Source organism: Lactuca sativa, chromosome 9 (assembly GCF_002870075.4).
Source record: "Lactuca sativa cultivar Salinas chromosome 9, Lsat_Salinas_v11, whole genome shotgun sequence".
NCBI lineage: Eukaryota > Viridiplantae > Streptophyta > Magnoliopsida > Asterales > Asteraceae > Lactuca > Lactuca sativa.
The window spans coordinates 167,523,937-167,596,025 of NC_056631.2; the positions used below are offsets into that span (position 1 = coordinate 167,523,937).

General features: G+C 35.7%; 3 protein-coding genes and 1 non-coding gene across 5 annotated transcripts; 3 read left to right on the forward strand and 1 right to left on the reverse strand.

Annotated features, from left to right (window-relative positions):
- The first annotated feature begins 25,660 nt into the window (after nt 1-25,660).
- On the forward strand, nt 25,661-27,872 carry LOC111912752 (nucleolin 2). Its single transcript, XM_023908490.3, has 5 exons — nt 25,661-26,190; nt 26,451-27,087; nt 27,167-27,374; nt 27,495-27,557; nt 27,652-27,872. Exons 1-5 carry the CDS (start codon nt 25,839-25,841, stop codon nt 27,712-27,714), a joined length of 1,323 nt encoding a protein of 440 aa, XP_023764258.1. The 5' UTR covers nt 25,661-25,838; the 3' UTR covers nt 27,715-27,872.
- A 240-nt stretch (nt 27,873-28,112) lies between these two features.
- LOC111912751 (probable purine permease 11) lies at nt 28,113-29,612 on the forward strand. Its single transcript, XM_023908489.3, has one exon. It carries the CDS (start codon nt 28,387-28,389, stop codon nt 29,503-29,505), a length of 1,119 nt encoding a protein of 372 aa, XP_023764257.1. The 5' UTR covers nt 28,113-28,386; the 3' UTR covers nt 29,506-29,612.
- Nucleotides 29,613-33,289: 3,677 nt separating this feature from the next.
- LOC111912749 (F-box/LRR-repeat protein At4g14103) lies at nt 33,290-35,812 on the forward strand. Of its 2 annotated transcripts, none has more exons than XM_042898545.2 (5): nt 33,290-33,590; nt 34,066-34,976; nt 35,070-35,225; nt 35,316-35,580; nt 35,673-35,812. In XM_042898545.2, exons 2-5 carry the CDS (start codon nt 34,074-34,076, stop codon nt 35,678-35,680), a joined length of 1,332 nt encoding a protein of 443 aa, XP_042754479.1. In that variant the 5' UTR covers nt 33,290-33,590; nt 34,066-34,073; the 3' UTR covers nt 35,681-35,812. The 2 variants fall into 2 exon arrangements, with proteins under 2 accessions (XP_042754479.1, XP_023764256.1); XM_023908488.3 differs by having other exon boundaries at nt 33,290-33,580.
- Nucleotides 35,813-46,222: 10,410 nt separating this feature from the next.
- On the reverse strand, nt 46,223-46,329 carry LOC111912765 (small nucleolar RNA R71). The gene has a single exon (XR_002857311.1). It is a non-coding gene; the product is annotated as a small nucleolar RNA R71 (small nucleolar RNA).
- Between the last annotated feature and the right edge of the window lie 25,760 nt (nt 46,330-72,089).

The window sequence follows — 72,089 nt, forward strand, 5'->3', positions numbered from 1 at the left end:
CCAAGAGCGTAACAAAAGCAAATAGTAGGGACCAATGGTGTAACAAAAACAAATAATAGGGACTTTTCGAGTTAAAAAAATAAGTTAGGGACCAAACACGCAAATTACCCCAAACAATAGGGACCATTCGTGTAATTTACTCTAATTCCAAATTAATTATTGATCAATACTAATTAAAACATATGATTTCCTATTAATATATTACTCCATCTGTCCCAAATTGATAGTCCACTTTTGACTTTTGAAGTCTTTTTTCTTCAACTTTGACCTTAAATATTTTTATTTGTGTTATATATTATTTGATAAAACTTATAACAATGAAAAAACATTTAAAATATAATTCATTCATATATTTCGCAACAAATATTATCTATCAAAAACAAAAATATTTAAGGTCAAAATTGAAGAAAAAAAACTTCAAAAGTCAAAAGTGGACTATCAATTTGGGACGGAGGTAGTATAACTTATAATATATTAATAAATCATATATATAACCTTCTCTCAAGAATCCATCCTAACAAATTGTCCTGATGATATGCAACCCAAATGATTCATGCTACTCTCGGGTCGAGTACATACCAATAATAGTTATGGGCTTAGATATCTAATCCAACATACATATCTTAGGGACTTCTTGGGGTTCCTTTCCTTACCACTTTCTACTATCAGCTGCAGGAGGAACCCCCACTAATACCATCTAACTACCACATGAATACAATTACATACTATCGGTACTAGATAATTCTCTTACTGAAAGGTCCCACACTACAGCGATTGGACTCAAACAAGAGTTGCACAATAGAGTTAGAGATATCCTTCTAAAATTATCTAATCTCAATAATATGTAACCCAACACATTCATCCACTAGTTAGTTGGTACTAATAAAATTTCCTAAAAAGCAAAAAGCACGTAAAATTCGAGCATCAAGCAATTCAAGTCAGAGCATAACCTATACATGTCATCCTATCAAATAATTGATCTCATACTAGCATGCGAATCTATAAGCTCATACAATAGGCACATAAAGGCATCTCTCCTAGCATTTTATCATGCAATCCTGAACAGATTCTTATCCTTAATATAGGATGAAATTCTCATATCATAACGTATAATATATTACATGTATGTATATTTTGGGAAGATTTATTTGAGCTCGGTTGACTGCACGCATCACACCCATTTTTCCTTTATAAAATTTTCCTTAGTTAAAATGTTTCTTGTTATGAAAAATCTATCAATTCCTTGATTTGAGTTCAGGCACAACCGAGAGTATGCCTAAATCCTTCAAACTAAGGCTCTGATACCAACATGTAACGTCCTAAAAATTCAGATAAAAATTTCATTTTTAAATTTATTTAAATCATATGATAATCATATCAAAACAGTCGAGAATATATTATAGTAACATATTATCAGAGTACAAAATCTCAAAATCACGTGATGCGGAAAATCATATGTGGATGCAGTGTGATCAAGTTGGGCCTTTCCCATTCGAACTGGAAATACCTGAAACATAAACTGAAAACCTTAAGCACAAATCTTAGTGAGTTCCCTCAAAATACCCCATACCATACATATAAACAATCAAAAACATATTGGGTCTATTTCACCCCCTTCGATATCTTTCAATCGGTACTCGGTCTATATCATCCCCTTCGGTATCTTTCAGTCGGTACTGGGTCTATTTCACCCCCTTCGGTATCTTTCAACAAGTATCGGGTCTATTTCACCCATTCAATATCTTTCAATCGGTATCGGGTCTATTTCACCCCTACCACTAACACATATAATCATAACAATAAGTGTCACAAAGAAATCAAGCAAATACATGCATAACAAGTAATTTTCACGAAGCAATCATCATACTACAAACATAATCTAGTGGGCCGGTATTGGTGCCTTCGACCCACGGCTACAGCGAATGAAACTCACCTCAGACTGAAGGTATCAAATCACACTCGAGATGCTGACTCGCTAAATCCTATCACTCTAAATCACAAGTAATAAAACCCTAATTAGAAATTAGATCAATAACCTATCCTGAGAGTCCAACTCTAAATCCTTGCTTAAGGGAAAACGACTACTTAATTCATGTGTTTTGGGGACTAATCCACCAAGGCCCAAAAGATATACCATGTCCAAGATGGGCCTAAGTCTAAAGGCCCAACATAGAAAAACTCATGACCCAACAAGGGCCCAAGGTTCCTAAGTCCAAAAATGGCCTGAAATAAATCCCAATTCCTCTCTGGTAAGTACGCTCAATGTACCACCAGTACGCCCGTCGTACTCACGACCCTCGCATCATCGGGACTTCATGAGCGTATGCGTAGGCACGCAACGTATGTCTAAGTACCCCAAACGTACGCTGCAGCTGGCCAAAATCTCCTTCCAAGGTCTTGATCAGTTAAGATCCTTCATGCTTTTGCATGTATTAAAATGGTCAAATCTTGGACTTTATTACACTAACTTCATTGAACCACCTTCAAACCTTGCATGGTTGAAGTTAACCCATAAAGACTCCATTTTTATGCTCAAGGGACATCAGAGACACTAGGATCTAACATTATTTTCTTTTGGAGTAGCTTATACTCTCAAGAACCACCTTAAGGACCATAATATGAAAAACATAAGCCCTAAGCTAAAACTAACACATGGAGTCATCAAGGCATAAGCGTTTTACCTCCAATAAGTTAGAAATGATGAGAAACCTTTGGATCTATAGGATCTTACTGGTCCAATGCTTCTTTACAATTCCTCTTTTTAGTCACTAAGCACCACACACACACAAAACACACCCACAAACTCAAACTTCAAGGAAAATGGATTAGGGTTTCAATATATGGCTCATGAGGCAGAGGAGGTTGATAAGGTGAAAGAGGTTACGAAATTAATATGTTTAAATATGGTGCAAACCCTAAAATTTAGGGTTTTCCCTTGGCTTACGGACGCATGGGTACGCCCAACGTATGCAAGGGATTCCCCGCCTCAAACAGTCACTAGAGTACGCCCGGTGTACCAAGTGTACGCGCAGCGTACTCGCGCCCAAGGGTCCAAATGCAAGAAATTAATAGCTAAGGGCTTTACCTGACAACTCGGGTGTTATATTTTTTTCCTGAAAAAACCATCACATTTAACATATTTTTTTCGGGAAAAAAAACTATTACAGTAAAATCGGGAAACTGAAAATAAAACGTCTTTTTTTTTCAGGAGAAAAATAAAAATTGAGGTTTAATCTAAAAAAAACCCCAATATATGAGGCATTTTATGATATTAACCCTAAATTGTATTCACGTCCTTTTAATATTTATTTAAGAATTAATGAATTAACGTGCTTATCGAAATATACGAGTGTTGTAATTTATATGAATTGTAGGTTTAAAACAATCAAAGGTTTTTGAAACCCACATACTGAGGGATAAGGAGGTATCAAATACATGATGTCTTTTTTCTCTCCTACTTGGAGTTGTTAAATCGAAATACATCATTGGCTATCTTCTCATTATTATTAGGTTCAACCTCTTATATGTAAGTATGAGAGCTGGAAGGATGATATGGTGGTGATGGGAGGCAACTACATTCTCATGGTATCGTAGGACAATGTGGTAGTGACACACATCAGTGAAAGATGGATTTTAGTGATAAACAATGATGACACTAAGTGGTTAGAATAAGGATGAGTTTTTGAACTGCCGAAACTGGAACCAGACATAAATTAGTAGAGCGGTTCGGTTATCGGTTCTTGACTTATGGCAAAACCGGTTCCGGTTCTACCACTGGTTCAGTTCTAACAAAAACCGATTAAAAAACGGGAATCGGCTCGGAAGTGTAAGATTCGGAATCCATGCAAATCTATTTTCAAAATATTATCTAATTGACTGTATATCGATATATCCTAATGTAGCGCACGAGATTTATGAGGTATTAAATTTGTATTTATATAAGGAAATGGTTTTATAAGTTCGGACTTGGGCCTTTGGGCCTTCATGATGGGGCTGATGACTGACGAACGTGGGGCGTAACCCCCCATGTACGCCCAGCGTAATCAAGGTTCCAAGACGCGGGATTAACCGCGTACGCCCAGCGTACCAAAGGGTACGCGCAGCGTACGCGCGCAGTGTCTTAATTAAACCCTAATTTTTGGGACTCATCCCTATATAAAGGATGTTATGACCTAGGACCAGCCTCCCTAACTCCCTTAAGTAGTCATATCGAAAACTCTAGCCTACTTTTGTGTGTTCTTAGCCATTGGAGAGCATTTGGTGTAGTTTTGTGGCATTGGAGGAGAAAGGAACATGAAGAAGTAGCAAGGATCCACTAAGAGCTTGTAGATCCAGAAGAGTAGCACCATTTCTGACTTAGTTAAGGTATCAAGTTCCAACCTTGACCATTATCTTCTTAGATTCATTATTGGGAGTGTTTAAAGTTACTTTTGGACTCCATTGTTGATAGTTCTTGTATCTTGACGACTTCAAACTATAATACATGTCCTTTTGGACTCCTAGAGGCACTAGGAGTCATAAAAATCGGATCTTGATGGTTAAGCAACAACCATGCAAGGGTTAGAGAGTTTATGGGCTAGTTAGATGGACCAAAGTCATGTTTTGACCAACCTTGCATGCAAGCACATAAAATTCGTGACTTTATGGTTGGGGGTGTCTTAAAAGACCTAGATCTACAGTTTGGACGAAAGGACTTACTGGATTAAGTCAAAAATTAAGCCTTTAGGGAACTGGCCAGTACGCTGGGCGTACTCCCCATTACGCCCCGCGAACTGGGTCAAAACCCCGATCTCTGGTCAAGGCAGCATACGTTAGGCGTACATGCCCGCTACGTCGTGCGTACGCCTGCAGTTTGAGGATTAATGGACTTTTGGGCCTAAAGAAAATGGGCCTGGACTTTTGGGCCTCATGGCCCACTGTGAAGCATGATTTCGGACTTAAGGACTTAGAACTCGAGTATTGGGCCTTCTTGGGCCAATTTGGGCCCTTGAGGATTATTATGATGGTATTGGACATTTTTGGGCCCATTTAGGGAATAAGGCCCAATTCGGTAAATGGTCAGTTAGTGGGCCCTTAGGGAATCCTTAAAGGGCCATAGGAGGATTGGGCTTAACAAGTTAGAACTGGGACTTCGGTATGTCCAGTTGGGTAAAAGGGGTAAAATGGTCATTTTACCCTAAGATTAGTTATCAGTTTTCGATTAAGTGTCTTTATGGAAATTATAGCCGGAGAGCCGCAGGAGCAGCAGCGGATAGAAGTTTCTCACCCAGTTTATCAGCAGTCACTTATGAGGTGAGTTACCTTCCAGTAGTGGTGGGTCTACGACCACAATGTCGGCCCACCAGTAGGAGTTGTATGTTAGATGTTTGTCTTTATGATAATCATCTAGGTTTGCTACTACCTGATATGTTATATGCTGGCATGATATGTTATATGTGATAGTGATAGAAGGGGGAGAATAGTCCTTAAGTTCGGTTGTTAGGACCGAAGGGTAGGTCAGACACCCCGGATAGGTCTGACAATATGTTATGATATGTTTGTATGTTGGCATGATATGTTATATGTGATAGTGGTAGTAGGAGGGGAATAGTCCCTAAGTTCGGTTGTTAGGATCGAAGGGTAGTTCGGACACCCCAAATATGTCTGATAGTATGATTATGTTATGATGTATCTAATAGTAGCAGTAGGGGTGGAATAGTCCCCGAGGATCGGTTGTTAGGACCGATGGGTAGGCCAGCACCCTAGAACGGCTTGACACGGGTAAGTCAGCACCCCAAAACAGCTTGACATGGGTAGGTCAGCACCCCATAATGGTCGTACCGGGTAGGTCGGGCATCCCAGAATTGCCCGATAGTATGTAGGCTATGTGATTTTATGGTATGTGGTATGATGGGGGAACTCACTAAGCTTCGTGCTTATAGTTTTCAGTCTTGTTTCAGGAACCTCTTCAGCGAAGGGGAAGGAGCCGGCGCGGTAGTTGCACATCATACACACGCATTGGATTTCCTCACTATGAGATTTCTTGGGATTGTACTCTAACATTGTTACTACTTTTATGATACGATTTCAGACATGAGATTATGGTTTTATGAAATGATATGACTTGAGGATGTTTTCTTATAAATGTTTTTCTAAATCGTTATATCAAAATTGAACTTTTGGACTCGAAATTTGGGATGTTACACCTAATCTATTCCTTAATTAACCTAAACACAAAACGACAAGTCCAAATTGAAAAAAAAGTTGATCACCACATAGAGGAAAATAGGGACGATCGGTTTTGCTTGGGGCTTATGAAATCACGATCGATAATTGACATTGTGAAAAAAAACGATCCTGACAAAAAAAGTCGATTTTGTGTAACAATGGAGAAGCCAAACTCAAGTTAATACGGAAGATGAAACTCAAGTAAGTCATTGTTGCTTATTGTATAAAAATCCTTGGTGCTTGCTTTTTTAATGCAACACAATTGAACTACCAACTGTTTTTTTTTTACTAAGATCTCTTAATCAACAAGTGCAATCTCTAATTGATTTAAGAAACAACGGATTGATAGATACAAGTTTGCTAATGATTGAAATTACAAGACTGGCAGTTCGAGAAGCAAGGAATCTCCCACAGAGAACAACTCTCTAATAACTGAAAAGATAACTCATAAGTCATAACTATCCCGCTCCTACTTTAAAAACACAACTTCATTACTAAATTACTAGAAACAACTGCATTACTAAATTACTAAATTACCCTTCAACCCATTTGAGACTTATTCTTTAGGTTTCTTTCCTGATTTACTCTTCCGTTTATAAATGAACTGCAAGGTGTTGGGTTATGGTATAATACAACATCCTATGGTGCACATACAATCCTAAATACCTTGGATCTATGTTTTCACTAATTATACATGCAAATGGTTTCCAAGGTATTGAACCTATAGCTAGCATGCAATTGTCATACAAACTACATAAAACACTAGATAAAGTAACATACCTTTTTGTGTGGATGGAAGTCTTGATGTATTTGGCCTTAAGAGCTTAGCCCCAATAGTGTGGAAGCCTCAAATGAAGTCACAACACATCAAGGACAAAGGTAGGACATGAGAGAGAATCTCCATGCACTTTAAAACCTTCATGAACTCCAAGAACATGCACACCCTCTAAAGGTTGTGGTTTTTAGGTCATAACATATGTATTTATATGTGTTGAATTCTAAGAGTCATGGGTATAACCCAAACCCATATCCATGGTTCATGTGGCCCAACTCATATAAATATAACTAATTACCATAATTAGTCCCCATAGTTTTAATTAGTCTCTTTTGATCACTAAATTAATTCCACATTAATTCTTTATCAATACTATTTAAAACATATGATTTCATATTAATATATTATAACTTATAATATATTAATAAACCATAAATAACCTTCTTTCAAAAGTCCATCCTAACAAATTGTCCTGATGATATGCAACCCAAATGGACCATGCTACTCTCGGGTCGAATACATACCAATAACAGTTATGGGCTTAGACACCTAATCCAACAGTCTCCCACTTGGATAACTCTAAAACTATTATTGCGTATGACTCCAAAACCCGACTAGCAATCGTAGCTCTTAAAGCCGTTGTCGAACTCTGAACAAACCAATGACGCGTCCATTAGATAAGGGATCATATATTCCTCCATTCGAGATATCATATGGACTGAGACATGGATTATAATCATTCTCTCTGTCCATTAGTTGTTTCCCGATTTCCGATTTTGATGACTGACTAATTGAACAAATCAAATCAGTCCAGGCCCGGCCGAGCACTTACGTTTGTCATCACCAAATCATCGAGGGGCCCACAGATATTGCTTTTATCCCTCCAAGGGTAAAAGGAATGGATAAACTTCGACGCATATGCTTGTTCTACTACTTGTTGAATCATACACAAAGGCACGTTTTATAACATCGAGTTACCAAATGCATTTACGTGTCATCAATGTATAACCAACTCATAGGCAACAATTCATATCTCTAGGTTTGAAGAATATAAGATATTATCATCTCATGATCACTCGTGATAAAATCCATGAAGTGATTCAAATGAGCGTGGGTTGAATCCAATACCTGAATCCCTATTCCAGGAGTACTCATGAATGTTGTAGTAACTCTTACTATGTCCACTACCTTGGACATCTACAAACCCGATTCATGACAGTCTTGCCTTAATACCTACTTCCAATGTATTATCGACTGTGGATGGTTTGAATAACTTAGTCATTAGGAAAGAATAACCTAGTTATTCTGGAAGTCAAAACATGCAAACTGAAACACAAGAATAATACTCATCATGTAGCACCTGGTTCTTGGTACATATTCTTTTGTTAAATACTTTGCATTTTGGCCTTGGACTCGGCGAGTTGAAGGTCCAACTCGCCGAGTAGAAGCGAGAAGGGACACGGGACTTAAGCGACGGACTCGGCGAGTCGGGACCCGAACTCGATGAGTAGACCCTGTTTGGACAAAAACCCTAATCCGAGGGTTTGCACCCTATTTAAACACTTTAACTCGGCCTCCTTCATTCCATTTGCTCCCAGAAGACCCCCATAGCAAACCCTAGCCGTTATTGAATCAATCTAAGGCATTTGGAGTGACTTTGGTGCTTTTGTGAGCCAAGGAGGGAAGGAAAAGCTTGAAGGAACAAGACGAGGCTAAAGGGATCCGAGTTTGTGCACCATTTTCAGCTCATCGAAGGTAAAAAGTCTATACCTTGCTCTTCCATTTGCTAGATCCCATTTTGTGAAGTTTTAGGGTTTTTATAAGCCATTTTGGTCACCAACCATGATTGAAAGCATGGTTTGGAGTTGATGTTTCGGATCTAGGCCCTTAGAGGGGTTACAAGGCAGAAAGGAGTGGCTCTTGCACTCAAATAAGGCCCCATGATTTGAGAGGGCTTGTTTAAGGACCTTTTAAGCTCAAAGTCCCATGCAAGCACATAAAGGTTGTAAATTTACATGCTAGATCGATTGTAAAAGCATAGATCTATCTTTTGATCAAAGGTTGTATGTCAGAAATCGAAGATTCAGTGAGTGGATGTGACCAACTCGACGAGTCCATTCTTTGACTCCGCGAGTCCAAGGTTCTGTCCCATATCAGTTGAGGGTCATAAGGACCCAGTTGAGTGTGGAAAGGTTTTAAGGGGGTCCTAGGGAGTGAACCAACGTTCTGGACTAAGCCATTGTTCTGGAAATTCTTGGGACTCGGCGAGTGCATGAACAGACTCGGCGAGTCCAAGGCAATCTTCTTAAGGATGAAGATGAACTCGACGAGTTGTTCATATAACTCGACGAGTCAAGGATAGGACCTATGTATCAGTTGAAGATGAACTCGACGAGTTTTTCATACAACTCGGCAAGTCGGATGAGGATCCAGTCGATGTTCATTTAGAAGGAAAACTCGTCGAGTCATCGCCTAACTCGACGAGTAGAGACGGGTATGAGGACAAATGGAAGGATAGGGACTCGACGAGTTGGCGAGCCACCTCGGCGAGTCAGGCCAACTGGAAGTTGACTTTTACTTTGACTTGGTCGGGGGTAAAATGGTCATTTTACCCTAAGAATAGTGAGTAGTGTATGACTAAGTGTTTTGTGGGAATTATAGCCAAAGGAATTCCGGAGACGTAGCGGCATCAGTCAGAAGATTCCCGCGCAGATCAGCAGCTACTACGAGGCGAGTTACCTTCCAGTAGCGGTGGGTCTACGGCCACAATGCCGGCCCACCAGTAGGAATAGTATGTTGGATGATTGTATTTGTGATATCATTTAGGTTTGCTACTACCTGATATGTTATATGCTGGCATGATATGTTATATGTGATAGTAGTAGAGTTCGGTTGTTAGGACCGAAGGGTAGGTCAGACACCCCATATATGTCTGACAGTATGTGATGCTATGTTTATATGCTAGCATGATATGTTATATGTGATAGTGGTAGTAGGAGGGAAATAGTCCCCAAGTTCGGTTGTTAGGACCGAAGGGTAGTTCGGACACCCCAGATATGTCTGATAATATGTTTATGTTATGATATATGTGATAGTAGCAGTTGGGGTGGAATATTCCCCGAGGGTCGGTTGTTAGGATCGACGGGCAGGTCAGCACCCCATAATGGCTTGACACGGGTAGGACGGCACCCCAGAATGGCCGCATGGGTAGGACGGCACCCCAGAATGGCCGCATGGGTAGGTCGGCACCCAGAATGGCCGTACCGGGTTGGTCGGGCACCCCATATTTGCCTGGCAGTATGTATGCTATGTGATTGTATGGTATGTGGTATGATGGGGGAACTCACTAAGCTTCGTGCTTATAGTTTACAATTTTGGTTTCAGGTACCTCTTTAGCAAAGGGAAGGAGCTAGCGCGGTAACGGCACAACATACACACACTCTTTGTTTTCCGCACTATGAGTTGTTCTGGGATTTGTACTCTGACATTATTACGTTTTATGATTCGGTTTTCAGATACGAGACATATTTTTATTAAATGATATGACTGGATGATATTTTGCTATAAATGTTTTGCAAATCACTTAATCAAAAATGAAAATTTTTGGACGTGAAAATTTGGTCGTTGCAAATCCTCTATGGTCCCAAGCACCTTTGAGAGTAAATAGAACGCCTTTTATTTAAACACCATATTGATTACTCATTATTCATTGTATAATGTTTCAAATAATCAACTTTATACTTGAATTAAAACAATAGTCATGCAATGCTCCAAGCATGCATACTATATTTGTCTATGATCCTTACTTTGTGAAATAGATCAATTGAACCTGATCCCAACGATGCTCATTTCACAATCCCATATCTTTATTGTAAATTTAAGAATTCCAAATTCCTACCATTTAACGAAATCTGTTAGATTCTAAACTTATATGCATTGATCCTCTCGTAATGACTATGAACAAAGTCACAAAGACTTTTTAACAGACATTACAGAGTATTCCAATGGAGATCAATTCCATGGAAACGAAGTCTCAAATTCAAAGTACATTACTTTGAACATCCTTCTTGCATTAAGCTTTCTAATCTTACACATATTTGAAAGAACAACTTCCACCTATGGAAACCTTCCCAGATTCCCATTTTGACTATCAATTCTGAACAAGAGTTACCTCTTTTCAGAATATGTCAATATTGTCCTTCCAAAATTAACACTTATACTTCCAACTGTCCATGAGCAACCCATCTTTGGTAAACATCAGATTGTCCTCGACAATTGCTTAATCATTTTAGTCATATTCAGTTCTATACTTTTCCCCTCTTAATGCCCTGAGCATTTGGAAAATTTAGAAATGAAAAATATTATAACACATGCAATCGATCCTATATCCGAAGCATATGGGACAGGATTCATGATGTCTCACATAAAGACATGATAGTAGACCAGTCTTTTGCTACAATATTTTTATTTGCCATGTTATCAAAATTTTACTATGAAGAGGGATACCGTAATCATAATCTAATTTTGAAAACGCAATATATATAAAATTTCCTTAAGTCGAACCATTCTAACGTAAAATTCATATATATATATATATATATATATATATATATATATATATATATATATATATATATATATATATTTGACTAAAGATGATTAAAATCTCATTCTAAGCTTTTAGCATTGAAACGAAGTATAATTTCCTCTCCCTTAATTATAGCAAAACAACTTTTCCCAATTGAAACCCTGTTGTTTTCTATAATTAAAATAATAACTTGCAATATTGAACATAATAATCATGCTCCCACTGAAATGATAATTATCAGCATAACACTTATGCTCCCACTAGCTTTGACATGTACTCAGAAATCAGCTGGACTTCTAGAAATCAATAATTTATTAACTTTCTTGACAAAGTTCATTTTTCTGATACGAGATGCTTTGATAAGACTTTATCAAATTCATACACCTTTTCTTAGATAGTTCACATGTGTGTCTAAACAATTTTAGAACTATGAAAAGGGATGTCGTAATCATAATCGAATTTTGAAAACGCAATATATATAGATTTTCCTTAAGTCGAACCATTCTAACATAAAATTCATATATATATATATATATATATATATATATATATATATATATATATATATATATTTGACTAAAGATGATTAAAATCTCATTCTAAGATTTTAGAATTGAAATGAAGTATAATTTCCTCTCCCTTAATTATAGCAAAACAACTTTTCAACCCCTGCAACTTCACGAATTGAAACTTTTGTTTTCTATAATTAACATTGCTAACTTGCAATACTGAACATAATAATCATGCTCCCACTAACATGATAATTATCAGCACAACACTTATGCTCCCACTAGCTTTGACATGTACTCAGAAATCAGCTCGACTTCTAGAAATCAATACTTTATTGACTTTCTTAACAAAGTTCAGTTTTCTGATACGAGATGCTTTGATAAGAATTTATCAAATTCATACACCTTTCCTTAGATAGCTCATATGTGTGTCTAAGCAATTTTAGAGCTATGAAAATGGATGTCGTAATCATAGTCTCAATTGTTTAGACCTTTGCCACTTCTCACAAGTCCATGTTAGTATGCCGGTTAACCACACACGCTCCACTAACAACTTTGAGAATGCAAATAACACAGTTGCTATCTACTTAAAATCTACTTAGTGAAAGCATTTCCTCACCATCATTTTCATGAATCGAAGAGAAAACTTATGACACTTAGATTTTATGGTGTATGTGTTCCTTTCCATGTGAATTTTGTCAAAACCATAATCACAAGACAAGGTTAGTGACAATTTCAAATTCTTATGGACTGAACTTGTGCAGTCTTAACTTCTTGCCATCTGGCAGCACAACGACCTGCCATTGCTTCCAAGTTGTTATGCAATCAATTGATAACTCTAAGAACTCATATGCAAACCCAACTTTAACTCGAATGGGCACAGAAATGTCAACACGATAGGTTATAAACCTCAAGTCGTGTGCTAGTGAAGAATTATAGGTTTTATCCTTGAGTAGTTCTTGAAACTTTCAAGACCTTTAAGACTCCCACTGTCCTCTTGACGTATAAGACTCTCTTGTCAAGAACCATTGCTTGACAAAACAAATATTCAAGGGATAGTGCGGATTCTTATCAAGACTAACACTTCACGCAATTGGCCTAAGTTGATCTTTGTTTTATCCAAAACATCACAACTTACCAATTTCAAATGTACAAGAGTAGAAAACATTTTTTACTCTTACATTTGACTAGTGTTAATAAACATTTTTTTTAAGATGTATCACTCAAGTTACAATCTTGGAGTATGACTCTAAGACTTTGTTTTGGGAACGGAGTATGACTCATCTTCTTGATTTAACCATTCCAACAATTCATGTCTCCTCTTCTTAGCCATAAGAATGCACTAAGATGTCCTTAGAGGACGAATTGTGATATGGTTTCTCAATCATTATGATGATCACAAAACATGATACTAAAGTACTCTCCCATCTTTTTAGATTTGAGAAACCTTTATCTTTCTTCCTAATTTGATTCTTCTCATTCGTTCTGCCATACATCAAATATTTTCCAATGTTTCAGAATTATACTTAAACTTGTAAGTATAACCATATTTACTAAACTTTATTAAATCATGACGAATAGTCTTATCGATCTTTGTGGTGGACTTGACCAGTGCACACGAATGTGTACTCGATCCCTTAGTCCTTTCACTTGACTTAATTTTCCAAAGATGAAAATTCTCATTCATCATACAATACAAGTCGCATGATTCCAAGTTTCTATCCAACTGAAACTTGGGTGATGAAAATCTTTCCTTATTTGGTAAATTATGACACTTCCACAAACAAAAGAATCAAATCCATTTTTCCAATATTGCTATCAATGGAACCATATAAACAATAATTTTTCACAAAAGCCATTGTAAGGATATTTAAAATAAATAAAATGAAAATTTTCTTTTATTTTAAAACTTGCGGAAAAACTTATCCTTACAATGCAAATACATATGAAAATTATGTTATTGTGCATTCCTAAGCAATCTTTCATAACTCTTACGCAACATCTTAAAATTTTGATCATCGAACCATGCGATCGAAATCCATCTTCATGATCATAATCAACATATACTTCTTTTAAGCTTCCTCTCTTTTCTTTGATTCTTAAAAAATCAACATGTGTCCAAGTCACATCATGTAATAAGAATCTCGGAATAGGAACTTAATAGAGTTAGACAGTGGACTTTACCCTAAGTAGAGTCAAACCTTTTTGACTTTACCATCCTCATGATCTTTCAGGTAATTAGGGCGGCTTCACAACCAATTCCCCTTCCTTTGGCAACAAAAACATATGGACTCTTTGTAAATGGTACACGGGACTATCTCAGACTTAGCCTTTCTCTTTACCATTTGGTCAGTCGACTTGACCATGGTCGATCCCTTTCCATTGGGAAGAGAAAGTTTTTTTGGATTTCCAATGTTACCATTCTCAATGTCCATGAAAGTTTGGGAAGTCTATCTTTCATTCTAATTTGATTTTACCAGTGCTCAAAATCATTGCTGACTCAGCAGCACCAAGCAAATAGGTAAAGATCATTAAGGGTCATGTCATGGTCTGTCACATAGTAGTCCTAAAGGAACTCACTATGTGACTTAGAAAGTGATTGAACATCCAACTTTCTCAAGATTTTGACACCTAACTCTCCTGGCTTGTCAATATGTGACCTCATCTCCAAGATGTGATCACATATAGACTTTGCTTGCCAATAGGGCTTGAGTGACCTTGAACTTGTGGGTTGGGGAGAATAATTGGAGGGGTGGAGGAAGTGAAATTCCAAGAGATTTGGGAAGATCATAGATGTCTGAACTAGACATCTACAATGGGAGATATTCAAGTTAGTTGATTTTTAAGTCCTTAATATAACACCCAATATGAAATATTAAGGCTAGGACCCAACACAATATTTTATAACTTGGAAGAGGGATGTCGTAATCCAAGCTATAAAATATTTGAAGGTAGGTGAATGACAATTCACCAATTTCCACCATGAAAAACGAAATAATTTATTAGGTTTTAATTGGATTTGAAACTCCTAGATATTTTGAGATTCTCTGAACTTTTCAATGGCATGTTTTAATCTCGATTGTGCCCTCTCAAATTTTGTGACTGGGATGCCAAGGATCACAAAACAAGGTGTGAATAACCATACAAATTGACTTGGTACCCTTAATATTTATCACCTAATCGATGTTCTGGTTAACCACACACGCTCCACCGATCTATGATAAATATTAAATTACCCTTCTGATCGGTCTATATTTATAACACAATAAATTGTACTAAATATGTTGAATTAATGTATGATTGCCCAAGAATAGAACTACTTTGATGAGTTGTTGAACTTTATATGCAGGTCATTATATACGACTAAAATTGGGTGGAAACTGCAAGAAAAATGAGCAAAATGAAGTTAACAAGCGTGGGAGACGAGTTGCTAAAGGAATGAAGAAAAATGGTGCTGAGAAATTTGACCACTCTTCAATGTTTTGATCATATCTCAAGATCTAGAGCTCTAAATTACATGAATGAAGAAGTTTTGAAAACTAGACAAAATTTTCTACAACTTTCATGTTTTGCGTTTTTACTGATTCTACTGTTTTCATCACCAAAAGGAGGCAACAAAGATGAGGGGCGTCTAGAACGCGTCTAAGACGCCCCCTAGGACGCCTACCCGTTTTAGGCCATTTTCAAGTGCAAATCAAGGACGACAGAAGGCATGTAAAACGCCCTGAAGGACGCCCATACGTCCTATATGACGTCTACGATGCCTACTGGGACGCTGACGCGGAAAACAACTCCGAAAATCAGTTTTTTAGCACCTATTTAAGGGAGATTAAACCCTAATCGACTGGGGACCTCTCCCCTACGATTTTCCTTAGTTTTGGAGGGTTCCAAACACTTTCAAACCTTCTCCACACGCGTTTTTGATCATCAATTTCTGAATCCAAGGCTACGAATCACCAAGTTCATCATCAAGCAACGTTTGAAGATCATTCAACCGGTGAATCGTCATCAATTCCATCAATCTCCAGATTTGGTTACTTCTTCTCCAAGGTTTCATCGTTCCATGATTGATTGATCATTAGAATTTATTAGTGTTATGATTTCAAGTTTGTTTATCAATTTTAGTATGAATTCCATTGTTTTTATTCAATTTGTGTGCTTTTTGATTGTTATGGAAGACTAAACCACATAGGTTACTTCCGGGAACGTTGTAGGATGTTAGGATGAACACGTTTTGATTATTACTTTTATTCTAGTCAATTTCAGCTATTGATTGATTCTTAAAGTTATGATTTTTACTTACAGTAATTGGAGTTGGGTTTTCTTATTGTGTGATATTGCAACTAAGATAGTGTATTGTTAATTCACTAGTCATTCTGAATTCAAGTAGATTAGGAACTAAGATGATCAGTTGAACCCACATACATTATTCCAAATTTGTAGTATTATATATTCAACATTGTAATAGGTAATCGTAAGACACATTATCGCCAAACCACTAGTTGTTCCTAATCCAATTAGACATAGAGAGTAAGACAACTAGTTGGGATAACATATTGTGTGCTCAAAATTATTTGTTGCAAGTTAATCAACCTTAATTATGTCTAGGTAATTAAATTGGAATTTAAGGGAAGAAAAACGTGTAAGTCCAACCATTTGAACAACTGAACCGAAAGTATCTTGTTTTGTTTTCTCATTGATAGTAGTTTGTTTTAGTATTTCTTGCATTACCAAGTTTTTAGCTTTTTCATCAAATTTTAGTTTAAATAATTTCGTGACACCTGCTAGTAGTTTTTCATTAACTACTTTAACACAAAGTTTGACCACAACCTCCTCGTGGATTCGACCCTTACTTACCCTAGCTATCTAGTGTGTGTGAGGTTTCTTTTTGACCGAGACAACGACCTCGATCACCTTCGCCACTCTTACTAGTCCATGTTAGTGTGTCGGTTACCCACACACGCTCCACCAACGACTTGGTAAGGTAAAAAGCGTGAATTTCATGGGTTAGCACCAAATTCACATTTTCCTATGTAACTAAGATTGGGTATTTATAAAAGGTTTAGTTACTTAGTATTTATCATTAATACTTTTAATGAAGGGAGAATTATAGTCCTTGTCCTACCCATTCGGCTAACGACCCTCCACCAGTCAAGGAAGCGGTGGGTGAGAGTGGACACCCATTAAACTGCCATTTTATAGGCAGTAACCTTATACCCCCCTTATAGATCGGCTTCGTGAATGAGGCCTACTAACGGTAAGACTGACTTTTACTCTTATACATATATATAAATATTAAACCTATAATATTATAATAGTATAAGGGTTGAATTTTAAATTATTAAAATTCCAAGGGTTTAACTTGGAACTAAAGTATTCATGGGGAGAAACTTTACAAATTCCAAAACTTGAGGGAAAGCTTTGAAACTATTCAAAACTATTTAATTCCAAGTTTAAAGTAGTTTTAATTAAAAACTCTCAAAGTTCCATAACTTGAGGACAAGTTATGGAAGACTTTAAAATAACATTTAAGGAAAAAGACTCTTTATTTTCATAACCTATGAGTTTAAAGTAGTTTAATGGATAAACTCTTCAAGTTCCATAACTTGAGGAAAAGTTATGGAAGACTTTAAAATCATTTAAGAAAATAAGACTCTTCATTTTTCCTAACTTATGAAAATCTTATGAGTTTTAAAATCATAAATGTGACTTTTCATATAACTTGAGGACTAGTTACAAAAACACATTTCATGAGCAACTTTAAGATTAATATGGATTGAAAACAAATTATCACATAACTTTTCTATTAATCTAAACTAACTCATAAGAACAAGATAATTCAAGTCAAACAATTTTTCATGAAATTTGCCTAACCATTAAACTAATACAAAACATGAATCTACTGGCAATTATCTTTGAAATTGGATTAGTATGAACATTACCACATAAAAAATAGGTTTATAAGTTCACAAACAGCTTAGGGTAATGTTTCTAGTCCAATTCCAGCCAAAAAACTCGAAAATATGCTGTCTGGGGCTCATACTCGTCGAGTGTATAAACCTACTCAATGAGTAGGATGATTTTCTTCATGGACTCGGCGAGTTCATCAGTGGACTCGGCGAGTCTAGTGCCCAGAAAGCCAGAAAATTGATTTTTTCAGCACTTTGTATCAAGTATAATTGAAAACAAGCCTAGGCTCTGATACCACTATTGGGTTTTGGTATAATACAACATCCTATGGTGCACATACAACCCTAAATACCTTGGATCTATGTTTTCACTAATTATACATGCAAATGGTTTCCAATGTATTGAACCTATAGCTAGTATGCAATTGTCATACAAACTATATAAAACGCTAGATAGAGTAACATACCTTTTTGTGTGGCTGGAAGTCTTGATGTATTTGGCCTTAAGAGCTTAGCCCCAATAGTGTGGAAGCCTCAAATGAAGTCACAACACATCAAGGACAAAGGTAGGACTTGAGAGAGAATCTTCATGCACTTTAAAACCTTCATGAACTCCAAGAACATGCACACCCTCTAAAGGTTGTGGTTTTTAGGTCATAACATATGTATTTATATGTGTTGAATTCTAAGAGTCATGGGTATAACTGTAACGCCTGTAGATCCGGGCTAGTTGATTTAGAGATAATAGGGGTCGAAAATGAATTTTCGACAAAATATTATTTAGAATAAATAATATTAACCAAGTTTTAGAATATGTCTCAAGGGTTCCATACATATAAAGAACGCGGAAATCCGAGTTATAATGAAGAAGTTATGGCTCGTCGAAGTTTTTCGGCAAAACCGGCACGGCACCGGGAGACGTAAATAATGAATTTAAGATAGAGGAATTTTTAGCCTTCGTTATCTACAAAAGTTGTAGTATAAATTAAACCGAGAACATACAAAAAAAGAACGCTCATATCTGACTTCGTATGAGGAAGTTGTGATTTTTCTAAGATTTGGCATAGTAGTGCACGGTCCGAAACTCGAATTTTAGTTCGAGCGGTTGTTGGCTTACGCAACCTTAATGAGAGTTGAATATCTCATTAATAAGAACTTAACGATAAAAAGACAAACGGAAACGGATTCCGTATGAAGGAATTACGAAATTTTCGCGGTCATTTAGCAGTCTAATCTCTTCCTACTGTTAAATTGAAGATCGGTCAAAATTAGCCAATGGAGTCTAAATGAAAGTTGTAGATATTGATTTTACCTATGTGTGGATATAAAGAACATCAAAAACGGAGCTCGTATGCGAGAGTTATGATTTTTCTAAGTTGGGAGGCTGCTATGCGAAATCGGGTGACGTGGCGCAATCCTGGCCGTTGCTTCATCCCCAAGGCTAGCCACCAGATGGTGACACCTGGCCATAAAAATCGACGAGTTTGAGGTAAACTCGACGAGTTTTGGTGATTTCTAGCCTATAAAAAGGGTGCCGGGGCATCCTCATTTCTCACACCTTCCAACTTCTCTTTCTCTCTCTAGAATCTCTCTCTAAGCCTCCTTAAGCCCCCTAAAGTCTAGGAAAACCCCCTAGCACCCGAAGGAAGCCCCGAGGCTCCCGGAGTCCCAAAAAAAGGGGTCTTTCAGTTTGGCAACGCTGCTCCAGCAAAGCCTGGTTTTCGAGAAAACCTGCTGTAAGTGAGCTAAGCCTAACCTATCTTTAGTATAGCTTATGTTTCAATATAGTAATGTTATTAGGACCTTAAAATAATTATTTGGGCTATTATTATGAGTTATATAAGGTGTTTTTTTACGCTTATATAATAATAATAATAGCTAGACTATTAATTAGTCGCGGTTAACGTTAGACTAAACTCTAGTGGTAATGATACTAGGTTTTGTCGAGGAAAATTATTTTAAGAGTAACGAAGTGTTGTCCGAGTACCGAGTCACCACCTAATCAAGTGAGTGCATAGTTACTTTCATCTTAAACATATATATGAAGTATTTTATATAAATTACGTGCTATGTGTGCATATTATCTGAGTACTTGTTGTCTATGCTAAATGAACGATTGTATACATGTTTTAAATGATTTAAACTGTATATGTATTTTATATCTACAATAATGTTGGGGTAAAACATGGGTAGATGTAATAGATGGAATATGAGTTGGATGATGAGTTGAGAGGTGTTATAGACCATGAGGTGAGGGTGAGCGGTGGACGATGTGAGAAGCCTTTTCCCAAACGATGGCCCCGTCATTCAGCAGAGTATGGATGACAACCACAGACTATTCTAGACAGTCCAGTGGAATACTAGCAGGCTCGCAACCTGTAGGTGTTGTGAACGATGTGTTCACCCGGTGTACTCTAAACCTTGGTGATCATGCAGACTTAGATACCTAAACCATGGTGATCATGTAGACTTGATGCCTAAAACCTTGGTGATCATGCAGACTTGATACCTAAACCTTGGTGATCATGCATACTCGATGCCTAAACTTTGGCGACTATGCAGACTTAGTGCCTAAACCCTGGCGACTATGCAAACTTAGTGCCTAAGCCTTGGCGACTATGTAGACTTAGTGCCCATTGTGTAAATCGTGGCAACGATGGACTTCGTGCCGATTCCTTAGGATGATCCTTAGGAATAAATGAACGAGGAATAGTTGAATCTTAGGGTAGATCCTTAAGAATAAAGAAGATAATGGGGATGGGTGATTGGGTTGATTGTTTAATTGTTTAAACATAATAATTATATTATTGTAGGTTGAAAACCCTATGTACTCACCAGGTTTCCCAACCTGACCCACTCAGTTTATTTATATCACAGGTGTTGAGATGAAGTCACATTACACTGAGAGACTTAAAAGAGATATAGATCACTAGTGATAATGAATGTAAGTTATGTTTATGCTTATGTTTATGTATTGACGATGACATCCCAAATATTTTAAAATGAATAAAAATAATTTTCTTCAGAAACACTTTGATAACGTACTTATCATGTTTTACTGGGAACAAATTCCGCAACATTTTTATTAAAAAGAGGTACTCTGATTTTTATAAAGCATAAACAAAATCGGTCTTTTCTGGCCGTGAAAATGGGATGTCACAATAACCCAAACCCATATCCATGGATTTTATGATCCATGGTTCATGTGGCCCAACTCATATAAATATAACTAATTACCATAATTAGTCCCCATAGTTTTAATTAGTCTCTTTTGATCACTAAATTAATTCCAAATTAATTCTTGATCAATACTATTTAAAACATATGATTTCATATTAATATATTATAATTTATAATGTATTAATAAACCATAAATAACCTTCTCTCAAAAGTCCATCCTAACAAATTGTCCTGATGATATGCATCCTAAATGGACCATGCTACTCTCGGGTCGAATACATACCAATAATAGTTCTGGGCTTAGACACCTAATCCAACACAAGAGTGGCTTAGCATTTTTACCATCAATAGTTAATGTTGCTTGCTGTTTTCCAACTATTTTTACCACATTTATGTTAGTCTACCAACATGGCACATATAGGTTAGGAGTTAGGACGTTAGGTAGAGAGGATTCCTTTGGTTCCATTCCACTCTAGGGGAATGATGTATTTCAATTTTCAAGCTACCTAGAACTTTCTAGCCTTGTCTTGTAGTAATGCTTGTGATATATGGTTGACAGACAACATATCCCTTTACAATTTACATTGTTTATTAATTGATTTCATATTTAAAATATTTTTTATGATATAAGGTAAAAAGATATAATAGATTTTGTTAATTTTTTTCCTCATAAAGGCTCAATCTCAATATTCAATTCATGTTTGAGAAAACTCTTATACAAATAAAATCTTAGAACTTGGTATGGTTTTAAAATAATGTCACCGATCCAAATTGAATTAAACTTCTTTTGAACTCATTATACTTGAAGATATATAATATTTTTTGAACTCATTTTCCAAATGTAGGATTATGAAGATGATTTTATAGGTGAAACACCACCGGTAATTAATAATATTAGTGACTGATCCGGAAAAGAAGACGTGCCAAAGCCAAGTCCTAAGAAACGAAAAACGAATGGAGGCGTTCCAAAACCAATTACTAGAAAACGAGAAAGAGAAAGGAATAATGGTAAAGGAATCGCTCCTTGTTGGGTAGCGTTCGAGCCGGTGTGGATTGTAGAGGATGATGGTGTTGAAAGGAAAAGTGTGGAATGTATTCATTGTCATACAATACTTAAAGCCAATATGGACCGAAACGGGACGTCTAATATGAACAAACATTGGAGGAATTGCAAGTTAAACCTGGACAGCAAAGAAAAAAAAATGATAAAAAGCAAGCCAAATTGAATTTTAAGAAGGAACCAAATGGTGAGACTAGTGTACAAACATGGAAACATGATGACACTAGGATCAAACGAGCATTACTAGGCCTTTTTACCGTTGGTGAACTACCATTCAAGTATGCTGGAAATGAAGCATTTATTGAATATACTAACACACTTAATGGTAGGGTGAGTTTGCCTTCTAGAAATAAAATCTCTCAAGACGTAGGCAAGTTTTACTTAGATGAGAGGAATAAATTGCTCAGGTATTTTAGTAATGCAAACACCGATGTACACTTGACAACTGACACTTGGACATCCTCTTGTAAAAAGGTCAATTACATGGTTGTCACGACCCATTTTATTGATGACGAGTGGGTCATGCACAAGAGAGTCATCAATTTTAGGTAGATAGATACACATAAAGGTGAAGAAATTGGACAAGAGTTACTAGCATGCATACATGGGTGGGGTATGAAAAATGTTATGTCAATGACCGTCGATAATGCCACGTGTAACGACAAGACAATCAAATTTTTGGTTAAAATGTTTCCCACGATTTATGACGGTGGAAAACACTTCCACATACGGTGTATGGCTCACGTCCTAAACCTTATCGTGAAGATTGCGTTAAAATACCATAACTATCATGTGGAATGTGTACAAAAGGCGGTGAAGTATATTAAAGGTTCAACACAAAGGATTAAGAAGTTTAAAAAAGCCATCAAATATGTGGGGTTGGAAACAAATACATTTTTGTGTGGCGACCGTCCAACCCGATGGAACTCTACATTCGAGTTGTTGAAAACCACCTACGAGTTATGGGAAGCTTTTGTGGAATTTGGCATCAAAGGTATTACTTTTCTTATTTTGTTTCAGCACATTTTATTATTGTGTCCCGGATTTTTAAATAGCATAACTCACTCATATGAAGTCGGAATCACTTGATTTTTTTTCAACATGTAGCTTACTGTTTATACTTCAGTTTAGAATTTTACAAATCATATTTTGGTTAAATATTGAATTAGATACAAGCTTGGAAACATAGCATATCAATGTAGCATTTTTTCTATTTTAGCACATTTTATTATTGTGTCCCGGTTTTTAAAATAGCATAAGTCACTCATATGAAGTCAGAATCACTTGATTTTTTTTCCAACATGTAGCTTACTGTTTATATTTCAGTTTAGACTTTTACAAATCATATTTTGGTTAAATATTGAATTAGATACAAGCCTGGAAAGATAGCATATCAATGCAACATTCTTTCTGTTTCAGCACATTTTATTATTGTGTCTCGGTTTTAAAATAGCATAACTCACTCATATAAAGTCGGAATCACTTGATTTTTTTTTCAACACGTAGCTTAGTGTTTATACTTCAGTTTAGACTTTTACAAATCATATTTTGGTTAAATATTGAATTAGATATAAGCCTGGAAAGACAATATATCAATGTAACATTTTTTCATTTATTTATATGTTAAAGTTTAATTGGTTTTTATTTTTGGATTTTGATAGAAAAATCATATGAGAAGGATATACAAAGAGTACCTGATCGTTTGGACTTCGAGGCGATAAAAGAGATGGTGGATTTCCTTGAAAAGTTTAAGACGGAAACGGAGAACGTTTCGGCTCCAACAAAACCTTTAGTCCATCGATTAATCCGGGAAATCTTAGATGTGAACCTACATCTTAAAAAATGGTCAACCAAAGTCAACTTTGTTCATTTGATACCCGACATGAAGGACAAATATGACAAATATTGAGGCAACTATGCAAAGATGAGTGATTATGTTTACTTTGCGATCTTGCTAGATCCTACAATGAAGTCTCAATTATTGTTGTATACTTTTAAAAAAATTATTGGTTCCAAGGATGAAACATTATCAAGGTCGGAGATAGAATTGAAAGCATATGAAATGCTTTATGAGGTCGAGAGGAAGATTGAGAAATTTTTTAAGACCTACTTGGAAAAATACGACATGGGCAGGTCTTCTCAACAACAAAATTCTCAACAAGTCGTTGATTGTGATGATTATAACGACTTTTTTGGCAACTTCCTTAATAGTGGAGGTGACAACTCGGATGCGGTGGAAAATGAATTAATTATATATTTGAAAGAGCCCCGGGTTATGTACAACAAAAGTTTTGATATCCTAAGTTGGTGGAAACTTAACGGATTACGATTCCCGATAGTTGCTCGGATCGCAAAAGGTATTGATTTTTTTTAATATTTAATATTTCTTTTAATAATTAATGATGTTACACATAACAATAATTTATTTTTAATAGATATTTTGGGGATACAAATTTCAACTGTAGCATCGGAGTCTGCCTTTAGCACAAGTTGTAGAGTTTTAACCGACTATCGTACTAACTTGTCTAACGTGATAGTTGAAGCTTTGTTGTGTACCCAAGATTGGGTTAGAAAGAGTAGAAAACCTATAATAGACAACGTGGACGACATTTTAAATGACAATGAAGTAGCTATGGGTATTTTGTACTTTCAATCCTTGCTATATTTTTATACGACCTTTACATTTTAGTTAATGCTAACAACATTTTTGTTTTGTGTTTTATATAGAGATTGATGAAGTTTTACACAATGGCAAAACAATGAGAAAGAGACCAATGGAGAAGTAGATGATAGTTAGAAAGAATTATTCTGATTTAAACTTGATTGGTTGAATTGTATTAAAATTGATATTTGGGGACGAGTTTGTTTTTTGAAACTTGATTATTGAATATTATGTTTTTTTGAAACTTGATTATTGAATATTATGTTCTTTTGGAAGCCAACTTAACAACATGTAAGTATTATGAATTGCATCTAAACTAGTTGTACCTAATTTTTAACCGAAAAAGTCATTAGTTTCACCTGAATTTTAACCAGTTCTTGTTTGGAAAAATAACCGAAAAACCAGGATCGGAACCGGAACCGGTATTGCAACCGGCAGTCCGGTTACCGGTTCTTATACTATCGCAAAACCGGTTTCTATTCCGAACCGGTCGGTTCCAATGGTTAGAATTTGGAATGAACAAAATAAAAATTTATATATCTATTTAACATTATCATAAATATAAAACATACAAGCAAATCAATAAAAAGATGGTCAAACTAGAGGTAAAGAAAAGAGTATTTCAGATAAAATATAAAACTAAATTAAACTATAACAACCAACCAAATAAGAAAGTGAGACCACGAAAACTACATATGTAACGAAGTTGAATGTTGGAGTAAAGTTATAATATTTTGTAAACTATAAGGACCATTTTAGTCTGTCTTTAGTTAATCTGGTCATTTAGTTTTATCGAGGCGGACTCCAATTTTTTGAAAACATGCTAATAATGGCGCCATGGAAATGATTTCAAGAAAAGAGCGCCACATTGTTGAGTATATTGCAGAATACGAATCCGATGATACTCTCTTCCACTCTAATTGAAACCCTTGCTTTGTATTTGTGTTGATGGCGGATTTTGGAGCACCCTCATTCTCTTTAGGGTTTGATTTTGATTTTTCCGAGCCCCAGCTTACCACTGCAAATGAGAGTAAAAATCCAACGGCGCCGAATCGGTTTTCCGTAGCTGCGACGGGACTTGTAGACGATGGTGATAATGATTTTGAAACCGTAACAGTCGTTGATTCGGACACAGACAATCAGAATTCACCTCCGAAACTGAAGCGCCTCCGGCGAGGGAGGCCGGTGGAGGATACAGTATCATCGGCTTCAGTTAAGAGCAAAGCGGATTTGTTTTCTGCTGTGGTTGTCGATGATGATGACATTGAGGACTTCTCTTCGCCAGAGGATAACCATACAGGTCTAAGATCTTATCTAATTTGCTATTTACATAAGTTTAAATGCATTGATTTTCTGTTCTTCGCATCATATTGGCTTGAATCTGGTAGTCAAGTACATTTCTATAAACCCTAACTTAATCACATGTCTGGAATCGAATTTGAAATACAACTAGACACAATTTTAGATCGGTTTTACTTCATTATCATATTCAAATCTTGTGTTCGATTTCCCCAAAACACCTCAACGAGAAACTTCATTATGCTATATTGCTAACTGCAGATGAACGTCATTCAACACAACACCATTCAGTCTATACAAGTTCAAAAATCCCACTCAATGGACATGGGATTTTAACAAAGCAATCAGGAAAGAGAAAACAAAACGTCTCAGATGATCCAGAGTCTGTAATCACAACCTGCAACAAGCCACCAAAGATAACCATCAGCCCTCTGAGAAAGTTCCAGTTGATAGATTCCGACTCTGATTCTGATTTTGATGATCATTTTATCAATGAAGCTGCTAACAGGAAGACATTCAATGAATCAAACTCCTATTTGAATTCAAGTCAACCAAAAAAACCAACCGAATCAACCAGGAAAGATCTTTGGGAGGATTTCAGACCAGAGAAGAGCTTCCATATCCCAACACCTGTGTTAGATGAAGTCTGTGATGAATATTTCAACTCCATGAAAGCTAAAAAAACACCTCAAAGCAATAAACCCCCAAAAAACCATGTCAAAAACAATATAATAGATCTTAGTGACCCTATCTCTCCTATCCCCCCTGCTCATAACTACTTTTTCCATGACGATATGAGGATCCAAGAGCTAGTTAGATCTCGTTTGCCCAATTTCTTTCCTTTGAATGCAACAAACAGAGATTGTGAACAACCTGGAACTTCAAACATTGATTACATGTAAGCTTGCCTCTAAGTTTTCTTTAAATATTATAGTATATAACTTCAAACATTGTTTTTATGTTTCTTTTGTTTTCAGGGGTCAATTTAGTCGTGGTGAAAGCTCTAAACAAGCTTCTGGAAGTAATAAAGCTGAAACAAGTTCTAGAAAAAAACCAAGAAAATCAAAACCTCAAGAAAGATCAATGAATCCAAAGGTAAATGTCCCAAAAGATGCTGGCCAAAGAAGGGTTCAAGCAGATGGTAAAGCTTCTGGCCATTGGTTCACAAATGGAGATGGGAAGAGAGTAAGTTATATTATTATTATTATTATTATTATTATTTAATAAATTTGTTGTAAAGTTATAATAGCTGTTTAAAATGATTTTGAATTGTGATAGGAAATAATGTCTTATGTCTTTTGTTAGGTTTATGTGAGTAAAAATGGGGAAGAGCTGATTGGGAGAGCTGCTTACATTCTTTATTCAAAGGTATTAATATTGACAAACTTTAAATAATGTTATGAATTTGATTGTTACAAATCAATATTTTATTTATAAAATTTTATGGTTTTTTTTTTTACAGGAAAGAGGAGGATATAAAAAAAATGCAAAGCCCAAAAAGAAAAGTTTAGCCAAGAAGAAATAGAGTGCTGATATTTGGTATATGATTAGATAATTCTAGAGATTGCTATTCTGTAAACATCAAATTTTATTTTCTTCTGTGATTTTGCTTTTTGTTACAAATAATGCATTTTAATATTCTACGTTGTAGTTTTGATTAATTATTACCAACACTTTCGGCCATTGATTTCTCAAAACCTCGAAAAGGTGAAATTAAACTCTTCTTTTATTACATTACAAAATACAAACCCTTTCTGTTTTTGTTTTTGTTTTTTCAAATATATAAATCATTATTGTGATTTTGGACTTTCGAATCTTGAAGTTAAAGTTGTTTATGTAATTATATTATGTGTAATACAAACAAATATATGATTATATATGACAATCTTTATTTACCTTTATGCCATTTTCGAATTATTCTCTAATATCTAGCCACAAATAAGAACAGCAACCAATTTTGACCACGTTTAGAGTGGTCAAACTTTATCACATAGACTTCAGGAATACAAAAGAAAATCGAACATAACTTTGGACATCGATCACCAACCATTAGATAATCACCTATACCAGACATCAAAATCAATCAAAGTCCAAAAAGTCAAAAAACTATACAAAATCAAACTTGAATTTTATATATTTCTTTCATGTAAACAACTCCACTTCTTCCATTCTTTCAGCTACAGATCCTTTCAACTCCATGGCAGATGGAGTTCAAGAACTGGAACTTCAACCCGGAGGTACGAATGGCGTCATTAATGGAGTCCCCACCCAAAAATTCAAGCACTACAGATGGTGGTTCCGGGTGGCGGTGTATATCATCTTTCTAATCTCCGGTCAAGCCACCGCCACCCTCTTGGGCCGACTTTACTACGACAAAGGCGGCAACAGTAAATGGATATCCACCTTCGTCCAATCCGCCGGATTCCCGATCTTGATTCCCCTCCTACTCTTCTTCCAACCAACCACCACTTCTTCCGCCGCATCACCGCCACCCACCACCACCACCCTTCTACTCCTTTACTTATTTTTCGGGTTAATCTTAACAGGTGACAACTTAATGTATTCATATGGTCTTCAATACCTTCCTGTTTCCACTTACTCTTTACTCTGTGCAACACAATTAGGATTCAACGCTGTTTTTTCATTTCTTTTCAACTCACAAAAGTTCACTTCTTTAATCATCAACTCACTTTTTCTCCTCACAATCTCCGCCACCCTCCTCGCTGTTCATTCGGATTCAGATAACCCATCAAAAATCTCAAAAGCAAAATACATAATCGGGTTTTTATGCACTCTAGGAGCATCCGCCACATACTCTTTATACCTCTCCTTTTTACAACTATCATTTCAAAAGGTAATCAAGAGTGAAAACTTTAGGGTTGTGCTAGAATTACAAATATACCCTTCCTTTGTTGCTACGTGTGGTTGTGTGGTGGGGCTTTTTGCCAGTGGGGAATGGGATACGTTGAAGAAAGAGGGTAGTGATTATGAAAAGGGTTCGGTGTCTTACATAATGACGCTGACGTGGATAGCTATTGCATGGCAGATTTGTTCTATAGGGATTTTGGGATTAATATTTGAAGTTTCGTCTTTGTTTTCGAATGTGATTAGTACGTTAGGGTTACCGGTTGTTCCGGTTCTTGCAGTTGTGTTTTTTGGAGATAAGATGGATGGAGTGAAAGCGATCTCATTGATTCTTGCGATATGGGGATCGGGGTCGTATGTTTATCAACATTATCTTGATGATTTGAAATTGAAGAATGATATGAAAACGAGGATAGTTGTAAGTGCCAATGAGGCTTCTCATAATGTTTAAGCATTGATATGTAGGAGTAAATAATTAATTTTATATGTAAAATGGTTTATTTTGTGGATCGAATGAATTGTAATATGAGTAATGGATGATTTTATTATTTTGTCTAATGTTGAATAGAAAATGACCGTTTGCCATGTAAGGCTCTGTGTCATATATATGTATGATATGCCCAGTGGCTTGAAATGGCTTGAAAGCTTATGGATTGATGAATAATATCATAGTTTTGATATTAAACTAGTTACAAATGAATAAAACTAAATATAATATATGCAGGGTCGGCTCTATGTTGAGCTTTTTTAAGTAAGGGCTTAGGGCCCCTATGTTGAGCTTTTTTAAGTAAGGGCTTAGGCCCCTAATTCTAAAGGGCCCCATATTTTCCAAAGTCCAAAAGTTTAGTCCATTAAAAAATATAATCCGGTAACCACAAAATAAATGAAGCGGAAGAATAAATCAATGATCGCTGCATTCATGAAACTAAAATGACATTGCATTCTTCTACCGATTTTGATTTTTGCGACATATTCATCTTCCGAGTATAGCAAAGGCCAAAGGGCCCCAAATTTTTGGCTCGCTTTGAGCCCCTAAAATGGTTGAGCCGCCCATGAATATATGGTTTAATGTTATTTATAGTTGTTGTTATTATTAATTAATTTGTTAAAATTAATTTGCTTCATGTTTTATTTCTATCATTATAATTATTTAAAACATCAATACATTATTTTTTGATTTTAAAAGTAACAATATAATCATTTATATAAAGTTATTTTTAACTATTATTTTTCTAAGTTATTTTAAGTTACTTATTTGAAAACTTTTAACGATTATAAAAATATCTTTAGGAAATATTTTAGTTAAATTGACACTACAATCTAGTTTTTGCATTTATCACTACAATTTATTACTTTTAACTATTTAAAAAATATTATTTGTTTTTTTAAGCGGAACTGAAATTTATATTTAAGTTGACATTGTAATGTTATATTTAAGTTAACAGTTTAAGTATTTTGTCACAACTGTTCAAAAATTGTAGCTTTAAACTGTAATGGTTTACATATAACAACATACTAAATCTAATAAATTAAGTATAATATAAAGTTAAATACATAACTTTATAAGTCGAAATAAATATATTATTTTAAAGTTGAAATTTAGTTTCTTTATAATTATATTTTAGATTTGATATTTATTTAACCTTATTAATCAACTTATATTCATTATTAGAAAGACACTACAATTTATAACTTTCAACTATTTACAAAATATTACTTGGGTTGTTTAAGTTAATTTAAAATTTATATTTAAGTTGACCTTGTAATGTTATATTTAAATTAATAATTTAAGTATTTTATACAAATTGTTACAAAATTATATCTTTAAAATGATAATGGTTTACATCCAACAATATAATAAAACTAATAAATTAAGTATAATATGTTAAAAGTTAAAAAACATAACTTTATAAATAGAAGTAAAAGATATTATTTTAATATTGAAATTTAGTTTATATATGTTTACACTTTAGGTTTGGTATTTATTTAACCTAATTAACCAAAACTATAATTATTATTAGAAAGAAATTGAAAAGTCATAAGAGTTTTAAATGAATGTGGTGAAAGAAAAAATGAATGAGAGTTTCAAATGAATGTGATGAAAAAAAAAAATGCTTCCTTTATAAGAATATAATGATAATGATAATGATAATTATATAAGTATCATATGAATCTTTGAGATAAATACATAATTATTTCTGATCAACTGCATCAAAATATATGTTAAAAGATAAAATAATAGTATGAAACTAGTTAAAACCTAAAGCCGCCGGATTCGCATGTCAAGCAAACTAATTTACTCTATTTCATTATTATTATTATTATTATACTAGAAAGCCTAGAAAAAGAACGAATTAAAATATAGTGAAATATACCATCCTTTGTCAAAATAGAATAACAAAAAATTAAGGGTCTCGTTTTCAGTTTCCTTAATTGCCACAGCCCACAAGGCCCAAAAGAAAGTAAGGATACCCACGTCTAGACAAAACTTGGTGTAAAGAAGTCACATAGAATTGCCAAATGATAATCAATTAAGTGGCGCAAAGAAGTCACATACAATCAATGTTTTAGAAACCGGTTTGAACCGGCTGGTTGAACCGGTTGGACCGGAAATCGAGAGAGGAAGCGGTTCAACTATCACCGGTTTTACATTGATTTCTAAACCGGATTGAACCGGCCGGTTTTTAGAAAAAATCGGTTGAACCGGTCAAAATAAACCGGTTCAACCAAATAAAAACACATGAAAAAAAACCATTTATATATTAAATTTTGGTGATTTTTTTTCAAATTTATTTACTTTTCTCTAAATAAAAACATATGGTAAATATTATAAATTTTTTTGATGTGTTTGTATTCATCAAAAACTATATTTCGTTTCGGTATTATATTTTATTTTCTTTTTGACGTATATGGATTGATGTAAAACATTAAAACTTATGGTTATGTGTTATTTTAATGTATTTGAATTCATCTACAACTTATTTTTATGTGTATTTTTAATGTTTGAACTTGTAAACATCAAATTCATAATTTTTATATGTACGCATGTATAGGAAAATAGAAAAATACATGAAAAATATAGAAACTGGTTCACCCAGCGGTCGAAACCGGTTAAACCGGGAACCGGTCACCATACCGGTTCAACTAAAAAACCGGTTTTTAAAACATTGCATACAATTGCCTCTAATGGTTGATTCTTAAAAGTACTTATCAGTTGTGGCTGGTAGTAGAAAACTGAAAATAATAAAGTTGTCGAGAAAGTTAGTGAAAGTAGCCATTGTCGTTTCATCTTCCAACACGTAAAGACCTAAATCGTTCCCAAAAGAATATACATTCACCTTCTTTTCTTGGAGTTTCAACATATGTTCAATCAAACAACCCTATATGATTTTAGTACCCTAAATATCGACATCAAAACCACCATATTAACCGATATGAGGATTTAAACATAAACTAGGGTCCAAATGAACCTCCATTGCCATTTAGAAAGAAAAACACAATTTCAGGCAAACAAACTAGTAATACCAACCCTTCCTTTGTCTTTTGAGGCTAAAAAAAATGTGATCTTTAATACATTAGATCATCCATATTTCTACCCAAAAGAAATTACAAAGGATAAGTTTCAAATAACTTCAAAATCAACATATACACCCAAAAAGTGAATGTTACTAGACCAAGGATTCCAAGAATCGAATTAAAAAGAGTTGGTCGACATGTAAAAGACAAAGCATCAACATCAACGTTCCATTTTAAAATTTTATAATTTTAGAGAAACATATGGTCAAAACCATCCGACTTATTGAAATGATGTTGTTAATGCAAGAATCGAGTCACCTTAACACTGAAGATCAAACAACGAATTTGGCGGTTAAAACAACAATTAACTTTAAATTTAATTTGTGGTTTTTAATCTACACATTTATTTCTTTCTTAAGTTTTTATTTATGTTATTTTCTATTTTAGTTTTCCTAATGTAATTTTCAATATTATGATTAATGAAATTTAAGCTTTATTTTAATTAATATTAATGTTTTTTTATTAAATGTTAATAGTTTTTTAATTTTAGAAAAAAAAGTTAGTAGGTAAAAATGACACACACCATGCTCATACCAAATTTTAGCAACAAAAATAACAATTTTTTTTTATCAAATGAGTGTAAAAGTGTATTGATGTTTTTGTCTTTTGCGTAACAATTTGTATGCAATGGACTAATGGAGGGAGCAAACAATTTGAAAGAAAGAAAGAAAAAGAATGTTTTTGTTTGATACAAGTTTCTTCTAAGCCCTTCCTTCTCCACTTCCCCAAAAAACCAAAACCCAAAAAAGATATAAAATCAGTCTCGTCGTCTTCACCCATTCACTTTCTTCCAATACAAACCGCCATGCCCGTTTTCGACACACTTCTCACAAAACCCTCGACAGTTACCCGATAAAGATTCATGCTTTCTTCGATTCAGTGAATGTTTTGCAGCACTTTACCCTTTTCCAATCAATCAACCGTCAATAAGTGCGACAAATCTCTAATCTGTAATCACCAGTTAGCCCTCTTTCTCTGTTTTTCTATACATAAATCATCCGTATATGTTCGTTTATGACTGTGTGCTTATGTATTTGAAGTTTCGATCATCAAGATAAGTAAAATGGAAGATTACCCTTGTTTGCTTCTTGATATCGCTTCACAGTCTAATTCTGCAACTGCATCGTGGTTTTGGAAATGAAAATTATCCGTCTTCTTGAATGATTTATGTTAGGGTTTTAGTGTTTCTGCAAATCTCGAGTTGGTTTAAGATGATTGAATAGAAGCATTGATCACGCTGTTTATAGTAGTATTTTCGATGAACTCAACTCGTGTTACCATTTCTAGGGTTACATAATCTATCGAACATCCTCATTTCGATTTTCAGGGTTTCTATCTCAAGATCAGATTATGAATTCTGTTATTATAGTATCGTAATCTGTACGCCTACCTTTAATTTTTACATTTTTATTGATCGATCTTAATCTTAATTTAGGTGGGACAATGAGCAATTCTGATGACATCAGTCAACTCCCGGATTGCATTCTTCATCATATCCTATCATTTATTCCCACAAAAGATGATGTCAAGACCTCAATACTCTCAAAAAGATGGAAAAATCTTTGGACTTCAGTTTCAAATCTAGACTTTGATGACGCATTGTTGTATAAAGAAATGGAAGGCCAAGATCCACCCGATGAGATATGTTTCATGAACTTCGTAGATCGAGTTCTTTTATTTCGCGACACATCAACCATACATAAATTTCGTTTATCATGTCGCGTTTGCTTTAATCCCTCTCGTATACATTCATGGATTTCATCTGCTATCATTCACAATGTCCATGAACTTGATCTCTGTCTCTTTGTTGAAGATCCATTTCTACTCCCTCAATCCATCTTTTCCAGCAGATCTTTAACCACTTTGAAGATAGAAATGAATTGCGTTCTTCAAATCCCATCTTTCATAAACTTCCCACATTTAAAAACATTACATTTGTCTTTAATTACATTCCCGGATGATGAATTGACACAAAAGCTTTTCGCGGGTTGTTTGGTTCTTGAAGAATTAGTTTTGCTTGATTGTGAGTGGACGAATTTGAAGAATGTTATGATTTCAAGTTCCACTTTGAAGAGATTAACAATCGATGATTTGCCATATTTTGGGCCTCCAGATGATTCCAGAGGATGTAAGATCATGATCGATGCAATGAATCTTGTGTTCTTCAAGTATACTGGTTATTTATCGAATGAGATTTTGTTATGTGGTGTATTGAAATTGGTGAAAGCGGATATTAGTGTTTCGATTTTACATGAGAGGCAAAAGGAAGTCGCATTTCATGTTGTTGATTTGCTTAATGGAATTCAGACTGTTGGGTATTTGAGAGTTTCCAAACGCACAATTGAGGTAACGAAGTGTTTTTATTAAAAAAAAATCAAGTACTATTTTTATTGTGCTTTTTTAATTTTTTTTTTTATCTCTAATTATTTTTTGGTGAAGTCTTTTGTATTTGCAGATAAGAAAGTGGTTCATTTTCCAGTTTTCCAAAACTTGACTCATTTAGAATTGAGCATGGAAATCGGGAACTCCACCATTGAAGCACTTATGAAATTTCTCAACAGCTGTCCAAATGTACAATCTCTTAATTTCACCGAGGTATATTAATTAAATAATTACATATTTAATCCACATCATGATAATAATTCTAGATACTTATATTTACTTTCTTTTAATACAATGTCACAGGGATTTCAGCATGACATGTGCCTTAAAGAGAACGATTTGACTTGGTCAACGCTACCTAAATGCCTCAAAACACTAACGTTCAAGAATTTTCATGGGAATGATTCAGAAATATGTTTTTTGAAATGTATTTTGCAGAATGGACTTGTTTCAGACAAGATGAATATATGTTGGTGTGATTATTTTTTAAGAGATCAAAAATGGGAAAAAGAGGTAAAAAAGACGTTGAAATCGATTGCATGTGGCTCTAAGTCTTGTGTCATCACATGTATGTATTTATTTTATTTAAACTTTATTTATTTCAATACTTTTATAAGATTGTTTTTCTGATATATATAAGTTGATATATCTATCTTTCAGGGGGCTAAATTGTTGGACGTGGACCCTTTTTTGTTAGTCTTGGACAGCTGGCTCTACTTTTTGAATGATCTTGATGAAACTATATATATAGATTTTTGGGAAGTTTTGAGTTTTGTTAAGTTTGTTGATATATATATATATATATATATATATATATATATATATATATATATATATATATATATATATATATATATATATATATAATGTATATATGCATCATATGGGCTACTCCTGTTTTTTGTATGCTGTAGCCGTCATACATATTACATAGAAGATAACATTTTGTAAGATGTTATTGGTGTTTCTAAGTGATGTATGGGTTCAAAAGGTCTTTTTTTTTAGTGAAATTGATAATGTTTTGAAATATACTTTCTTTTAGTCTTAAGTATGTATAGAGTTCACGAGGATATTTAAATCTTATACTAAAATTTAGCTTATACAAGGAGTTCAAGTAAGACACAATACTTAATACTTATTACATCCTACTTTCAACGCTTTGGTAATATTACTAATATGATATATCATATTATCACAACAACATAGTTTTTGTAATTTGTACATATATCCAACTTTAACTTTTCAAGCATATCCAAAGGCTGATACAAAACCACATTTCGATAGAGATGTTTGCTTGATTGACATAATATAATATAATAAAAAATTAAAAATTAAAGACAAAATACATTTTCATTAAAATTTTAAAAAGGTAAAATAATTATAAAAGCTAAAAGATAAAAATGGTAGGGGAACTCAATTAAATGGGAAGATATAGTATCAGGGTTATATTAGTCATTATTAGATAGTTAAGGACTTAAATGTAATTTAACCATTACTGTGGTTAGTGGTTGTTAGACTATATAGAGTGGTTATTGATATAAGAGACTCGATTGATTGAATACAATTTCTCTTTCGATCTTCATTTTGTTTTCTCCTGTGATATGATATCAGAGCGATGCTCAAACTTCCGATCAATTTAGCAATTGCTTTTTCCAATCATCTTCCTCACATCTCCAATTAGTCATTCGTAAATTGTTTTCACTGATTGTATTTTGATTCAAATTCTTGTTTCGATTTCATTTTTGATTGATTGTTTCTGTGTTAATCATGGTGAATAATAATCAATTATCGACGTTAAATTCTTCTGGATTCAACATTTCTCCGATTGATGACAGAGTGCATCCATACTACTTACTTCATTCGGAGAGCCCCGATTTTGTGCTTGTTTCTCAACTGCTAACTGGAGACAGCTACAATTCATGGATTCAGGCAATGCAGATCGCTTTATCATTGAAAAATGCTATACGCTCCATGGGTATCTACCTTGTTATAAGTCCAAGAACAGATCAAATTGTGTTGTTGCTGTGAATACACAAGGTGATTCCAATGTCCAGATGTCCAATATCAATGACGATTTGGCCAAGATTTTCTCAAGAACAATGTCAATAAGTCATGTATGCATTATCGAATAACATGGTCACTGTTAATCCAAATGATGAAACAACTACATGTAAATGTTATTCTTTATCAATTAATTCTGGACAGAAATCTCACAAATGGATTATAGATTCAGGGGTAACTCAACATGTTTACCATGGGATTAACATGTTCATGAATAAAAGACAAGTGAATCATTATACTGTTACCCTTCCAAATAAAATCACTCTTCCCTTGACTATTATTTGAGATATTAGAATCGATCATTTGTTTATTCTTAAAGATGTCTTATACTTGCATTTTTTTTAATCAAAATCCGATCTTTGTTAGTGCTCTCACTAAAGATCAAAGACTCATGATTCGGTTTATCTGTCATCATGCTCTAATTCAGGATATGAGGGGCATGAAGATGATTGGCAAAGCTGATTTTTATCAACAACTTTATGTGTTGGGTGATAGAAGGACTTCCAAGAATGCAAGAATTAATGTAGTTTATCCTGATGTTTGGCACAGTAGGTTAGATCACCCCTTAAGTAAATGTTTGTTCCCAATAAAGAACAGTTATATGTTAAGTCAATTATACCAAATTTTTTTTTCTCTCATTGTTCTGTATGTCCACTAGAAAAACAAAAATAATTGCCTTTTGTTTCAATGAGCAACATGGAAGAAAATTGTTTTTCTCTCATACACTTTGATATTTGGGGTCCCTATTATATGTAGTGCACCCACTAATTGTAGCATTCGGGATTTTCCAGGTATTATTATTAATCATCTTAATTGAAGTGTGGAATGGTTTGGTTTGGGCTTTATAAGTAGGTTGAGGAAGCTTCATACGCGGGGCGTATATTGCCATGTACGCCCAACGTACCAGGAGTACGCCCACCGTACGTGTGCATCTCTTTAAACCCTAAAATTTAGGGTTTACTCCCTATATAAAGAACATAACTCTTGTTGGTTCAGCCTCCCTTCACCTATAGCCAGCCACCACGAAAACCCTAGCTCATTATTGTGTGCCTTTGTGTTTTGGAAGCCATTTGAGAGTGTTTGTGTGTTGTGTTAGTGAGAAGGGAAGAAAGAAGCTTGGAGAAGAAGCAAGGATCCACCAAGAGCTTGTAGATCCAGAGGATTGACATTATTTTTGACCCTTTTGAGGTATCAAGTTCCATACTTGGCCATTGTATGCTTAGATTTGTTTATGAGGGTGTTTAAGGTCACTTTTGGACTTTATTGTTGAGGCTTCTTGTATCTTTACGATTTCAGAGCCTAAGAGTTGTCCTTTTAGGCTCTTAAAGGCACCCAAGGTCATAAAAATCGAACCTTGATGGTTAAGCCACAACCATACAAGTGCTAGTTGGTCTTGAAGCTTGTTAAATAGACCAAAATCATGTTTTGACCCCAACCATGCATGCAAGCACATAAAGTTTGTGACTTTATGGTTTAGGAGGTCTTAAAGGACCTGGATCTACAGTTTGGTCGTAAGGACTTACTAGATTAAGCCATGAATAAAGTCCCCAGGAAGTTGGCTAGTACGTCGGGCGTACTCCTTGGTACGCTGCGCGTACTGGGTTAACTCCCCGTTTTGGTCAAGGTTAACGTACGCTGGGCGTACGTTCCAGGTATGCCGCGCGTACGCATGCAGATTGGATATATTGGGCTTTTGGGCATTAAGGGACTAGGCCTGGACTTTTGGTCCCCGTGGCCCACTGTGAAGTATAATTTTGGACTTGGAAATCTAGAACTAGAGTATTGGGCCTATTGGGCCATGATTGGACCCTTTGGAGTTATTATATTTGGACTTGGAACTTTTTGGGCCCATTTGGGGGATAAGGCCCAATTCAGAAATTGGGCAATTAGTGGGCCCTTAGGGAGCCTTTGATGGGCCATAGGAGGGCTGGGCTTAATAAGCTAGAATTGGGACTTATGAATGTTCCAATTGGACCAAGGGGTAAAATGGTCATTAACACACTATTTGTCATCACTTTGCATAAAGGCTAGCAGAATGGCTTGGAGGAAGGCAATCTTGGAGAATATTAGAAGTTTCTTTCACCTAGAAGACCATTAGCTTCTCAAAGTGCTAATTCTATCTTAGTTTCCTAGTATTTTCTATTTGTGTCTATGATTGTTATTAGCCTTGTTTTCATATCATTCAATTCCTAATATCAATACAACAATATTTCTTTTTTGGAGTTCTTTATTGTGTGTTGGCAAACCAATCATTTACAAAGTGGTATCAGAGCACGTCTTTCCTTGGAGTATCGATGGTTCCACCAAAGACTGATATTGTGGGGGGTTAGAGTGGAGGTTGTGGAAGAAGAATTGAATCACATGAAGGAACAATGGCAAGCTTGCAAGATAATCTCAAAGCTCAACTCTTATCTCAGATCTCTGAACAGATGGAAGTCCTTACCAAAAAGTTCACAGAGATAGCAACGGAAACCATCAAAACCACCATCTCTGAGTCCGAAAGTTTCATTAGAACGGATGACGAAACTCCAAAAAGGACCCCGAAGAGTGGCGGGAGGTCTGGAAGTGGTGGTGGATCAGGAGGAGGGCATGGTGACGAAGGAGATAATTATAGAGGTGGAGCCAATTGGCGATTCCGGAATCTAGATATGCCTTTATTTGATGGAGAAAACCTAGATGCTTGGATTTAAGAGCCGAGTGGTTCTTTAACTTTTATAAGCTCTCAGAATCACACGAGGTGGAGGCAATGGTGGTGGCTTTGGAAGGAGATGAGCTCCTTTGGTTTCAAGAGGAACACAAACAACGACCCATTACATGATGGAATGAGATGAAATCGCTCTTACTCTGGCAGTTCCGACCGATGTACGCAGGTACGATCTAAGAGCAATTGCTATCTCTTACTCAAGTCGGGTCGGTTCATGAGTATCAAAGGTCCTGTATTGAGTTACTTTCCATGTTGTGTAACCTACCCGATGATGTTTGATATGTGCATATCTATACATATAATTTTACATCATATCTTAATGTTTCTAATTATTTTTATGTCCTTTATAGAACAAAAGATACTTAATTTGTTGTATAATGTGTTGTCGGGGTAAAAGATATGCTTGGAGCAAAAAGGAAGTTGGAAGCTAGGAGTTTGAATCAAGACTTTAAAATGAGGAAAAAAAATACACTCTCTATGTCGTGGTGCCTTTCCCACGACGTGGCATTTTGGACTTTCCTGATTGATTAAGGAGACTTGTTGAATACGAGATAACAACGAAGACCACGACGTGCTGGCCTGACCATGTCGCGGTGATCTATTTTCGGGAAACTATAAATACAAGCCATTCTCCTCTGAAATGGGAACTTTGGCTAGTGTAAAGTCCTTGAAATAGGATCTTAACCAGTGATCAAGCAATCTAACAATCAATTAAGATGAGAATTAAGTAAAAGAAGAATGAATCAAAGCTTGCACACGTTTGTATTTAGAAAACGTCTAGTACAACTTTGATAATGACCGTAAACTCTATGGATCATCAACAACCACTAACAGACACAGACTGATCCTATATATAGGGAAGAAAACATGACCGTAAACAGGTTTACAGTCGTAAACACACTCTTGGCCGTAAACACACCAAAAACACTTCTATTACAAGACTCAAAGTACAAATGACCTATACATCCAAAAGCCTAGCCCAAACTATAACATGGACCCTTCAATCTCCCCCTTGGTTTGGGGCTAGCTGAAACTCAGTCTTTTTCAATTATAAGCACGTCAGACCCTCCCATTGCCCCTTGCCACATCTCCTTTGCAATAATTTCAGCAACCATTGTTGTGTACTCTTTCGCAGCAGGCTCGAAAATATCTTCAGCTACCTTGATCTGATGAAGGGCCAATTGATGAATATCCCACTTGCCAAATTGAAGTAGGTCCTTTTTGTCGTATAGGCGAAAGCAACCATCTTGGAATTTTATGATAGTAGTCGTAGTTGTTTCATCATAGACCCAATAATGCATTTTAGCGAGAGATCCATCATTAAAGTTCCGCAACACCGGAATCTACCTAACACTATAGGTTGGTGGCCACATAACAGTCGGAAAAGGCTTATTTGTCTTGGGATCCAGTACATTAGAGAAGCTCTTAATAAAAGACTCAATAGTCTTCATACCATATAATCCCTTCTTTACTAGATCCTCCAAGAACATCTTGAAATGATTTGCCTTTGGATCTCCAGAAGGATTTGCAAATGGAGCACTTGCTAGTTCTGAAAGATCAACCCTAGTCCAGGAACTGAAATCATGGAAGTCTTTGTAGTACTCCACATTTTTGCTTTTGCTTCTCACTAACCACATGTTTAGCTCGTCATGAAAGCCCCATGAGACAATTCATGTCCTATCACTATACCCGTGTCCAAATTTCTTTTTTTCAAGATCAGTGATGGTGATTTTGGGTTGACTTCCAGGAGCATTCTGATCAGAGGATTTCTTGAAAAGAAGTTGCTTTTTCTTGTCATAAGCTGCTAACTTGGCACGCTTGAGTGCAACAACGTTTGGTGCTTGAGATGGTTCCTTGTCGAAGCGATCAACAATCGTAGTTCTTCTTTGAGTGGGCGGGTCAACAGGGGGTCCTTGAACTTGTTGATCAGCAGACTGGCCAGTGTTGGAATGTTGAACTGAAGACTTGAATTTTTCGCCAAATTCTTCTGCCAACTTCTTCTTAAGATCAAAGTAACTTGCATTCAAGGCTCCCAGATGGGTTTGCAGATCCGAAATTTGCTGAGTTTTTAGGGTTTTATCCGCATCAAGATCTGCAACCTGAATTTTAAGTTGGACCTTTTCAGCTTCAAGATCAACCACCCGGATATCAAGCTCAATATTCTTCTGATTAAGCACGCTGATTTCCTTTTGAAGTTCAGTTATGGTAGGATCATCCTATTTTGAGTGTCCTTCATAAATAAAAATTCCCTTAGCTCGGGAGGAAGGCACCAAGCTTTGTTCGTGGGCCAAATGTAGAGCAAGCCTCTCAAAGGCAATATCATGATAGGGCCTAAGAGGAGATGATCCCGAAAGAACTGAGGAACCACTAGCTTCATAAAATGTGGTCGGTCCTTCATTGGAAGGAATAGGTGAAGTTGCAACAAAAGTAGTAATTGGTGGAGTTGACAGGCCTTGAGATAGTTCAGGCACAAATACACTCGGTCTAGGATCAAGTCTTATCCTCTTCAATGTAGGTGAGGAGGTCTGAGTTGTCAGATGTTCACTCACTGTTGGCTCAATAGTAGGAGGAACATTCTCAGAGAGAGGAATCTCTGAATATGTCTCCATTGGAGTTGAAGTTTCAGCCATTTATTTTGGAGAAGGAGGCGTAGTTTCAAGAACGTCTTCTGACTCCCTTATCTCCGTTGCTAGATGAGCAACATCATGGATAGTGTCAAAGAAAGAGTCAAGATCTTCATTTGACAAGAGATTTTCATTTCCTCCAAGATTCAAGGGAATATCATCCTCGTCAAAGCCCGAAAGATCCAAATCCTCAAAAGAATCAATTTCTTCGTTGAAATCACTCTCAACCTGTACAGAGTGAAGGTCATGCTCTACAGCTACAATGGAAGCAGGTGTAGCTTCATCATCTTCGTGATCAGAAACCGTAATGACATCATCTTCTGAAAGCACCTGTTTTGAAGATACACGCTACGAAGATACTCTTTCTGAAGACCCGCGAGATTCAGATGGCTCATTCAACTCAGCAAACTTGCCAAACTTCACCAGGGGAAACTTTCCTTGAAAAACGACTTTTCCTTTTCGATTTTGTTTTATCAACCCAACAGTGTGTGGACCAAGAGACTTCATATCCAGGGTTTCTTCGTCTTTGACTATTTCAGGAAATTGCACATCAATGAACACCTGAATAAACCTGAGATACATCAAGAATGTGTCTCTAGTCTTCGCGTTGATGTTTATAACAAATTCATACAGGATAAAATTTGAGAAGTTGAAATTGATTCCTGCAGCAAGAGCGGTAATGGCTCCTGTGTCTCTTAATGAGATCTCATCAGCACCGGTCCATCTGCCGGATATGCAGTTCACAAAGATGTAAGCCAAGAATCTCTAGTAAGGTGGTAGTAGTTTCTTTATTGTGAGAGGAAATTCGCCTTCATAGCCCATCTTGTCAAGAATTTCTTGAGCTTCATCAATTGCAATTTTAGTAGGGAAGGTAGATTGATCGTCAATTTGTAAGGCGTCTCTGATGGATTGCTCTGTTATGATAACTTTGCACCCTTCTACATCAGCTTCAACAAATATAGATCTATCATTTCCTCTCTCCAACTTAGCAGATTTCCAGAACTCCTTGATGATTCCTTGATAGACTACAGGATTCACGGTAAGAGAAGTGGACAAGCAGCATTGCCGTAACCCATGAATCATTGACTTGAACTCTCCATGAGCAACAGGAGGTTCAGCCAGAAGGATTTCTAGGTTGTGACTGTCATCAAATTTAAGTTCTGCCATTTTAGTCTGCACAAAAACAGGCCAAGTGAGAAAACAAAATATTTAATCAATTGAAATTTATGTTTTTCTCAATAATCATTTTAGTTAGTCCTTTTTAAAAAAATATTCAGAATTTTATTGACCAAAAAGAGTTTACGGTCAATAGGGGTTTACGGCCGTAAACTCATGGCCGTAAATGCACAGATGTTTGATGAAAACTTGAATTTTTAGCAGATTTGATTTCCTTTTGTCACGTAACCACCAAATCAAGTCTCGAACAATGATGAAGCTAAGTTCCTTTGACCGAAAACGTGATTGAAAGATGTTTTGACACCGGACTTGCTCTGATGCCAATTGTAAGGTCCTTGAAACATGATCTTAACCATTGATCAAGCAATCTAACAATCAATTAAGATGAGAATTAAGTAGTAGAAGAATGAATCAAAGCTTGCACACGTTTGTATGCAGAAAACGTCTGGTACAACTCTGATAATGATCGTAAACTCTATGGATCATCAAAAACCATTAACAGACACAGACTGATCCTATATACAGGGAAGAAAACATGACCGTAAACAGGTTTACGGCCGCAAACACACTCTTGGCTGTAAACACACCAAAAACACTTTTATTACAAGACTCAAAGTACAAATGACCTATACATCCAACAGCCTAGCCCAAACCATAACATGAACCCTTCAGCTACAAGCTACTGTCGACTTTTGAAGGCCAAGTATCTGAATTGAAGCATGGAAGTGAAGAATTCGATCATAGCCTTGCGAATCGAGAGCATTAAGGCAATACAATCCGTATTTACGATTTTCTACTTGGTTTGATCATGTTTATAACAATGAATCTTGTTTTTCTGTGTTTGATTGCTGAAATCATGGGCTAAAACCCTATGACTTTCGTTTAGTGTAGGGTTGCTTAACTTACTACGGTTTGATTTATGGTTTGGATTTAGTTTTATTGGTTATTTGTTAATTTAGCTTATTAAAGAACCTTCTGTGCTTATGATAACTGTCTTTTCTATTTATTGTTGAGTTTAATTAAGTTTGCATGACCATCTTTCTTAATTGAACTTGAATCTTATGATCTTTGTGAATTGCAAAATTATAGGACTAGAGTTTTGACCAAAACCTAGGGTTAAATGGAAAAGTGGGTAAATAATCGTAGGAGTTAATATATGACGACCAATCATATATTGAATGAGCTAACAACCCAAATTAATCAATTCGTTATAAGTCTAATTTAACTTGAACTTAACACTAGTAAACTTGTTAGTTTATCCGTCTGATCACCGTATGAATGAGCTTGTTTGCAAAAGTATTAGGATTAATGAACATTAACCTAGTCAGCTTAGGAGTCGGTAACCAATGAAACAATAATCCATTGCACTTCCATAAATCAACCATAATAGCAAGTAAATCCGAAGCTAAATGAAAGTCTCTCAATTACCTTGGTTTAAATCATCTCTTGTGTTTCTTGCTTTTAGTTTTAAATAATTGCCTTAATAGTTGATAGTTAGTTAGTTCAGTTAGTAACGTTTTTAGTCTTGCAAAACTAGAGAAAACCTTTTTTCTAAAGTTATTAGTAATTTAGTTAGTAGTAGATAAAATTAGCTAAACATACCGTTCCCTGTGTTCGATACCTGTGTTTTGTCTTATACTATTTTCAACAAAGTACACTGGCTTAGGTAATAATTAGTTACATTAGTAGGATAAACTAGTGCACATTTATTTTACGCATTAAGTTTTTGGCGCCGTTGCCGGGGATGGGTCCCTTTTTGGTTAATTCGAATCTGCAATTTTATTAGGATTTTTTTGTCTAATTTTCTTTAATTTTCGTTTTTGTTTTTCTGTTTGAATTACCACGTTGTGGTCACTAACACCTTGGTGTGGTGTTGTAACAGTTAATTTTTATTTTTCGTGTTTTGTTCTTTTTACGCGTTTCATTTGTTTTTATTGCAGTAGTTTATAACCCATGGATCCAATACACCTTTGATACCACCACTTAAAGGCCCAGGGTCAGTTTTTCGTAAAAAGACGGACAAGAACATAGGAGAATCAAACATACCAAATAAATCACCTTTCAAAAATCTTAAATCAGTTTTTAGTAAGAAGAAGGGAAAGCAAGTAGGAGAATCAAGCAACGCCTCGAAAGATGAAGACATTTTTGAAGGCACTGAGAAGAATCCTACCAAAAAGGACGCTGATTACAAAACAGACAAAAAAGAAAGTGAACTCGAATCAAAGAAAGAAAGTGAACAAGACAGCGAAGCCGAGAACATCATGGCGGACATTGCCGACATATCGATGGTGGCGTACAAGAAAATAATTCATGACGACACCGGTCCGGGTCTTGTGCAACCCGCCATTCCAGCTACTGCGACATTTGAACTAAAGGGGTACATCCTTTCTGTGCTAAAAGAGATCCCATTCATTGGAAAATATCATGAAGATGCCTACAAACATCTTGATGACCTCAATAACATCGCCGACTACTTCAACATCCCGAATGTTCCACGCGAAACGGTGTTATTGAGAATGCTTCGGGTTACTTTCAAAGGAGCTGCCAAGGACTGGTTGAAGGCACTACCACCAGGCGCAATAACTATATGGGCAAAAATGCGTGAAGAATTCTTAGAACATTTTTGCTCGCCATCGAAGGTGGCTAAACTGAAAAAGGCCATAGCTAACTTTGAGCAACAAATGGGTGAGTCACTATATGAAGCATGAGAGCGCTACAAGGGATTACTTTGCAATTGCCCTCAAAACGATCTAAATGTGCAACAAGAAGAATTAATCTTCTACGATGGGGTAAATGTCACGACAAGAAAACTCCTTGATTCTCAATGACCATTAACGAAGAAGAATCCCACTGAAATTAAGGAGCTTATCGAGGAATTCTCTAAACATTCAAGAGAATACCATAACCCGCAGAATGATGTAGCAAAGGGATCGGCACATTCAGCTTCAGAGGACATGTTGACAGTCTTAGCAATGCTGCATAACATGGATAGGAGGATGACTAATATGGATCAAACAATCCATGCTATACGAGTGGGGTGTGACAACTGTAATGGGCCACATATAACCAAAGACTGTGATCTTGATGAAAATGGAAACTGAAAGGTTCAAGCTTTCTACTCGAGTGGTGATCAATATGATGAAGATTGGAGAAAGCCCAAAAAGAAGTGGTTACCTTATGATGAGTACAAGAAAGCCAAGGAAGAGAAGTATGAACAAAAAAGAAGAGGCTTTTACCAAAGAGAGGATCCAGCTCCTGAAAAGAAACTCAATTTCGAGTCAATGCTTACTCGTTTTGCAGTCGCATCTGAAAAAAGGCACGAGGAAACCGAAGAAACAATTAGAGAATAACAAGCTCTAATGAAAGATCAACAAGTTTTACTCAAAAATCAACAATCTTCAATCCTCAACATCAAAAAACAACTCAGGAAACTAGCTAAGCAGTTTAATGAACGATCACTGGGCGGACTTCCAGAAAACACCGAACAAAACCCGAAGGGAGCTCACATCCAAGCTATTACAACTGGAAGTGGTAAAATTGTTACCCATCTAACTACCATTAACAGAAACAACCTAGATGATGAGCAGGAAGGTCGAGAAGAAATTCAATAAAAGAAGTCTGAACAGTCGCCACAACATGGTGATGACACCACGACGTGGCAGAAATCTGAAAAGAAAAATATTGATCTTGTTAAGCTATACCGCCCACCGTTACCCTTTCCAAGTAGAGCCAGACAAGAAAAGAATGCTGAAGACTATCTGAAATTCTTAGATCATATCAAGTCCCATGAAATCAATATTCAGTTCCTTGAAGTTATAGCCCAAATGCCAAATTATGCAAAGTTTTTAAAAGATCTCTTAACTAATCGAAAGAAGATGGAAGGGATGTCCAAGGTGGTACTAAATGAAACCTTCTCAGCTGTAATGTTAAATATGCTACCTAAGAAGATGGGTGATCCGGGAAGCTTAACACTTTTGTGCCAATTGGAAATCTAGCCACTAGCCACGCTCTAGCCGACTCGGGATCAAGTTTTAATTTGATGCCATATTCGTTCTTTAAGAAACTTGATCTCCCGGAGCCAATACCAGTCCGCATGGTTATCCATTTAGCAAACAAAACAATGACCTTTCCAAGATGAATATGTGAAGATTTATTAGTAAAAGTTGACAAGTTTGTTTTTCTCGCGAATTTTATTGTCTTAGATATGGGGGAAGACAAACAAGTACCAATCATTCTTGGAAGGCGTTTTTTGAGCAGCGTCCGAGCCTTGGTTGATATTAGAGAGTCCAAACTCACTCTTCGAGTTAGATAAGAAGCCGTCACTTTTGGAGTTAATAGAGAAATCCAACACTCAAGGATAAGTGATGATATGGCTTTCTCAATTGATGTGTTCAATGAACTACTAGAGAAGGAGCTTGGAGGATGGAAAGAAAAGGAAACCGAGGGATATATGGTGTTACAAGAAGGATATTTTGATGCTAAACCTGATATAAAAGAGTTAGAGAAGTTGTTGGAAAAGAGCGAGTACAAAGAATTGAAAAAAAAGGTTGAAGAAACACCACGACATGGCACTGACACCAAGACGTGGTCATCTAATTTTTCACGATCAAATAAAAAACACTGCGACAATACGACGTGGCAGGAGGCCCACGCCGTGGTGTCTGACCAAAAACCAAAAATTGAGTTGAAAGCTTTGCCTGAACATCTAGAGTAAGCATTTTTGGAAGAAGATCAACAAAAATCGGTCATTATAGTAACTGATCTCGCAAAACATGGAAAAGAAAGCCTAGTGGAGGTACTAAAGAGACACCAAAATGCCATAGCGTGGAAGATCACCGACATCAAGGGCATTTGTCCGCATATTGTTCGCATAAAATCAATCTTGAAGAAGGAGCTAATCCAGTGGTGCAACGCCAAAGAAGACTAAACCCAAACATGCAAGAAGTAGTGAAAAAGGAGGTAGTCAAACTTTGGATGTCGATATCATTTATTTAGTATCTGATAGCCAATGGGTCAGTCCGGTGCACATGGTACCTAAAAAGGAGGAATGACGATAGTAACCAATGAAGAAAACGAGCTCATTCCAACAAGAATGGTGACCGGTTGGCATGTGTGCATCGATTATCGTAAGCTAAATGATGCTACATGCAAAGACCATTTTCCCTTACCATTTATTGATCAAATGCTCGAAAGGCTATCTGGTCATCTCTACTATTTCTTTCTAGATGGTTTTTTAGGATACTTTCAATGTCCTATTGATCCACAAGACCAAGAAAAAACCACATTCACTTGCCCAAGTGGGACATTTGCATATAGACGAATGCCATTTGGGTTATGTAACGTACCAACCACATTCCAAAGGTGCATGATGTCAATCTTCCACGACATGATTGTAAAATTTATGGAGGTTTTCATGGACAAATTCTCAGTTTTTGGCCCCTCTTTTGAAGATTGCATGTCCAACCTTGATCTAATGCTTGCAAGATGTGAAAAGACCAACTTGGTTTTAAACTGGGAAAAAATGCCAGTTTATGGTCAAAAAAGGAATTGTATTGGGGTACAAAGTCTCAAAATTAGGGATAAAGGTGGACCACGCAAAGGTAGATACTATAGCCAAGTTGCCACCTCCAACAAATGTAAAAGGGGTGAGAAGTTTTCTAGGCCATGCGATATTTTTCCGCTGATTCATAAAGGATTTCTCAAAATCACAAGGCCATTAACCCAACTTCTCTTGAAGGATGTTATATTTGATTTCTCCAAAGAATGCCTTGAAGCCTTTCAAACATTGAAAGAGAAATTAACTAGTACCCCTATCATGATCGCCCTAAATTGGAACCTTCCTTTTGAGCTTATGTGTGATGCAAGTGACTTTGAAGTTGGAGATGTTCTAGGACAAAGGGTTGATAAGCATTTTCAGCCCGTTTATTATGCAAGCAAGACTTTAAATCCGACTCAAGAAAATTATACTATTACCGAAAAGGAACTCCTTGTTGTGGTCTATGCTTTTGATAAATTCCGCCCTTACTTAGTTTATTCAAAACTATTGTGTTTACTGACCATTTTGCGCTCAAGTATCTTTTTGCTAAACAAGATGCTAAACCAAGATTGATACGATGGGTGTTACTTTTATAAGAATTTGACATAGAAATAAGGGATAAAAAAGAAATGGAGAATGTAGCGGCCGATCACTAATCAAGACTAGAAAATTCGGGATTGGAAGAAAACAAGACTGGAGATGACTTTCCTAAAGAATATTTGATGGTAATTGTGGGAGAGGTACCTTGGTATGCGGATATAGGTAACTACTTAGCTAGTGATTATCTTCCGAAAGAATTGACTTGACAACAGACGAAGAAACTATTTTCAGAAGTCAAGTACTACTTTTGGGATGAGTCATTACTCTTTAGAAGTTGCGCAAATGGAATGATAAGAAGATGTGTTTTTGGGAGAGAAAGTTTAGAGATCTTAAAACATTTACATAACGGGCAAACCAGAGGACATCACGGAGCGCAATGCACGACAAAGAAGATTATTGACTCTAGATTTTATTGGCCGACAATTTTTAAAGATGCTACCCAATTTGTCATAGAATGTGATTCATGCCAAAAGTTGGGAAACATTTCCTACCGAAACGAGATGCCCCAAAGTGTAATCCAAGTGTGTGAGATATTTGATGTTTAGGGGATCGACTTCATGGGACCTTTCCCGATGTCTCGAGGAAATAAATATATATTGGTGGCGGTCGATTATGTATCCAAATGGGCGGAAGAACAAACATTACCTACAAATGATGCTCGAGCAGTGTTTCGTTTTCTAAAAAGATTATTTTCAAGATTCGGTGTCCCGAAGGCTCTTATAAGTGATTGGGGAACCCACTTTGCAAATGAACTATTAGCAAAGGTATTACAAAAATATGGTGTACACCATAGGTTTGCAACACTCTACCATCCACAAACAAGTGGGAAAACTAAAGTTACAAATTGGTTATTAAAAAGAATTTTGTAGCATTCAGTTGGAAATAATAAGGAGTGGTTGGAGAAACTTGATGATGCATTATGAGCATTTCGTACGGCCTTTAAAACACCTATTGGTACTACACCATATAGGTTGGTATATGGAAAGAATTGCCATTTGTCGGTGGAAATTGAACATAAAGCGTTTTGGGCTTTGAAGATTTGTAACTTTGAATTAGCTGAAACTTCGTACCAACCGTTTGATGCAAATGAATGATCTTGAAGAATTGAGAAATAAAACATACACTAGCTCCTTAATTTACAAAGATAAAACTAATAAATGGTATGACGCAAGGTTAAGAGCACATAAGGACTTTCAAGAAGGGAAAAAGGTTCTCCTTTTTAATTCAAGGTTAAAGCTTTTTATCGGGAAATTACAAACTCGTTAGGATGGTCCATTTAATTTAAAGGAAGTTTTTCCACATAGAGCCATATAGTTGATAGCAAGAGATGGAACTCCCTTCAAGGTTAATGGACATAGGGTAAAGCATTATGAGGAAGGCATGCCAAATGAAGAAAAAGAAGGGGAAATTATGAAATTTGCACGAGCCTAATCAATGTAGAGCGGGAAGGAGTCCGACTCACGACTCCCCAAAAAGAAGCGCTTGTAGGAGGCAACCTGTGGTTTTGAGTTTGCATTTTCTTTTCTTTTCTTTTATTTTCTTTTAATTTTTGTTTATTTTTGCTTTATTTATGCTTTGTTTTTTATTTTTCAATCCTTTGAATTTTTATATGGGGTTTGTTGAGAGAAATAGCATGGAATGAGTGTCGGGTGGTAGTTTTTATGAGAATTTGGTTAGAATTAAATTATTTTTCCCACCATGACGTGGTACAATTCGCCACGATGTGGTGACTTTACAGAAAGCAGAATCACGAATTTCAATAAAACACCACGACGCGGTGTCAAACCCACGACGTGTTCTCGTAAATAAAACTGCAATAAAAACATTAGGGCTTTTAATCTTGACCAATCATTTTTCTTTCACTTTTCACTTTACCATCCCTCTCTCCGTGCTCTCTTCACTTTTCACTTTTTCCTCAGGAAGACCTCCTTCTCAACTTCCCTCACAATTTTGATTTTTTTCATCAAAAAGGTACGATTTTTAACCTATTTTAGTATCTAGTTGTTATCGGTGCACATTTGCTGATTTAAACCAATATTTGGGCCGATTTCATAAGTTAGGGTTATGATTATGGCTCTTCACAAGAATTCATGGAGCCGATTTTAGTGACTAAGGGGTTGCTTTTATATTGTGGGAAAGCGTAGGGTTACATCCACGCAAACCTAATTCACCATGACCCTTAATATTTCTTAAGCCCTTTGGGTTTAAACCTTCATGTACTATCATATATGTTTAGCCCATCCTAATCAACGATGGATCATTAGCCCATACTATAAGTAAAACTGATTTACTTAATCAGTCCCTGTAAATTTAATTATTCTCTTTTGATCACTAAATTAATTTTAAATTAATTCTTGATCGATACTAATTAAATAATATTATTTCTCAATTAATATATTATACTTATAATATATTTATTAATAAATCACAAATAACCTCTTCTCAAAAGTCCATCATATCAAATTGTTTCGGTAAAGGAAACCCAAAAGGACCATGCTACCATCGGGTCAAGTACATACCAATTATAGTTATGGGCTTAGACACCTAATCCAACACACATGTTTAGTGAGAGGTTTTCTGTTGATTTGGTACTAATTCCCTTGAGGGGATTGAAGGTGATCATTGGGATAGACTAGTTGGGGCCTAATGGGACGTGATTGATTGTGAGCAACAGTTAGTGAGAGTTTCACATGGACCAGCTCTATGTTCAGCTGCGAGGGAAAGGACATTTCTGCAGCAGGGTTGTTCTGGGTTTTTGCGTATGTTTCGGATACTCGGGTTGAGGCCATGTAAGAGTTGAGCGGGGTACCCATTGTGCGGGATTTTCCCGATGTTTTTCCCGATGCATTGCTGGGAGTGCCTCCTGAGAGGCAGGTTGAGTTTCAGATTGATTTGATGCCTGGTTCGACTTCGATAGCCATGGCGTTATACCGCATAGCATCGCCTGAGATGTAGGAGTTGTCTACGCAACTGCAGGAGCTGCTAGACAAGGGTTTCATCCGCCCGAGCAGTTCCACATAGGTGGCACTGATTTTGTTTGTAAAGAAGAAGGATGGTTCGGACAGGATGTGTATCGTTTATCAGGAACTGAACAAGCGAACGGTGAAGAACCGTTATCCACTTTTTAGGATTGACGACTTATTCGACCAGCTTCAAGGTGCATCTTGGTTTCCCAAGATTGATCTTCGGTAGGGATACCATCAAATGAGGATCAGGGATAAGGATGTTCTTAAGACAGCCTTTAGAACTCGTTATGGTCATTACGAGTTTGTAGTGATGCCCTTTGGTCTCACCAATACCCCAACAACATTCATGGATCTCATGAATCAGGTCTGCATGCCGATGTTGGATCGATTAGTGATTGTTGTTATTGATGATATTTTGGTCTACTCCAATACGAAGAAGTTGTATGAGCAACATTTACGAGAGGTGTTGGAGACCTTGAAGAGGGAGAGGCTGTATGCCAAATTCTCCAAATGCGAGTTTTGATTGCGTGAGGTGCAGTTTTTGGGGCACATCATCAATCAGGATGGAATCTTGGTGGACCCAGCCAAGATCGAGGCTATGATGAGTTGGGAAATTCTGAAAAGTGCATCAAAGAGCCAAAGTTTATTGGGTCTTGTGGGGGTATTATAGGAGATTTATTCAAGACTTCTCCAAGATTACGGTGCCTCTGACCCGTCTGACCATGAAGAATGTAACCTTTCAGTGGGTTCCAGATTAGCAGTTGGCCTTCGAGATGCTGTGGCCTAGGTTGTGCGAGGCCCTGATTCTCACGTTTCCTGAGGGGTTGGCTGATATTTTGGTTTATTGAGGCGCTTCTATTTCAGGTCTAGGAGTTGTTCTTATATAGATGGGGCATGTGATTGCTTACGCCTCGAGGTAGATGAAGCCTAAAGAGGTGAATTACCCCAAGCATGATTTGGAATTAGGGTCAGTGGTGTTTGCTCTGAAGATCTGGAAATGGTTAGATGTGGTAAAAGATTATGACTGCAAGATTCTGTACCACCCGGGAAGGCCAATGTGGTGGTCGATGCTTTGAGCCGTAAGGCGGTTTGTTCGTTAATCATATATATTTATTTGAGGATGACTGTCACTTCAAATTTGATATACTTGATCAAGGAGGATCATGTAGAAGGATTGAAAAAGGAAAATTAGAAGACTGAGCGGATTAGAGGGAAAATTCCTTTGTTTGTTAGAGACAGTCGGGGGTTATTGACTCAATATGGTAGGGTTTGGGTTCCGACAGTAGGTGGGGCAAGACAGACAATTTAGGAGGAGGCACATAAGTCAAAATTTTCTATCCATCTGGGGGCCACGAAGATGCACCGAGACTTGAGGTTGAATTACTGGTGGTCCTGTATGAAAATAGAAGTTGCTTGGTTCATTAAGCTGTGTTTGACTTATAGGAAGGTCAAAGCCGAATATAAGAGACCTCACGGAAAGGTCCAGCCGTTACCATCCTTATGTGGAAGAGGGAGGAGATCACTATGGATTTTATCACGAAATTTCCCAGGACAGCGCGGGGTGTTGATTCTATTTGGGTCATTGTGGACAGGTTGAACAAGAGTGAACATTTTATCCCGATTGCCGATAGTATATCCACAGAAAAGTTAGCAGATATCTATGTTCGGGAGCTGGTAGTTAGGCATGAGGTGCCGGTATCTGTGGTATGTATTTGACCCGAGAGTAGCATGGTCCATTTGGGTTACATATCACCAGGACAATTTGATAGGATGAACTTTTGAGAAGATGTTATTTATGATTTGTTAATATATTATAAGTTCTAATATATTAATATGAAATCATATTATTTAATTAGTATTGATCAAAAATTAGTTTGGAATTAATTTTGTGATCAAAAGAGACTAATTAAATAAATGGGGATTGATTTGGTAAATCATTCATTCTTATAAAGTGGGCTTGTGATCCATAGTTCTTTATGTTGGGATAAACATGTGTGGTGAACCATGGTTACTCTATGGAGGTTAAAACCCATGGAGCCTAAGGAATGTGGAAATTCATGCACATTAGGGTTTGCATGGTGTAACCCTAATTAAGCCACACTATATAAGAAGCCCCTTAGCCTCCAAAATGGTATACTAGTTCTTGAAAGATCATTGAGCCGATTTTGGTGTGAGGATATTATCTCAAAATTCATCCTTTGTCCAAAGGTGTGTTGTGATTCCATTTAAGGCATTCATACTATTAGTGCTAATTTCTTAAAGGCCAAAACTATAAGCTACAACAAAGAGGTAATTATATAACTCATTTCTATGATGTTTATGTCATTTGTATGCTAGTTGTAGGCTTAATGCTTTGGAAACAATATTGAATGTATAATTAGAGAAAACATAGATCCAATGCATGTAGGGTTGTATGTACACCATAGGAGTGTTATAATGCTCAAAACCCTTCAGTGGTATCAGACACTAGGGTTGTTTTCCATTATACTTGATGCTACTTGTTTGCAAAGCTTGGAAAAATCGATTTTCTGCTTTCTGGACAGTGGAATCGCCGAGTCCACTGGGGAACTCATCGATTCCCCTCCGAAAACTGACCGACTTGCCGAGTCAGTTCATGCACTCGACGAGTTGGAGGTCCAGAATGCAGATTTTCGAGGTTTTTGGCTAGAATTGGACTAGGATCATTACCCTAAGCTGTTTTTGAACTTATAAACCTGTTTTTGATGTGGTAATGATCATGATTATCCAATTTAAAAGATAATTTTCAAATTTTCATGATTTGTATTAGTTTAAAAGATTAAGCTAATTTCTTGAAACTTGTTTGATATGAATTATCTTAACTTATGAGTTTAATTAGATCATAGGAAAATTGTTTGATTTTCTTGTTAGAACTTTTGATCTAATTGTTTTAATTAAATTCATAACTTGTCCTCAAGTTATGGAAAGTAAAGAGTCTCCTTTTAAATTTCATCTTAAGTGGCTTTAAGTCTTCCATAATTTGCCCTCAAGTTATGGAACTTGAAGAGTCTTTTACATAAATGTTTTAATGAACTCCATAACTTGTCCTCAAGTCATGGAATGTTAAGAGTCTTTTCATTAAAACCTATATTAAACTTATAAGTTATGGAAATCAAAAGTTTTTAAATAGTTCAAAACTTTCCCTCAAGTTTTAGAATTTGTAAATGCAACGTCTTACTTTGAAACATTTAGTTCCAAACCCTAGAATTTTAAAAGTTTAAAATTCAACCCTTATACTATTATAATATTATAGGTTTAATATTTATATATATGTATAAGAGTAAAGTTAGTCTTACCGTTAGCAGGCCTCATTCACGAAGCCGATTTATAAGGGGGGTATAAGGTTACTGCCTATAAAATGGCAGTTTAATGGGTATCCACTCTCACCCACCGCTTCCTTGACTGGTGGAGGGTCGTTAGCCAAACGGGTTTGATAGGACATTTTAATTTTCATTATAAGTATAATGATAATTATAAATTAAGTAAACTTTTATTAAATTCTCAATCTTAGTTGCTTTAGGAAAAATGTGATTTGGTGCTAACCTATGAAATTGCGCTTTGCCTCTTGTTAAGTTGTTAGTGGAGTTTGTGTGGTTAACCGACACACTAATCTAGGACTGACAGTGCGTGGCAAAGGGTAGCTTGATGTTAATCATAGATCAATGGAGCATGTGTGGTTAACCGGCACACTGATTAGGTGGTTGTAACATTGAGTGTACCAATCTAATTTGCATGGTTATTCACACCTTGTTTGTGATCCTCGGCATCCCAGTCACAAACTTGAAGGGCACAATCGAGATTTAAACATGCCATCGAATTGTTCAATGAATCTCAAAGGATCTAGGAGTTTCAATCCATTTAAAACCTAATGATCAATTTTATTTTTCATGGTGGAAATTGGTAAATCGTCATTTACCTACCTTCAAATATTTTGCAGTTTGGATTACGACATCCCTCTTCCACATTGTAAAATATTGTGTTAGGTCCTAGCCTTAATATTTCATGTTGGGTGTTATATTAAGGACTGAAATCAACTAAACTCGAATTTCTCCCATTTCATATGTCTATTTTCCGACAACTATGATCTTCCCGAATCTTTTGGAAAAAAAATATTTTTTATAAAGATGATTTCCACAAGGCGATCAAGGTGAAAGATTAATCCTTTTTTCGTACTGTAATGGAACTTCACTTCCTCCACCTCCTCCAATAATTCTCCTTAACCCACACGTTCTAGGTCACTCAAAGCCCTATTGGAAGGAAGGAAAGTTTGTATCTGCTCACGTCTTGGAGACGAAGTTACATATTGACAAGCGGGGAGAGTTGGGTGTCGAAATCTCGAGGAAGTCTTCTGTTGACTGGGTTCTTCAATCACTTCCATGTCATATAGTGGGTTCTTTAAGGACAACTATATTGGAGATCATGACATGACCCTTATTGATCTAACATATTTGCTTGTTTCTACTGAATCAGCAATGTTTTGGCGTACTGGTAAAGAAAATTTGATTGGAAGATCTACTCTCTAAACTTCCATGGATAATGACAATGGGAACATTGTAAGTCCAGAAAAGCTTTCTCTTCCCAATGCAAAGGGATCAACCATAGTCAAGTCATTTGACCAAATGGTAAAGAGAAAGGCTAAATATGAGATAGTCATGTGTACCATTCCCAAAGAGTCCATATGTTTCTATTGCCAAGAGAAGGGGCATTGGTTGCGAAGCTGCCATATTTACCTGAAAGATTACAAAGATGGTAAAGTCAAAATTTTCTTTTTGACTCTACTTCAGGTAAAATCCACTATCTAACTCTATTAAGTTCCTATTTGGAGATTCTTAATACATGATGTAATGCAATTACAATTTGATGTTTTGTAGAATCAAAGGAAGTTTAAAAGAAGAGTAGGCTGAGACTGATCACGAAAAAATGGATTTCGATCGCATGGTTCGATGATCAGATTCTTGAGTTGCTGCTTAAGAGTTATGATAGATTGCTTAGAAATATTTAAAAACATAGTTTTCACTTGTAATTGCATTGTAAGGAAAAGTTTTCCGTGTTTTATGAATAAATAAAATTTTGATTTTGTTTTATTTTATATCTCTTTACAATGGCTTTTGTGAAAATTAATGTTTATGTATATTCTAGAAATGTTCAATATGGATTTGATTCTTTCGTTTGTGGTAGTGTCATAATTGACCAAATAAGGAAAGATTCTCATCACCCAAATTTCAATTGGATAGAAACTTGGAATCATGCAACTTGTAGTGTGTGATGAATGAGAACCTTTGTCTTTGGGAAATTAAGACTAATTCCTTGTTCACATGAATATGTGAGTCAAGTGAAGGACTAGGAGATTGGGTACACTTGGTTGTGTACTGGTCAAGGTCCACCACAAAGATCGATAAAACTATTCATCACGTTTTACGAAAGTTTAGTAAATATGGTTATGCTTACAAGTTTAAGTATAATTCTGAATCATTGGAAAAGTTTCAATGCATGACAGAACAAATGAGAAGAATCAAATTAGACAGAAAGATAAAAGTTTCTCCAATCTGAAAAGATAGGAGAGTACTTTAATATAGTGTTTTATGATCATCTTAATGATTATGGAAAACCATATTACAATTGATCCTCTAAGGATACCTTAGTGCACTTGTATGGAAAAGAAGATGAATCGTGAATAGTTAAAATGGTTAAATAAAAAGGTGAATCATACTTCGTTCCAAGAACAAGTCTTAGAGTCATACTCCAAGATTGTAACTTGAGTGACATAATCTTAAGAAAGGTTTTTAACACTCATCAGATGTAGAGTAAAATGTTTTCTACTCTAGTACATTTGAAATTGGTAAGTTGTGATGTCTTGGTAAGGACAAAGACCAACTAAGACCAATTGTGTGAAGTGTTTATCTTGATAAGAAACCGCACTAACTCTTGAATATTTGTTCATCAAGGAATGGTTCTTGACAAAGTGAATCGTATATGTCAAGAGGTCAGTGGGAGTCTTAAATATCTTGAAAGTTTCAAGAACTAATCAAGAGTAAACCTATTGTTAATCACTAGCACACAACTTGAGGTTTGTAACTTATCATGTTGACATATTCTTGTTCGGTGCCCATTCTAATTAAAGTTGACTATGTATTTAAGTTCTATGAGTTCTCAGTCGTTTGCACAACAGCCTGGAAGCAATGACAGACAATTGTGAGGAAACGCTTATTATTACGACATCCCTCTTCATAGTTCGAATTGTGAGAAATGGCAAAAGTGGTGAAACAACTGTTAAGGACAATCTAAGGTTCGCCAAGGATTGGCCGCTTAAGGATAGTTGGAAGTATAATAATGGAGGGAACATATTGACATTATTATGAATAGACATGATTCTATTAATAATGAGTTGTCGTATGGCAAGATATGAAATGTTTCTTTATTGGGAGTTGGAGATTAAGAATATATGAAAAAGTTAGAAACTTTTATGCAAGAAGGATGTTCAGAGGAATGTACTTTGAATTTGAGACTTCATTTCCATGGAATTGTCTTGTAATAATCTCCAAATGAATATTTTGTAATATCATTGGTCAAGTCTCTGTGACTTTTGGTACCATGACATTACAAAGGCTGCATTGCATGATAGTTTAGTAGTGACAAGAATTTGGAATTCTTACACTTGCAATAAAGATTTGGAATTATGAAATGAGAATCATTGAAATGTTTTCAGTTGATCTACTTCACAAAGTCAGGACCATATACAAACAAAGTGTGCATGCTTGGAGCATGGCATAGCTATTGTATTAATTCAAGTATTAAGTTGATTATTCGAAACATTATACAATGAATAATGAGTAATCAATATGGGACTCAAAAGTTTTGGGGCCATATAGGATTAGTATTATTCTAGTGTTTCACTTTGCATGTTTTGACTTCCCGGATAACTAGGTTATTCAAACCATCCACATTTGATCATACTTTGGAAGTAGGTATTGAGGCAAGACTGTCATGAATGAGTCTGTAGAGGTGTTTTAGTCATAGCACAAGTTGGCTACAGTGTTCATGAGTACTCCTGGTATAAGATTCGAGTATTGGATTCAACCCACGCTCATCTGAATCACTTCATGTATTTAATTACGAGTGATTGTGAGACGATAATATCTTATATTCTTAAAATCAAGACACGTGAGTTGTAGCTTACAAGTCGGTTGCACATTGACGTATGTAAACGCACCAGTAACTTGGTGTTATAAAACATATTGTTGTGTGTAATTTGATGAGTAAGTACAAGAAAACATTTGAGTCGAAGTTTATCCATTCCTTTTACCCTTGGAGGGATAAAATCAATATATGTGGGCCCCTCGATGATTTAGTGATGACACCCCTAAGTGCTTGGCCAAGCCTGGACTGATTTGATTTGTTCAATTAGTCGGTCATCATAAATCGAAAATCGGGAAACAACAGATGGACAAAGAGAATGATTATAATCCATGTCTCAGACCATATGATATCTAGAATGGGGGAATATATGATCCCTTATCTAATGGACGCGTCATTGACTAGGCCAGAGTTCGACAACGGCTTTTAAGAGCTACGATTTCTAGTCGCGTTGTGGAGTCGTACTTGCAATAATAGTTATTAGACTTATCCAAGTGGGAGATTGTTGGATTAGTGTCTAAGTCCATAACTATAATCGGTATGTACTTGACCCGAGAGTAGCATGGACATTTTGGGTTGCATATCACCAAGACAATTTGATAGGATGGACTTTTGAGAAGAGGTTATTTATGATTTGTTAATATATTATAAGTTCTAATATATTAATATGAAATCATATTATTTAATTTTGATTAGGAATTAGTTTGGAATTAATTTTGTGATCAAAAGAGACTAATTAAATAAATGGGGATTGATTTGGTAAATCATTCATTCTTATAAAGTGGGCTTGTGATCCATAGTTCTTTATGTTGGGCTAAACCCATGTGGTGAACCATGGATACTCCATGGAGGTTAAAACCCATGGAGCCTAAGGAATGTGGAAAGTCATGCACATTAGGGTTTGCATGGTGTAACCCTAATTAAGGCACACTATATAAGAAGCCCCTTAGCCTCCAAAATGGTGCACTAGTTCTTGAAAGATCATTGAGCCGATTTTGGTGTGAGGATATTCTCTCAAAAGTCATCCTTCATCCAAAGGTGTGTTGTGATTCCATTTGAGGCATTCATACTATTGGTGCTAAGTTCTTAAAGGTCAAAACTACAAGCTACAACAAAGAGGTAATTCTATAACTCATTTCTATGATGTTTATGCCATTTGTATGCTAGTTGTAGGCTTAATGCTTTGGAAACAATATTGCATGTATAATTAGAGAAAACATAGATCCAAAGCATGTAGGGTTGTATGTACACCATAGGAGTGTTAGAATGCTCAAAACCCTTCAGTTTCATGCGGAGTTGGGTACTCAATTGCATTTCAGTACAACATACCATCCCCATACCGACGGTCAGAGCGAGCGGACGATCAAAACACTCGAGGATATGCTTCGGGCTTGCGTGATGGATTTTGGAGGGAGTTAGGATACTTACCTTGCACTGGAAGAGTTCTCCTACAACAACAGTTATCATGCTAGTATTGATCGACCATCATTCGAGATATTGTATTGAAGAAGGTGGAGGATCCTGGTTTGTTGGGGAGAGGTCAATCATCGGGTCATGGAAGCACTAAGGTGGTGCATAAGACCATTGAGTTGATCTAGCAGGTGCGTGACAGACTGCGGGTCGCAGAGAGTCGTCTGAAGTGTTATGCTGACCGAAGCTGTTCGGATCTCGAGTTTCAGGTGGGAGACTTTATGTTGCTAAAGGTGTCACCTTGGAAATTTGTCATCCGATTTCAGAAGAGGGGAAAGATGGGCCCCCGGTTTATTGGTCCATTCTAGATTTTTTCCCGTGTTGGCAGGGTTGCATACCGCCTGGATCTTCCTGATGAGCTCAGTCAGATCAATAACACTTTCCATGTATCTCAATTGCAGAAATGTGTAGTCGATGATTCTACAATGATCTCGTTATATGATATTCAGGTGGATGAGCGCCTAAATTACTGATGTGAATTATGAGCAATGATTTGGCATGCAAAATTAAATGAACACAAAGAACACGGTGATTTGGGTGCTAAAAGATGTATTTAATCATAGTAAATGAGTACAAAAAAGGAACTAGACTAGAACTTCATAAATATCTCACTCACTGGTCACTATGAACTACACCTCTCAAGCACATCTCTACAAGTGGTATGAAACTCACTATATATAGTGGTGTTTACATCTCTCTCTCTCTCTCTCTCTATATATATATATATATATATATATATATATCATCTCACAAGGCATCACTACCATATGTAAGTGGGTCTATAAGAGTCAAACCAGTACAAATTCATTCATGAATAACTTTTCACCCCAACATCCCCCCTCAAAGTTAGAAATGGATGACCTACTTCAATCTTCCAAAAATGAGCAACTTCATGAACCAAGCCTCAAGCATGACACATGTAGAGATGAACTTCAAATCTTCAATTCTTCAATGACCTTCCAATCTGGGTTCTAGAGTGTAAGACCGTACAAATCGAGCATTAAAAGGCAATTAGGAGTATCCAAACCTCCACAAGATTATCAAAATTTTAGCATAAAAGCACACCCAAAAAATCTTTAATAAGTTCAAACCTATCATGAACCGAGAAAACCCAAACCACTTACGAATACCCAATCTATCACTTCATAAACTTCAATTGCTCATGGTCACTTCGGTTTTCAAGTCCGCGTAATATGAAAAATTCAACTTTCGAATTCTCATATTTAATTCTCTCCCCCTTTTTTATAATCTAGAAATGATTATAAAACCGAAAGAGAATGAGAAAGCGTTCAAATTCAGAACTTTTCATACAAATCTCTCTTTTAACACGTGGTGTAAACATTTTTCATAAATTCGGAAAATCCAAAAAATATCTCAATTTTCGAATTCATTCACGAACCGCCTTTGACGAATTTTCAAAACTTTGGGTAGAAACTGTCTATTTTGAAATTCTGCAGTGACCCGTTGCGCCCAAAAAATCCTCAGATGCAAAATTTTACCCCATTTGTGAAACTGGGCATAAAGTGTTAATTTGCATTAACTGCAGGGGCTTGTTTCGAAAATATTCCCATTTTATAGAATTTCAGCCAAATGTTGAAACTGGTTAAATTTCGCCAACTTTCAAAAACTACAGGTATCCAAAATGGAAATTCAGCAATTGTGCACATTTTATGACTCCATGTCGAAGGTGGGTTAATATTGCCAATTCATTGATAGTTGAAGGATTCAAATTGACACTTTCTGTTTCTTCTTCTCAGCACTTCTCTATCAGTAATTTAAATTGACCTTCGCAATAAAAAAAATCGGCCATATCGAAGGTCATAGGTCATCCAAAGCAATTTCACCAATAACAAAGGTACCTTCAAACTTGACATCAAGTACTCGTTATCGATACCTTCCCAATCGATCATTTCAAGACCAGAACATCGATATCTCCTTTTGGCTTCCATTCGTTATAACTCCAATATAACCTTCCCAGTCAATCCTTCATTCTCATCCTTGCACATTCGACATCAAAATAATCAACCCAAAACAGAAATCCAAACCAAGACCAATAGCGAACCATCAAGCCTTAGAATGAAGGTTATCTTAAGTCCTTGTTCGACATTCCAACCGATTTACCAAATCATCGATATCGAAGCCTTCAATCTTTAACCCACAACATCAAAAGTGATATCACTTAGTCAAAATTGAACTAGTCAGAATTCCTTCGACATCAATCTTAGCAATAAAAGTTGAAATTGATTTCGACATCGATTATCATATCCAGATTCCAAACCATTCCATTCGATATTGACTAGAAAGCATCCGATTTTCAAAACTCATCCAAGTATCGAACAAAAACCATGTCGTTGCCTTTGACATCAAGAACAGGAACACAACCCATTTCGAAATTAAAACCCAAATCAAGCTTTATTTGACATCCACAACCCATGTCCAACTTATATCAACAAAATTCAACCTTCAATTCATAGATTCATCACTTGAAAATCGAGTTTGAATTTTTTCGAGTTTGACTTTTTCGATTTCATAGTTCAACAAACATAAAATTGATGAATTTAACATCAAATTTCAGATCAAAAAGTGATTGTTACACTGTTCTTCATCACATTCAAGTGTTCTTGACCATATTCATCCAAATCAAAGAAGCAGTTGATGGTTTCTCAAGTTCAAGATCATCATTGATTTATATTAGAGCAACTCATATGCTCTAATATAAATCGATTCACTAGTTCTGATTAACAAATACTTCAAATCAAATAATCAGAAACTTGAAACGAAAATGGAACACGAGAACACATTGATCAAAAAATCGAGACATGCTCTTCAAAGAGTACAACCGATAAAGCATCGTATGGCGACGAGGAACATTGATCAACATCAATTTAGATTGAACGGATTCAACAATTCATTGGGCTCGCACTTTTAAGATATTGGATCAAAAAGGAAAAATGTATGGGCTCAAAATTGATGAACAATAATGGATTAATGACATCGGATCTTAACCAAATGAATTTTGGGCTTAAAAACAAACATGAACAATAATGGATCTAATATGATTTTGGGCTAATTCTTGATTCAAACGGACAATATCAATTTGAGAATCGAACCAAACAAAAGAATATTGGATTGGATTGGGTTTGATCAATGAAAAAAATCTATTGGGTCATAATAAACGGGTTTTCCAAAAAAAATGATCCAATGAGTCAAAATGATCAAAAATTCAAAAACGTAAGCACGAATCAAGGAGTTTTTGAGAGATATTTGAGAGACTCACCATAAAGCATAAACGTTCCAATTGTGTTGAATGTAGCCAAACCGAAAACTTTTTCTTCAAAAATCACTTTGATCTTCGAAGACTAGCTTTGATACCAACTGATGTGAATTGTGAGCATTGATTTGGCATGTGAAATTAAATGAACACAAAGAACACAATGATTTGGGGTGCTAAAACATATATTCGATCATAGTAATGAGTACAAAAAAGGAACTAGATTAGACTTTCATAAATATCTCACTCACTAGTCACTATGAACTACACCTCTCAAGCACACCTCTAAAAGTGGTATGAAACCTACTATATATAGAGGTGTTTACATCTCTCTCTCTCTCTCTCTCATGCCACAAGGCATCACTACCACATGCAAGTGGGTCTATAATAGTCAAACCATTACAAAATCATTCATGAATAACTTTACACCCTAACAATTACATGGAGAAGCCCATTGCGATTCTTGACAGGAAAACTAAGACTCTGTGTAACAAGGTGGTGAATCTGGTGAAGGTGCAATGGCAGCACCAAAGGAGCTCTATGTGGATGTGGGAGCCGGAGGATGAGATGAGAGAGCACTACCCAGAATTATTTGCATCCGCAGACATCGAGGACGAAGTCGAGTTCAAGTAGGGGGATTTTTAACACTTGGACCCATGTATTTTCCCTTTTAACCCTTGAAGCAAATTTAAATTTCGAAAGGAGTCCCCATGTATGTTGGACGTCGCCAATGCTAAAACCCTAATTTTAGGGCATGATCCATATTTAAGCTCACTTATGACTCTTGGACCTTCAGCCTTATCAGCCATCACTACTTATTAACGTCCCTAAAACCCTAATTTGATATTTAGAGTGATCTTTGAGCTTAAAAGTGACTTTGGTGTCCTTTTTGGTGTGTTTGCAAGAAGAAGAACGTGGTTGAGCTTCAAGATCCTGAATCTACATCATCTTAGGAAGCTTTTGGAGGTAAAAAGCTCATACCTTGTTTTTTTTTCCTTTGATAGTTTGAGTTAGGGTTTGCTTATGAGTTCTTTTGGGTCCACATATTCTCTTTTGTGATTTTGGGCAACTCCAGAAGCTTGTAATGCTAGATCTTAGTCCCTTTGGTGTGTTAGAGGCATAAAAATGCTATCTTGGTGTTTGTTACGACACCATGCATGGATATAGGTCCTTAAAGTGAGTCTTGATTGAAAATTTTGGATGTTGGCTCCCATAATACATGCAAAGGCATAAAGTTGCCAACTTTATGCCCTAGGACCTCTTAAATGACCGAGATCTGGAAGTTGGAGTTAGTGACTGCATGGATTAAGCACTTAATGGCTGAATGTGCTTAACAACTCAATATATTGAGCGTACTATTATGTACGTTGTGCGTACTGCTTGGGATTGAAGTACGCAGTGCGTACGCCCCAGTGGGCCTTTGGACAATTGTTGGACTTTTGTGACTTTTGGGCCTTAGCTAGTTTTTGGACTCTGGCCTTTTTAGGGTAGGTGGATATTAGATTTTGTTGTGGTCCTTAAGTGTTTTGAGTTGGGCCTTTGGGGCCTTGGGGCCCATTATTGTGATTTGGGCCAGGGTTGATTAAGTCCATTATGGGTAAGGTGAAGAGGGCCCTGACCTTAGGAGTTGGATTGGAATTTAGGCCTATAGTCATGATTGTCAACCTATTCCTAATTAAGGTAATTTGTATATGTTCAGTGTGGGATTACCTAGATCAGTAGCTAAGCATTTAGTATTTACCAGCAGGCCGAGGAAAGTTTTCTCACTGTATCAATGGGTCAAAGGCACCAAGGCTTACCCATTATGTGTTTATAGGATACATATTACTTGTGTGTTATGTGTATGAAAGACCAGGGTTTGTCCCCAGACACTTGTATGAAAGATCAGGATCTGGCTCCTAACAATTGTATAGAAGAACAGGTTTTGGCCATTGACATGATTTATACATAATACTATGGTTAGGTCAACAACATTAATCTGTATGTTAGTGGTGGTACTTTGTGGAAAACTTACTAAGCGTTTGCTTACAAATTTTGTTTATGGTTTCATTTACTTCCGGTACTAAGGGGAAGGGCCCGACGTGATGACACATTCTCTCTCGTATTTCCACATTTTGATATTGTACTCTAATGAAGTGATTTTTACATATTACGATGATTTTGGAACAATTTTATACTTGTAGTACTGGTTTTAAAAATGAAAAATTTTATCGCGTTTTGGGGCCGTTACACTTTTCTTATACGTATAATATATATTATACTTTTAATTATATATATATATATATATATATATATATATATATATATATATATATATATATATATATATATATATATATATTATAAGGTGTATTTTAAAACATTTTAAAATAGCAAAAGGTTTGATCTTTTATTAAATTAAACTTTTAATTTAATTAAATTTAAACCATTTTATGGATTTATTAATTGTCTTTTAATTAATTACATATTTAAAGTAATAATAAGATCCATAATGACGTATTTTAAACTTTTCAAAATACCAAATATTATTTTACATTTATTATTAAGTTCAATTAATGTCTAGATTTATTATTTATACACTTAAAAGATCAATCATATTGATCAACAAAACAATTAATCAAGTCAAATAATTATTTCATAGCTTCTAGGCTTTTAATTTATCATCATAGATACAAAAAAATCAGATTTGGAGGATAAGTATAGCAAGTAATTATCAAATAAAAGTAGATTAGACAGATTAGCACCAGATTTTCGGATTTGGCCTAGGCTCACGACGTGAGCATGCATGCTTACAACGTGAGCTGCGATAAATCCAAAAAAATCAGGTTTCTTTCATTCTCTGATCGAATCACCAATGTGAAAATACATGAAAGGGAGCCCTAAGCTCTGATACCATTGGTGGGTTTTTTGGGGTTACATCTATACTGCCTTAAGCGGAAAAACAATTAAACAATTCAATTGATCAGGGCACATGCAACCTAGTTTGATCTATGTCTTTCACATATAGCAACATACTTTGAACACTAACCTACAAAACTTTCCTATGAACAAACTAATTTATAAGGCAAAAAAAACTAACCTTGAAGATTGTTATAGCTAATAATCTTGAATTCCTCCTTGAAAGACTCTTAGAAGCAAGCACCACAAGTGTCGTGCCTCTAATGGTTCACACCCAAACCCTAGCAACCAAGGAGAGAGAGAGAGAGAAAGAGAGAGGAGAGAGGTGAGAATTTTGGCCTTAGCCTCGCTAGGATGTCATGGACGAAATTCCAAGGCATTGGGTCCTTATATAGTGCACCAAGAAAACCCTAGATAAGTCCCAAAACAATAAAATAACATTATCTTAATTTTGGTATTTATCTAGCTTTCTAATTATCCTCCAAGGATAATTAAAGATCCTCTAGAACCTCTATAAAACCATCCAAGGTCTAGGATTGTTCTAAAATGCCTCTTGTTCAACTATTGAACAATTACATTATAACCCCTGCACTTTTAATTAATAAAATTAATACCAAAATTACTTCCAATTAATTCTTAATTAAATATTACTATTTCTAATTAATATATTATTCTCATAATATATTAACAAATTATTTATTTGATTTCTAATTAATTTATTAACCATATAATAAATTAATCAATCAGTCTCTCTCTCTCTAAAAGTTATTCTATTCAATTGCTAGGTTTGAAGGCAACCCAAAAAGACTATGCTACTATCAATTCAAGTTTATTCCAATTATAGTTAATGACTTAGACCCCTAATCCAAACTTTGGACCCGAATAATTTTCAGATCTTTTCACTAAGCCACTTCCGTCTACAAAGTTGCAACCATTTATGTTCAAGATGGCATTAAAGAACATTTATTCTCCATTGCCATCTTGATGGGGGGAATATCAGAGTTATATTAGTCAATATTAGATAGTTAAGGACTTAAATGTAATTGAACTATTAGTTAGTTACAATGGTAAGTGGTTGTTAGACTTTATGAAGTGATTACTAATGTAAGAGACTTGATTGATTGAATATAATTTCTCTTTCAATATTCTTTTCGTTTTCTCTCGTAGTATATAGGGTGAACAAAAACCAATCCGAAAACTAAAAAACCAGAAAATCAAAACCAAACAAAAAATGATAGTCTGATTTTTTATTTTGTAAAAATCGAGCATATGCGATGCAATGCAATTTTGCATTATATATCACAACAAAAGAACTACACCACACTACAAAACCACACCATATGATCTTATAAATATTAAAATATGCATATAACTTACAAACATTTACATAATAGATTACTATTTCAAGAGTTGAATCTTCAGTTTAAACACACGAAAGTACCATTCCTACATCATTAGAGCCCTTGGTTCAAAAATGATGATAATGTTATTAGGGGAGATGCAAATCTTGCAGATGATGAATTTATTTTGGGTGATAACAATGGTACTTTTGAAACTGTTCTTTTTATGTTTTTCTAAATTATGTTTGAATAAAAAAACTAAGAGTAAATTACACGAATGGTCCCTATGGTTTGGGGTAATTTGCACGTTTGGTCCCTAACTTATTTTTTTAACTCGGAAGGTCCCTATTGTTTGCTTTTATTACGTGTTTGGTCCCTACTGTTTGTTTTTGTTACGCGCTTGGTCCCTATCTTACCTAAAAATACTATTATTTAAATAGGAAAAAATGGTGGGGTAGGTAAGGTAAAGTGAAGGGGGTGGGGTTGGGAGTGTGTTTATCTAAATAAATTAAAAAATCAAGGGCAAAATATTCTTTTTAGCTAAGACAGGGACCAAACGCGTAACAAAAACAAACAGTAGGGACCTTCCGAGTTAAAAAAATAAGTTAGGGACCAAACACGCAAATTACCCTAAACATAGGGACCATTTGTGTAATTTACTCAAAAACTAAAAAGAAGATTTTTATTACCAAACCGAAGTACCTAAGGGGGTGTTTGTTTTTTCTCTGCAGATCTGCGTGGGCTCTTCTGTCTGCGCGACGCAGACCACACACAGACTTAAAGGTTTGCACTGCGTTTGTTTTCTGGTGTGTGCAGACATAAAAACGTCTGCGCGAGGTCTTCACCACACATACTTGGGTTAGCCTCTTCTAAAGTCTGCGAAGTATTTTTAACCTAAAAAAAATGTGTCCCTTCTTTTGTTTCTGCCTCCATTGTCCAAACTTCCCACCGGTCCAAACGTCCACCGGACAGAACCCTTGACCACTCGATCTTCAATCCGTCGTCGACCATCACCTCCGATCAGCATTGCCCTTCGCCGCCCTCCTCTCCAATCGAAGGCGTCCAGGCGACCAGGCGACATCTCCGATCCAAGCCACCAGCAAACAGGTTTTTCGTCTATTTCCTTATGTTTTTTTTTTCAGTTCCAACATGAAATTGAGGATTAATCTTGCTGGGAAAACTCTCTAACGCACTGAAATTCTTGTTTCTTGCTTCAAATTCTTGTTAAATGTTGCTGAAAATTGTTGTTTGATTGTTTTTTTTTTTGCTGAAATTGTTATGATTGTTGCTGAAAATAATAATTTTTTTTTGCTGTTAAAATGTGCCGAAATCAACCTTATTCTTGATTAATATATGAAAATTTGTGTTGAAAATATGAAATAATGTTGTGAATGTTGTGATAGGCGGCTGAAAATACTTTTTATTGTTTCAAATTTTTGTTGAATGTGCTAAAAATTGTTGTTGAATGCGTTGAAAACCGTTATTTTGTTTTAGAATTATGAAAAATCATGTGAATGTTTTAATTTTCCTGAAAATACTCTGTATTATCTCAAATTGTTGTTGGATGTGCTTAAACTTGTTGTTGAGTGTGCTTAAAATTTTTGTTGAATGTGTTAAAAAATCGTTGTTTGGTTTTGGAAATTTGAAATGATGATGTTAGTTGTTAATTGTTTATTGATGTTACTTGTTGATTGTTTATTGATGTTAGTTGTTGATTGTTTATAGTTATTTGGTTTTAAAAATAATCTTTATTGTTTCAAATCGTTTTTTTGTTGGAATGTGTATGATATGTAATACCTTATGAAATCATATTTGTCAATTTTGTGAATGTTATAATACCTTATGAAATTATTATTGTCTATTATATATTGCTTATTAGAAATGGGAGAAAAACAACAATGGACCAATGAGCATTTAAAATGCTTATTGGATACTTGTATTGAAGAAGTAGAGAGTGTCGGTAGAAAATGATCGAGTTTGCAGAAAGAGTCATAGATAAGGCTTGGAAGAGTTCTTAAGGAGAAATTTGGGTTTGAGTTGAGTAAAAAACAAATGAAAAACGCATATGACAATCTAAAAGCCAAATACATAGGATGAGTGTATTTAAAAAACAAAACTAGTAATATATACAATTCTCAAACAAACACTTTTAACTTAATAGTCGAGGAGTAGGAGGATTTTAAGAAGGTACATATATATATATATATATATATATATATATATATATATATATATATATATATATATATATATATATATATATATATATTGTTTGTTAGAATTCACCAATAGGATTTGAGTAAATTAGATAATTATTTAATTAAATAAATATAGATATTAAATGATTTCCATAATTATATTTATATTAAATGATATCCATAATTACAATTCTTTTTTATGGAAACTAATTAAATCCGTCATTAATGTCAGCAATAATATTATTTCAGAATGAATTCGCATCTAGGTTTTTATATAAGAGTACGTATTTTGTTACAGGAGTCACTCACTTAAAATACAATAAATTTGCATGGAATATGAAGAACGATAGTGTATTCTAGTAGAGTACACTCTCATTATGCTGAAATACACTCTCATTCTTCTAGATATGAATTCATTCTGAAAGAATATTATTGTTAACATTAATGATAATTTTATTAGTTTCCATAAAAATGAGTTATAAGTATGGATAGCATTTAATATACATATAATTAATACTAAATTCCTATTGGTACATTCTAGCACACAATAGATGTGAGAAACATTTGAACTTACCTCTCTCTCTCTCTCTCTCTCTCTATATATATATATATATATATATATATATATATATATATATATACATACATACATACATACATACATACATGAGTAAATTACACGAATGGTCCCTATGGTTTAGGGTAATTTGCGCGTTTAGTCCCTAACTTATTTTTTTAACTCGGAAGGTCCCTACTGTTCGTGTTTGTTACTCGTTTGGTCCCTGTCTTACCTAAAAAAGCTATTTTGCCCTTGATTTTTTAATCTATTTAAATAAACACACATCCAATCTCATCTCCCTCACGTTTCCTTATCTAACCCACCATTTTTTCCTATTTAAATAATAGTATTTTTCGGTAAGATAGGGACCAAACGCGTAACAAAAATAAACAGTAGGGACCAAGCGCGTAACAAAAACAAACAATAGGGACCTTCCGAGTTAAAAAAATAAGTTAGGGATCAAACACGTAAATTATCCCAAACCATAAGGACCATTCGTGTAATTTACTCTACATACATACA

Coding starts and splice junctions, on each gene's coding strand:
- LOC111912752 (XM_023908490.3), top strand. CDS start 25,839: ATGGCGGATTTTGGAGCACCCTCATTCTCTTTAGGGTTTGATTTTGAT. Junction 26,191..26,450: donor GCCAGAGGATAACCATACAG/GTCTAAGATCTT, acceptor TGCTAACTGCAG/ATGAACGTCATTCAACACAA. Junction 27,088..27,166: donor ACTTCAAACATTGATTACAT/GTAAGCTTGCCT, acceptor TTTTGTTTTCAG/GGGTCAATTTAGTCGTGGTG.
- LOC111912751 (XM_023908489.3), top strand. CDS start 28,387: ATGGCAGATGGAGTTCAAGAACTGGAACTTCAACCCGGAGGTACGAAT.
- LOC111912749 (XM_023908488.3), top strand. CDS start 33,514: ATGTTTTGCAGCACTTTACCCTTTTCCAATCAATCAACCGTCAATAAG. Junction 34,977..35,069: donor TTTCCAAACGCACAATTGAG/GTAACGAAGTGT, acceptor TTTTTGGTGAAG/TCTTTTGTATTTGCAGATAA. Junction 35,226..35,315: donor AATCTCTTAATTTCACCGAG/GTATATTAATTA, acceptor ACAATGTCACAG/GGATTTCAGCATGACATGTG.